Here is a 70474-nt window from a genome sequence, read left to right as displayed (position 1 = left end):
ATTGTGTTTTGTGGGCGGTTGGTGTTTCCCAGGTTGGGGTGGTTTGTTAATTAATGAGAGCTCTTCCTGCCCCCAGCTAGCTTTACGCTGGAGGTCCTTGTGCTTTGGAGACTCAAAAGTAGGGTGGATGAAGGTTGTGTGGCTCCAAATCGTGGTGTCTTTGCTCAATGTAAGTTTGCTTTATGTTTTTTAGCAGGAGGTGGGTGAAGCCCCCTTGTTGGAGTGGCCTGAGATGGGGTTTATTTCCCCGGGGAGGAAGCCTGTGCTGTGCAAGGTGTTGAAGATCCTCTGTTTAAGGCAGTGCTGTGGTGGTATGAAATCTTTGTAAAGGCCTTTAGAGCAGTTTTTCTGGTTTTTTTGGTTTTTTAAGTTTCCTGACCTCGCAGAAGGAGAGTGTTAAATGGTCTCCTTAGAAATGAGGTTTCTGAGGATGTTTTGGGTGATTGTCTGCTCTGTAAGTCCCCTCCTGTCCCAGCAAGAGCTGTGTGGCGATCAGCAATGTAACTCTTAAGCGGGTGAATGGCAACTAGATGATCTTTAAGGTCCCTTCCAAACCATTCTATTCTACGAATAAGGGACTGCGGTGTGTTTGTTGTATACCGGTGCGGACTTCTGCAGCTTCCTAGACCAAGGGAGCTCTTAAGTATGGATTTAAGCCCATATGTGAGCTAAAAGGTGTCTAAAACTGTTGCGTTGCAGCGTCCCTATTGCAGTAGGGTCCTTGCGTGCCCGCAGCAGCTCTGGGCTGTAGAAGCAAGATGAGAGGGAGGATAAACTGGGGGGTTTCTTGCAGCTCTGCGTCACTGTGGAGCCCTGAGGCTGTAAGTAGTGATGGGCAAAACCCTGTGAATCGTGCTAGAGACTTGTATAGCCACCAAAATCACAGCCTTAATAGAGGTAGCGATGGGGGGAATGGCCAGCAGAGAGTTGTGAGTTTGGGGAGATGTGGTTTGGTAAGGAAATATACTGGAGAGCCTGAGATCTACCCCAGGTTAAGTGACATGGGATGGGGTTTTAAAATCCTGCCTTATAATTAAGTCAACCCACTGATACTGCTGTGACTCCGAAGCTGCCTGCAGAGGCAATGAGCTGCTGGAGGAGCCCTCAATTTTGGGGTGTGAGAGGAGAAAATAACTGGGATTATTAAAAAAAAAAAAAAAGCAAAACCCACACTAACAAAATATAGGGTTTTGTTTGCTGCTATGCAATATGTGACACCAAGGTAAGCTGGGGAAGGAGAATGCTGATCCAGGAGGTTCCTGAAGGAGCCATCCCAAACTTCTAGCGATGAGTTTGATTTGGCACCTGGCTGTGAATGCTGAAATATCCTCCGCCTGGGCACGGGGTGCTGAGCAGCCCTCCCCTGGCTGTAGGCAATTATTTGCTGATTTAATCCAGCTTGTGTTAGTTTTGCTGTTTACTTTTAAATACAGGTTCTCACCAGCAACACTTGGCCCAAAGTGGTTTCCTGCTGAAATTTCTTTTCAATTAACTTCCCACCTCCCTGAAAGATGCCTCAGGGGGGTTCATTGCAGGGTTCGTTCCTCTCCATCCCCTCATTTGTGTTCTTTATTCTCTGTGTCAGGTGGGAGAAGGCTCAAACCTAGGCTTAGCTTTAACTATTATTTTAGGCTTGGCATGCCCAACCTAAGCAAATGCTTTGCTTGCGTGGATGAATAACCCGTCTTCGTGCTCTTCAGAAGCCTTTGTGGAAGTTCAAAAGCCTTTTCCTCTGCCCCAGGCAAAATGTCTTTGCTTTGAACTTCAGAGCTGGCAGTGCAGCAGTTCGGGGGTCCGCAGGGCTTAGACTGCGGGCAGGATTTAGGATGTAAAGCATTTAGCCCGTACCCGGGGGTAGCTGCTACCTGCCCTGCCTCAGAGGTCCTGGCTCGCTTTTTTAAGCCTAGCTGCCCAACAGCCATGACTAGGACGGGGATGAGCCTGGACCAGTGGTGACCTCTTGCAAGAAGAGCTGACGGAAGGGCAATTTGCTATGGAGATTGCAGCTTTGTCTCTTGCTGGTGAGCTGCAGAGAGGAATCCAAAGGACCAGGAGAGGGAAGGGTTGCCCCTCGCCTCTTTCTGTTAGCTGGTGATGCTGCCTAATGAGGGGAAAGAAAGAAAGAAAAAGGTCGATGGGATCAAAAATAGCCTGTGTGCAGGTTTAAGAGGTGAAGAAGGTGGAGCTGGTGCTGCTTTGGCGGATGCCCAAGTGTGCAGGGACTGGCCAGCCTCCTCCTGGGTCTTTTGTCCCAAATAGAAAGAGCAATTCCCAAGGGAAAGGAGAAGCGGAGCTGGTGTTGGCGTTGCCCTCAGTGCCGGGCTCCTCCAGGCAGGTTGTACTTCTCCCCGGCCGGCTTGCTCCTTAATTTCTCCCTCCTTTTTCAGAGCCTCCTGCTGCTTTTTGACACATCTTCAGCCCGAAATTGCTGAAGCCTGGCGCAGGTGTCCTAGCAACGCTCCCGGCCTTGGAAGGGGTGGCTGGTGGTAGAGCAAAGCATGCAAAACCTGGCTGCGGGCACCCCAGAGCAGCCCTGGCTTGGAGGTGTGTTTCAACCCTAGGGGTGATGTTTCCTCCTCTTTCTCCCCCAAAAAAATCTTCCGGGAACTGATAGGTTTGGGCTTGTCCCACCTCTGTGTTGTTGCACTTGAAACGTGGATTTGGCTTTGCCTTTCCAGCCGGGTGCACCCCTGGGAAATGTCCTGCAGTGACGGGCAAGACCCTTTTGGGTTGAAAACATAGGGATTTTGGCTTTGGCCTCTGTCGCAGGAGTGACCAGCCACCGCAGCTGTGACAGGGAGAGGTGAAGAGCCTTGGCTGACCAATGCAGTAAACAAAACCAGATCTGGTGTCTTCCGACCGTGCCGCCTCTGGGCTTTTTGTGGTTGTCTTCCTCTTAGATGTTTTCCCATGGTGTTGGATTCTGGTTGCTCTCTGGTTTGCACCTGCAAGCTGAGAACTGCAGGCTTTCTGGGTGACTTTCCCTGTGTTTTCTCACCTCTTCCTCTTCTTCCACCCCGGTTTCTGTGCAGAGATAGCTCCTCCAGCTTTGCAGCTCCAGAAGCACTGTCACCTTTTCCAGGGAGAACAGCCTAAGGGGCCTTGAAGGACCCATCCAGAGGTACATCATTAGATGGATGGGCTGAATGACGATGTGATTGATGGTGTCCAGCTCCAGGGAAGCTGATTCCAGCTTTTCCTTGTGAGGATTGCAAACCATTTGGGTGGGAAAGGCTCTGGAAGTCTCAAAGCTGGGCTGCTTAGATGAGCTTGCTCAGGTCCATGTCTCGGTGGCTTTGAGCACCTCTGAGGATGGTAGTTCCCCACCACTCTGGGTCCCTGTTTGAGCACCGTCGTGCTATTGGGGCTGGGAAAATTAACGGTATCCCTTTGGAATCTCCAATTTTGTAACTGAGCTAGCTGCTAGCTCATCGGGAGACCCAAGGGTTGCTTCTGGGCTGGGAAATCAGTGCAGCAGCCCATTGCCAGCCCAAAGCGCTGTGTTTTAGCCGGAAACCTGCCTGCGAAGCTTTGAAGCAGGTCATAAGGATGAAGGGCTCAGCTGGGGACCGGCAGTTTGCACGGGGAGAGGAAAGTTGGGGAGAAAAAGGCTTTTTTTTTTTTTCCTAGCTGGAAGTGGTAACAGCAGCCCCTAGCCCGATGCTACAGAGCTGGGGTGGCACAAGGAGGTCAGCTGAGAGCAAACGCTTGCAAACACTAAACAAAAATAGTTCAGTGCAAGTCTTGTGGCTTGCTAGTAGCTTGGCTCTGATGACTCTTGTAAACGGGGTGAATTTAACAGTGGGGTTGTAAAGTTTATTAACGCTTCATGCCTGGGGCTGGCGAGCCCTGGCAAACTTGATCCAGATGATGGTCGCAGAGGAATTTGTTTTGCAAATACCTCTTGCAGCTCCAGTTATTGCTTGCTGTGTAAAAAAAAAAAAAAAAAAAAAAAAAGACAGCAGTGATGCTATCTTCATGATATTTGTGGTTACAAATGATCATCTTGTCCAGTAAAATCTGCTTTGCTAGCTGTCCCCAGCTGTCAATGAATTAATGAGCTGGGCCTTAGACCAAGCAGTAGCTAATTAAACTATTTTCAATTCCCAGAACCTCTTAATTCATCCTCTTTGCAAGGATGCAGTCTTAAGTGAGATTCAGATTGGCTTTTGCCAGCGGACTCCAGAGAGACATGCTTCCTCGCAGAAGGCTATTTCCATATGAAACTTCAACCTTCCGACCCCAGGGGCCGGCGAGAGCGAGCTGTGCAAATAAAAGCAGCAAGCCATGCTTTTAGCTGAAGAATACAACTCTTTCTGGTGGCCTTTTTGTATGCAAACCACAGACTCTTGTTCTAATGGCTTTTTTTTTTGTGGTTTAATTGGCTGGTATTGTTCTACCCCAAAAATAACTGCAAAAAGCCCTTCTTCTGCGGCAGATCCATTGCCCATGTGTATTTTGTCTCCAGCTCGCTTGCTTGGCTGGCATTTTTCGCCGTTATTTCATGCTGGAAATACTGAAGCTGCTGAGAAACAATCTTCCAGATGATAAAGTGGGGTGGTTTTTTTTATGCTGAACTGTTAGGAAAGGGCTGTTTGCTGTGTACATCCTCAGTTTGGAGGCAATAGGGGATCTGGGGATGTGTGCGGGGAAGGATGCCGTCCTGAAATAAAGGCTAAACGTCCTCAAAAGAGATGCTGGGGCTCAAGGAAGACCAGAGCTTCGGGTGGGTTTGTGTTATGGAGCCTCTAACCACAAAGGCAACGGGGCTGGAGGCTATCACGAAAGGCCCTGTGCTATCGTGGATTTGGAGTGGACTAGTAGCAAAACGCATGCACGGATTGGAAAGCCCTTCTCTCCGTCAGCCTTAAGTGAATAAATCATAAGAAGAACTTGCCCAAAGTGTTTTAGCATGAGCTAAACTGCATCTTACTCTCTAGCTGCTTCCAAAAAAAGTGGTTAATCTATTTTAGCTTGTTGTTCCCTTCTTTTCCCCCTCCCAAAATGTGATTTGTGCTGATGGCCATAAATAACTCCAGCCTGAAATTTGGTTGAGATTGTCTAAGCACAGCTAGGGATGTGTTGGCCAAATTGAATGAGAGATGAGCAATCGGTCTGACTATGAAAACTCTTGTGTTACAGCTCCAAAGTCAATAAAAGGGGGAAAGAGGAATAATTCCTGACAGCGGCTAATGGGGAGAGAGGAATTAGCGCTTGACTTGGTGATATGAAAAGGTGAGGAGCCACTGCAGGGCAGAAATGTGTCTTGAGGAGGACAATCAAGTGGACTTTTGGTACTGGAAATTAAATTGTGGGGGTTTTCTTTCCTTTTTTTTTTTCTTCTCAAAATCACTTCTTGGAAGACATAAGGGAATTGAGGTGATGCTCTGAAGGCAGAAGGGTCTGGTGCAGTAAATGAATTAATTAAGGAAAAAGGTATGTAGCTTGTACCAATGTTCGCTGCTATTTAATTAAAGGTACAAAGCAGTGCTGGGTACCTAGGGGGGACAGCTCTGCTCCTGATGTTCTACAGCTGCGTGTTTCTGGCGTCTAGAGCCACGTGCGCCCTTGTCTCCGTGCCGCCTGCCTCAATTGTTTACTATTTTGTGCTGAGAGCCAGGAGGATGCGCTTTCAGAGCACAAAGTGTCACGCAACGGCCAAATAAGTGCACGATACCCACGGACGTGGGGGGTTTGGGATGAGAAGGGGTGACGATCGCTTGGTGGCCCGGGATGCTGCTGCTGGCACGTTCGTGCAGGCTTTGCTGTTATCGCCGTTGCCCGCTGAGAAAGGCTTTTTTGGAGGTTACAATATAGCGTGCTCCGAGTGCCAAACTTGCAGTGTTTTGGGGATTTAAAGCATACTAAGCAGCCCATTGGGTTTGGCACCTGATTAAGCTGCGCTTAACCCAAGCGATCCTGGGCTGGGTATAAGGCAAGGCTGACCTTACTCCGTTGGCATTGTGCCACCTGAAGGAACAAATCTGGTTAAAATGGGGTTTGTTTGGGTACGTCAGGCTGCTGGGGCAAATTTTTTTGGCAAATTAGCCAGCCTGCTTTGTAGGAAAGAGTTGGTAGAATTTAGGAAAGAATAAGAAATGCATGACGTGATAATTTGTATTTATTTGCTGGCCCCTTTTCCAGCTTCTCTGTAAAGGAGAGGCATCTCTTCAAATCCTTTTTCTTTTACCCCTGCTCCCCTCTTGCAAGCCATGGACATCTTTGAGATGGCAACTTTGGGGACCTGATCTTGTCTTGGCTGTTGTTGTCTTGATGAATTCAATAATGTTTAGAGGGTTGAGGGGCCAAAAAAAAAAAGCCCCTATTCCTGGAAGTAACCTCTCAACCAAAGCTGCAAGATGCAGGAGCCCAAAAGTTCAGGTACTCTTGCTGGAGGGGGACGCAGCTGTTAAATCTCTGCTTCTGAGAAGCTTTTAATCTCTAATTTTTTTTTTTTCCTCATGAGGGCTCTTTTGATAGGAAGGTGTCGAGTCTTTTTGAAAAGCTCGAAGCATTGCCGGCCACAACCTCTGTGCCGGTGTGCAGCAGCACCGGAGACCAAAGAGAAGTTGAAAATTTCTTTTTAAGTACAAAAAAAAAATAAAATCCCGAGTCCTGTGGTCTTGGCAGCAAGAGCTACAGCAATGCAACCCCGGGCTAAGCATGAATTTATTGATATTTCCCTGTACCAGATGCCCAGGGCATGTCGGAGAGCGTGTGGTGGGCAAGGTGATCTGCTGGATTTTGGGGGATTGCTACAGCTTTAGCAAAGCTACTCTTAATTTCTAGGAAAAGTACTTCTGAGGTCGCTCAGCAGCTGTTTTAACCCACCGCTAAGGCAGAGGAGGAGCAACAGACCTGGACAAGACCCACGGAGGGAAACTTAATGGGGGCAAAAGTGGGACGTGGTGCAAGCTCATCCTCTCTAATGATGGTATCTTTATCGGGAGGTCACCTCGTCTTCCAAACTCCTGCCTTCAGCATTGACAGAAGGAAAAACCTCTCTGCGTTGGCTTCAGTTGACTTGCAGCATGCAAAGAAACAGCCGCGCGCCTCAGCTGCTCTTCCGCTCGCTATAACTCTTTGTTACGGTGAGAGCCCCGCGCGTTTCCAAGTGTTGGCCTTTTATTTATTAAATGACGGCTTTATTTCGACCCGGCAACGTCTGCCAAGAGCGCTCTAAATGAAGAGCGGAGATTATCCGTAACGCAAACAGCCCCGCTCTCTAGGCTGCGCGCAAATGAAATGAAGTCGGCTAAATTGGATGATTGCTCTAAGCAATTTAAACCCAAATGCATCTTGCTGGGGTTGCCTCTCTTCTTCCTTCCTCTTGGATTTTTGGGCGTCGACTTGTGTGTTTGCAAGCCTGTGCCCTAAGATATTGTTTGTTTCTGAGTAATTAAAAGCTCGTTAGGGGATGTGCCTCACCTTGGCTCATTGCTGTGACGGTGGAGGGGAAACAGCACGGAGCCGGTGGGAGGATGTGGTGTCTCCTGGCCTCGCTGCAACGGAAACTTAGGGATAATTTGGGGGAAATTTTGGCATCTGGGCTCCATGCAAATCTCCGGCTCCATGCACGTCTTCCCTGAACACTCTGCAGCTCGATTTCTAGAAACCCAGCAATTGCACCGCATGGTTTGAGCATGGCAACCATTGCTTGAGAGGAGTAGAAGTGTTTTGGACATTAAGCTGGAGAGGGTTTGCTCGCTGCTGGCCGGCATTCCTGCCCGGAGTGTGCCGGCCCTGGATTGCCATAGAAAACTCCTGGGTTAGTTAAGGCTTCCTGCAGCGTGATTGGTTTTTTTTTTTTTTTGGGCTATGCCAAAAAACCAGGGTTATAAATAGTTGACTGGTGCAACTAAAGCCTGGGATTCCCTCCTTAAAAGCATTTCCTAAGGGTGTTTGAGAAATTGCCAAATTTTAAATGTGCTGGGTGTTGTCAGGCAAACGCCGTTCTTCCCAGGCGGGTTGTGCTTTAATGTGCTTTGCTCTTCAAAGAGGAAGGTGCTTGGGTTTTGTCCAAAGGGAAGTAGTGCCGAGGCGCTGTCCTTGGAGATCCTGGCTGTGGGGTGGGGGACAGCAGAGAGACCTGTAGGTGAGTTTGCATTTTCCACCTTGTTTCTTTTAGGGTTGTAACGAGTCCAAGAAATGAGACTGTGTCTTGGGTGGAAGCTTGTGGCCAGCATGGACGGAAGAAAAATGGCTTTAAGCCCTAAATTTGCCTTTCTGGAGGGGGAAAAAAGGTTAAATAAACCTTGTGCTCTGGGAATCTTTGTGGCTTGCATGTGACTTTACACCCCACTGTCGCAAAATCTTGCGGAGGAAACACTGTGGTGGCTCATATGCTGCTGCATCGGGGCGGGGTGATGGCATAGGGGACCTGCCAGCGCCTCGATGCCACCCTGGCAGCGCGCGGGCTTTGCCTCCTCTCCCTCGGTGCACGCTGCCAGAGGCAGGGCTTGATTAGATAATTGTATCATGAGCAGCTCCGACAACTGTCAGGATGGATAAAGCTCCTGAAGGCAAGAGATAGAAAAGACCTTAATTATTTCCATGGGTTTTGAACATAGGAAAGGCTACTGGGATGGGTGAGGATCGAAGGGGAGGCGGAAACGGCCGGAGGAGGGAGGCAGTGGGGGGGTTAGGGGTTGATTTGTAGGCAGACACAGTCATCTTTTTATGTTTTCCACTTAAATCTTGACTTCTGAGGAAGCGCAGGTGGCGGATATTGCATCGATATTCTGCTCCCTCGATGCCACGCTGGGGTTTTGGGCCAGCAGAGCTGCTCTGTCCTTGGCCAAAACTGCCTTTTATTTCCTTTGTATGTGGTTGGGTTTGGTGTTTTTCTTAATTGGGTTCCTCCCTGTGGCTGCTGGCTTTCCTGCAACAGATGAGTCATTTGTGCAATGAGCTCAAGCTGAGACCGGTGCTAGAAAAAAATACATTTAGGGCAAAATATCATCGTAAAGGGAAATGACAGCTGGACCACCTGATCCAGCACCCGTTCAGGAGTAGGCAGGGATGCTAGAATTAATGCCAATCCTTATTTTTCTTTTGGAAAAGAGGTTTTTGTCATGCCAGGCACCTCGTACGCAGAGCCGCCCTCGCAGCTGCGCAGTGCTGAGCACGGCGGCTGTGTTTTATCCGGCAAGGTTTGATTAGCACTGACATAGATGACTTGCAGCTCTAATTTATTTTAGTAGCCAGAGTTTTCATCCGGCTGGTCATTAATGGCAATTAATACTTGCCCTGGGTACCTTAGATGGCATTCCCCCACAGATGAACCTCTATTTAACGCTAAACAGTATTTTTCTAACTAGAACCCACTTTTCTTCTTATTGGGGATTTAATTTCTGGCAATATGGCTAAACATATGTTCGGTGCGTTTGTCCAGAGGCTTATCAGGATTTGATGTCTCTTGGCTTACGCAAGAACTAGGGATTTAGAAAACCTTCAGTGCTTTTATTATTCAAAAGCCCAAATAGAGGAGGTGGCTCTTGGTACGGGCGTTATCGATCCGTACTGGGTTGCGACAGGGAAAAGGCTGCTTGGGCGCCTCGTTTTGCATTCGGCCTTTCTGCCTCGGATAGTGAATGTTTCTGAAGCTCTGTCTGCAAGTTATTTAGTCCATATTTTCCCAGCTGCCCGAGGGCTGTACACGCGTTGATCAAGCGAGCATCACCGACTGCCGTGGGGATACGGAGCGGTGAAGCTATTGCTAAAGCAGCTGGTGCAATCGTTCTGGGGTGTAAGAGCAGGGGGGAAAAAAAGCCTTAAAGAAACAAAATGTAGTTTAATATTTTGAGGTTGAAATTCAGGTTTGGATGATATTCAAGTGTTAAGGGGAGGAGTAAGGCTGGAAGGTGGCTCCAGCTCTTGCAGTCCCACTTGCTCCCTATCCTTTAGGTGTAGAAGGTGCAAGGGTTTGGGGGCAGCAGGACTGTTGTCAATAGGATAAATAGTGGGGTGGGGTTTTTTTGCCTGATTTCATCACTCCTGCGTTATCCTCTGGTTATAGGCTCTCTGCAGCCTGTGTGAGCCCACTCAACCACCTCTGCAGAAGGGGAACGGAGACCGAGTGCTTCTCTCCTGCATGAACTTCAATTTGCAGTAGGAACCGGTGCCCTTTGGAGACCTGCTGCAGCTGAATTAAACTTGTCCATGCTGCAAAAATGGCTTTAAAATAGGAAATCGGTGTAATCTGGGGGGGGCTTTTCCCTCCCTGGAGCCTGTGCAGGATAGAGGCTGCAGGAAGGTGACTTTCAAGGGAGTATGACTATTTTTAACATGAAGCTATTCAGTCCGAATTTCCTCACGCTTGCCCTGAAAATATCTTGTAGCGTGACTGACACATCTAAGGAAGCGGCAACCGAGGGATTAACTAAAACTGTACGCATTTGCCATACAGAAGTTGGAGTTGGCCTTTAACCTACGCGCAGTGCATGGATACTGGGCATCTGTGGATTTACGTGTTTTCTGCTCTCCCGAGGATGTGTGCGCAACGTAGTTGTCTTTCTGGGGCTCGGATATGCACAAATGTGCCTTTTGGTGTCCCCTCAGAGCCTTCCATTTATTTTTGGGGCTCCAAAACTTATGCGAGCAGCGCTAAATAGGAGTTAAAAAGCATTGAAAAGTGAGATGATCCTTTGTTGTGCTTTTTCTTTTCTGCTTTGCTGTCTCTGAGCAGGCTTTGGTCTATGACCACCAGCAAAAGCAACATTTTCGGAGTGCAATAATTCTTAGCCATTTATTTGGCCAACAGAGATTCTCTTGTTTCCCCTGATTTATTTTTCTTTAGGCTCCCACAAACACAGATGTTATGACACATTTCTGGCTCTAAGTCCTTTCTCTCGCCAGGATATCAGAAGGGTGGATCCTGCTACTTCTCGGTGCAAAGAGGAGCTGGTATCGCCCAGCTTTGTGCTGGCTTTTAGCAATGGGTATCGAGAGAAACAGCAACTTTAGCAGAACAGCATCACACCAAGGTTATGATCTTGAGACGAGGTGGCGGCCAGTACCACCTCTAGGTCCATGGCATGCAGAGATTTTTGGGTCTGCGGGTAAAGTCTGGCTTTGGTTTACAAGCATTTCACATCTGCAACTTGTACCAAAATATATCTGTCCGACTCGTGGCTGGGATTGTTTTCTACCGCGAGATGATGGCCTTTCTCTCCCTGGTGAGGTGGAGCAAGGTGTTTAACGCTGCAGTTGCAGAGGGTTAAGATTGCTTTCCATGCTTCTCGGACTGAAGTTTGGCTTTTGGCTCTTCAGGACAACTTAGCAAAGGGACTGGCTTTTTTCCTACTGGTTGTATTTGCTTGTGGCGGCTTCAGATGCTCCTCCGAGGCGTGTTAAAGGATCTAGTGTTGGCTACGGAGCTGGGAGGATTCTGTAGTGGGAGGCGATGGGCTGTTTAGCATAATGTCTTGCAATAACCTGAGGCATAAAAGCTTTTAAATCCACCTAAGAAACATATTTTTGGGGGAGAATAGTCAGCGATGGGTTTATTTCAGCCATTGCGTGGTTCTACTTTTGTTCTGAAGCTCCATAAAGATTAATTTCTGCTTCAGGTCTGTTTTTTTTTTTTTTTTTCCCCTGCTTCCCATCCCTATGGCTGACTTAACATCTTCACCATCGCATCCAAGACACGAGGCTCAGCTCCAGGATGTGGAAAAGTCCTAAAAAGACCTTTTTTAAGCTGATGAAGTGGCATTTCTGCTTCTAGGTCCCAAGTGCCTAGGAAATAGCTAAGCCTGGGAGACTTCTGGTAGGGGGAGCGATTAAAGCAGAGCAGTGTTATTACAGGAACGTAAATGAATTTACTCTGTAGTTATAGCCCACGGGGCTGTGCATCACCATGAAACATGCTGCTGCCTTGAGACCCTATAGAGGAAAACCCAGCCCTGAAGCCCTGGCTGTGTAGAAGACCACTGAATGGGCAAATCGCTGGGCTCTGCTCAACCCAGAGTGTTTTTTCAAGGGGGAAAAGGCCAATTTCCACGTTTTTGAGGTGCCCAGCAAGCGAGGACAAGCTTTCCTGGGTATCTCCAGGTAGTGATTTTTAAATTTCTCCTATAGGTTCTTGCTCTCCCTATATAGCAGCTTCTACCGTCAAATGGTGGCTTTGGGCAGCAAGTCCTTATTGCTAGTGCCGGGCGCTAATACTGAGCTAGCTGGGCCCCCGATATCCCCAGGAGGGTATTTTTCAGGTTCCTAATTTTTTGAAGGCCTGGGAATGAGAGCAGGGTTGTATGGCTGGGCTGAACAATCCTTATTTATCATCAGGGCTGGAAATCAGACTTGAGTGCTTGGGGAAAAACCAAAAACTGCTCTGGCGTTTGAGCCAGAGGCTCAAAATTGAGGGGTTTTATTGTGTTAGAGGCTTTGGTTTTCTCTATTGCTGTAGGATGGAGAGAGCGGTGAAGCGCTGGAAGAGGCTGCCCAGGGAGGTGGTGGGGTCACCATCCCTGGAGGTGTTCAAGGACCGTGTGGACGTGACACTGCGGGACATGGTTTAGTGGCCATGGTGGGGTTGGGGTGGTGGTTGGGCTGGATGATCCCACAGGGCTTTTCCAACCTTAGTGATTCTGTGATTCCGTGATTCTGTGTGTTGGTCAAGGGTTGGCTGCCTGTCGGTGGGAAGGAGTTTGGACAGAGCCTGTATGCCTCCTTGCAAGCCATGGCCTTGGTGATTTTTCTCCAATTCCCAGGCGATACGTTAACAGTTTAACTGTGCATCGAGCATCTGAGTCGCAAAATATCTCCGCGCTATCCCCTGTATCTTACTGCGGAAAGACGCAGCTCCCTTTGCGACGCTGCTTGATGTTGGATCTATCCCACCCGTTGTGACGGCGCGGTTGATCCTGCCGCAGAGTTTTTGCTGGAAAAGGACAAGCAAATCGCACGAGGAACGTTTGCTGGGGATGAAATTACGGCTGGTTGATTGCAGTCAGTGGCTCCCGTTCTGGGCGAATCGTAACAAGCTCGGGGACTTCCAAGAAGTTTTTGATTTTATAAAAGAAAATATGCACAATTAAAGGGGGGGAAAAAAGAACAAGGAAAATAGATGCTCAGAATAATTTGTGGATAACTAAACCCATCTGACTCCTATTCAATGGAGGGGGAAGGTTGTTTTTTCCCCAAACTGAAGCCCAAGCTTCTGGATCATTTCTGCAGCCCCATGGCTTTATTATTTAGCATATTTAGCCAGGTATCACACAGCAGTGGATTAAATATCCACGGCAGAGGCTAAATCTTAGCACAGGAGTGAGAAACGGGTATAAGAGGAAAATTGCAGGACCTCCATCCGCATTTCCCAGGCGGAGACAAAGGTCTGGACCCTGCACAGACCTCAGGCTTGAGGTACTTATGGGTTATTTTTAGTGTTTAGCTATTTTTAGTGTTGGGAACCCATGTAATGAGTTTGTTATTGGCTGTGGGTTAATTAGCGAGGCTTTTTAATGGAGAGAACTGCGGTGACTCAGTGTTTTGGAAAGAGTCTTTGGGGCTGTGGCTTCCCAGTGGGTTTTACCCAGCGCTGCAGGCAGCGTAGCTTGCATAGAAAATGGAATCAAATTCCTGTTTTCCTGAGTTTTATGAACTAATAAATAATCTTTTAAAAAAAAAAAAAAGCCAGGAAAAGGCAAAGCTGCCAACTATGAGCTACAACTTCATCTTTGTTTTGCTATTATAACTTCTCTGTTGGCAAAACCTGATTTCTTGGGGCTATAAGGCCGGCAGTCTCTGCACCCTTTGGCATGTACTAGCCCAAATTATAAGTGATATTTTTCTGCAGCAGTATCTGTCAGATGTCCCACCATGTCTGTGTGGGGTCTTTTTTGTGTTTTTTTTTTTTAACCCAACTGAGCTCTGTGCGTTTGCATCCACCTGCACGGCTCCAGCACTGAGGCTCAGCAGAGCAAGTGGCCCGAAAGGAGACCCCAAGCCAGTTAAAAAGTGGGGGAACAGGGGGGAAAAAAAGAAGTGACCCCAGTGAATGGGGCCTTTAGGAGCTGCGAGGAAGGAGGCAGAAACTCTGGGCACGTATGACCCTCGCAAACACCCAGCGGAAGGCGATGCTGTCCCACCTTCTCTAATTAAATTGCAGGGCTTGGAGCTGCAGAGGCTGGGAGTATCATCGCTTCCCAAGGGGATAATAACGCAGGTTTGTGGAGGACCGCTCTGTCCCATGCTATTAAAAGTGATGCTCTGCAGACCGATGCTGACCCAGGAAGACGCTCGAGTGCAATTGAACCGCAGGAGTGAGCCGCTCCTCTTCTCCACGTCGCTTTTACCAGCGGCGTGGGCACGGTGGCTGCAGCGTGTTGCCGCGCCTGGCACCTCCAAGCCCCCCTCCCTCTCCTCCTCATGTAATCGGCGTGGTTTACAAATCAGAAAATTGCACGTTAATGCTTTGGGTTTATTCCTGCTCATCATCTTCCAGCATTGCTTGCTTATTATCTTAACTCCTCGGAGCGTTTTCTCCTCCCACTCCCCCCGGCGCCGCTCACTTTGTTCTTTATAGCTGCCGTGCTCGTGGTCGTAGCAAACCAGCTGCGCCGCGGTTTGCAGCGGTACAGATTAACATTTTTCCACTCTAATCACTGCATGCCTGGGAAAAAAAAATACAGGCCAAGTTGTCATTCAAGTAATGCAATTGCGCCGCAGAAGGTCTTTTCATTTGCTGCTGTGTTTATTAAACACTGTGGCGCTTTCAGCTGCTGCAGGAGGGGGTAACGAAGCCGAGGGAAGGGCGTAACGTGGGATCTGGTGTTTAAACATAGCTTGGACTTTGTGTGCAACATGTAGGGTTCCATTGGAAAACCAGCAACTTGTTCCTCTTTATTGGGTAATGAATAAACCAACTCCTGCACGTGGCTCCAGAGCATTGGGTGTAAAAAGCGTTCAGCTAGGGTTTTTTTTCCGGTAGGACGGTTGGAGAGTTGGAAAACCTGGGAGAAGGAGGGGCTGCGACTTGCTGTTGCCCACGATGATGGAGAAACTAGGCATGAGAGTGTACCTGTGGAGGAAAATCGTGAGAAGATAAGCCCCTGTGCCTTTAAATAGGGAATTCTTGTTAGCGTGGAGTTTTGCAACAACAGAAATGACGGCGGCGCTGGCAGAAGTGGTCAATTAAAGCCTTAGCAATCCCACATCAAAGTTTGCAAATGGGGTTAAGATTAGCAGAAATATTTGCTAATGAAGTCGCAGGGACAAGTAAAACTTTTCCTTTCTGCCGTTCTGGTATGACAGGGTGTAAAACCAAACTCCGCATCAGCCAAGGGGGTGTAATATGGTTTGACAGCCTGAAGCTGGGGGAGATGAGGAGGGAGTTTGCCATTTAAACCTGGTTTACCCTTCAGCTGCCAAACTTTTTCCCATGGAGGATGTTCAGCGCGGCTTGCTTGCAAAAGGAGCGCAGATGAGAGCTGCAGCAGCGCTGCTTTTCATGTAATTAAATGTTAAATTGGTTGGCAGGAACCATGCTTTGGGTGCTCTCAGGTCCGTCTGATGGAGGATGGGGTGAGGCTGCGGTGTGTGGCCGTTTCCCTGATTCGGAGAGGATGCGATGGAGCCCAGCCCACGTGGGCAGCCCTGAGCTTGCCTGGGCTGAAGTGCTAAACCTTAAATTAGCACTTTCCAGTCTGAAGTTGGCTCTAGGGAATTGCAGCAGGATCCTGTGGAAAACCTCACTAATTAATTTATGCAACGGGCATCATTAAGGCAGTGAACCCAGGCACCCAAGCAGCAAACAGTGGCTGCTCCCTTAGCACTTCCAGCTGCGAGCTGGCCGTGCCTCTCGCATTTAAATGAATTTTGGGGCTGCTAAGGCTTTTTTTTGGCTCACCCAGTCCTGGGTGCAGCTAAGGGAGCCCAGGCTGCCCAGCTTGGGCCAAGGGTTGGAGCTGGGGCCGGGTGAGGAGCCGGCAGCGGGCAGCAGCCACTTCCATCTAGCAGCTTAGCAAAATCATTGCATGCATCTCCACCAGGCCCCAGATCTAGTTTTTTGACCATGAAACCTATCCGAAAAGCTCCTCAAGCCCCTTTTTTTTTGTCTCTGGCTGCTTGCACAGGGCTCATCTCTGCTTGCGCATGGGACTCCCCTTGCATGGGGGCAGCCTCGTCCCCTCCTTACCCCAAAGCCCCAACAAATTCTGCTTAAGGTCCTCTCCATGCTTCTGGGGGGGTAAAATTTCATCTGCAAAGGTAAAGCCCGCAAAGTTGAGTGGCAGTTGGGTGCTCGTCAAGCTCGCTGCGCCAGTGATTTGCAATTAATATGCCGCGGAGCCCAGCTCGGGGGAAGAAGTAGCATCTTTATTGAAGGCGCTTGGTATGCTGGCTGCATGTAGAGCCAACCGAAGCATCACCGAGGGCACAGTAATAGCATGGCTTGGGCCCTCGGAGGGTTTAGCATGTTTTCCTGCAGCCTCAGTTTTTGGTTTTACTGGATTATTACAGGAAACATTCTGCCTGTAAAGCCTGGGGTAATTTATGGGGTGGGAAGGGAATCCCCATCCTCCGGGCACTGAAGGGGGACGGGGCTCTGTCGGTGGAAAATCTCCCTCCAGCAGCAGCGTCACCCCCTCAAACGGCTGCAGCCCCCCAGATTTTGGCCACTGGTTGACATCCAGCAGTTTGAACGGTTCCTGTTGGTCCCGAGCGTTAAATGCCATCTGAGTCATTTCTTCCGGCAGTTAATGATTGCCTGGGCCTGACACCGCTAGAAGCGGTGTCGTGTTAATGATTAAAACCCGTAAATAAGGGCTTGCTCATTCCCCATGTGCCAAGCCACTCTGCAACCTTCCCCCAGCTCCAGCAGCATTGCCAGAGGGGAAAAAAAAATACTCAGGAATAAAACCCAGCCTGTTCCCGTCGCCCTTCCTGCCTCCCTCCGTACCCGGAGAGCGTTGCGCCGGAGCGATGTTAAATAGAGCAAGGTTTCAAGTCCTGTTTAAATCTGGACTGGAGAATTTATTCAATTCAATGTTAAGCTTTTTAAAAGCTACGCCCGCCTCTCCCTCGTGCCTGGCAAGGCTTGTAATCTATCCATTACGGTAACGTTAGTGTAAATAAATGGAGGATTTAGGGTTGGCTCCTGTCTACTCATCTCTGAGTGCATCCCTATAGATGCAAGCAGCAAAGCATCCGTACGCATTTGTGCTGCCGGAAGAGCGCTTATTCTCTATCATCTCTTTTGCAGAATGGAAAGTGTGGTGGGTTGAACCTGGGTGGATGCCAGGTGCCCACTAAAGCTGCTCTATCGCTGCCCTTCCTCGGCTGGACGGGGGAGAGAAAATACAACGAAAGGCTCGTGGGTCGAGGTACGTACAGGGAGATCCCTCACTGTTATTGTCATGGGCAAAACAGACTCGACTTGGGGAAATTAGTTTAATTTATTACCAATCTAAATCAGAGTAGGATAATGAGAAATAAAACCAAATCTTAAAAAAAACCACCTTCCCCCTCCACCCCTCCCTTCTTCCCAGGCTCAGCTTCGCTCCTGATTTTTCTCCACCTCCTCCCCCTGAGCAGCACAGGGGGACGGGGAATGGGGGTTGCGGTCAGTTCATCACGTGTTGTTTCTGCCGCTCTTTCCTCCTCACGCTCTTCCCCTGCTCTGGCGTGGGGTCCTCCACGGGCTGCGGGTGGGTATCTGCCCCACCGTGGACCTCCACGGGCTGCGGGTGGGTATCTGCCCCACCGTGGACCTCCACGGGCTGCACGGGACAGCCTGCCTCGCCATGGTCTTCACCACGGGCTGCCGGGGAGTCTCAGCTCTGGCGCCTGCAGCACCTCCTTCCCCTCCTTCTTCCATGACCTTGGGGTCTGCAGAGTTGTTCCTCTTGCATATTCTCACTCTTCTCTTCTCCGGCTGCCATTGCACGTTTTTTTCCCCTTCTTAAATACGTTATCCCAGAGGTGCTACCACCGTCGCTGATGGGCTCGGTCTTGGAGTCAGCTGGCTTTGGCTCTGTCGGACATAGGGGAAGCTTCTAGTAGCCCCCCGGCCACCAAAATCTTGCCACGCAAACCCAATACAGAGAGCACGGTATAAAATTTTATTCACTTAAAAAAAAAAAAAAAAGTAAAATTTAAAACTCTCTAGATGTCTAGCGAAGGGGTTTGAGCTTGCTGGGGAAAACTCTGAATTCCTGCTCGTGCACGCGAGGGTGGAGCTGGGAGAGGGACCTGCCGCTGTTTTTGCAGATGTGCTTTCATTTAAATTAAGGAATTTTTAAGGAGAATAAAAATTATTCCCCATTCACATGTGGGACTGCTGTGTCCCTGCACCAGCGATCCTCCCAGGCCAAGGTCCGAGCGACAGCGAGAATCAGCGCCACGGAAAGCAAATCTCTCCTTTCTTGAGTGCATTAATGGTGTCATGTAGAAGTAGCTGGAGAGTTTTATTGCTGTTCCTATCCCTGCAGGCACAGATCTGGTTTTTTTAGCAATGAGTTGTGTGGCATAATTAACCGCTTGCGGATTATCGGGTCTTAATTACTGGCTGATGGGGAAATGGTGCTGGGGAAGAGCGATGTGCTCGGGGTGTTCTGGCCTGATTTATACTGCCGGAGGTTTGGGGTTTGCCTGTGATTCAGTGGAGAAAGGGAGAGAGCCTGAAATTACTGCTGAAACCTACAATGAACCCAAGTTTTACGGTGAATCATTCTCTTAAATGTGGCTTCAAATTAACATGGAAATTTTAGGCAATGTTGAGCCTTATCTATGCACCTGATGGTTTAAGTCGGGTTTAAATCCGCTGCTCGGGCCATCCCTTAGCTACGTCACAGCCTGGTTTTGGAGGGAAATACTGTTTCTCCCTTGCTCTTTTCCACACTAAGCTGACTTCTGAATTAAAGTGAAGAAAGCATAGTATATAAATAGGTGGATGCACAGAGGGTTAGTCACGGAGCGCCAAGATTTCTCTGTGCAAAGAGTCGAAAATAAGCCCGGCGATCCCTGCGCCAATGCACACTCAAACCTGATGGCAAGAGGGTAGGAAACCAAGAGAAGAGTCATGGGTGCAAGTGGGTATTTCTTTTTAATTGACTCTTCTCCTGGCTGCAGCATCGCTCAAAAAGGAAAGAAAGGGTGGAGGAAATACATCCTGCATCTCCCCAAATGTCTCTTGCTCAGTGCTGGGTGTTGGGCATTCTTGTTCCAAGAATAAGAAATTCACAGCGCCAGCTTCGTTGGGTGTTAGCAAAAGGGAAAGCGCTGGTATAAACCAGGCTCCAACACACTAAAAGTTCATTTTAGATTTGTTTTAAAACAATGGGGAGAAAAGCTGACTGCTCTTTTTGCTCATTCAGCCTGATCACAGCCAGCTGTAGCTACCGCATATCCAGAACTGTCTTTTTTGGCATGTGTTTCACCCCGTTATTATATCCTGCAGCATAATATCCTCAGCGTTTGGGATCTGCTGGCAATTGATAATTGTATAACTCTCATCCCATCTCCGCTCTCACCCTTGCAGCTTATATACTAAAAGGAAAGGGATACGATCTCTTCTGCTGCGCTGAATTACTCTACGGCTGCTAAGAGCCGGGTAAGTACAGCTCCCGCCTCTTTGGGTGCAGCCCTGAGTCGCTGTTATTTCTTCAAACCTTGCTTTAAGTTCTCCATTTGGCTACCCCAGAGAGAAGCAGCATCTTCCTCCCAAAGCCTGGGGTTTTTAAACATTTCCCAGGCCGCGAGCCGCGTCGCAGACGCCGTTCCTTTTCCTTCCCATCTCTGATCCGCAACGACTCAAGCTGCGGAAACGAGGGGTGCTCCTCTTTGCTGGGTGCTCCTCTGCATCGTTGGAGACTGACTGCAGATGTGGCTCTTCCAAGCTCCTCTTTTTGCTCTGCTTATTAAACATCAGTTTTATGGTCTCTAGCACTACGTTTGTACAGCCATACAAACCCTCCCAGGAGCCCTGCGGTCTCCCGGTGCCGGTTTCTTGCTCCCCACATCTTTTCTTTCAAGCGTTAAACCTCACCGAGCCTGGGCGTCATAATTTCTCTTTCCTTCTTTCTATTCGCACAAGTGCCAGGCAGCTCAAGGTGGTGTTGACAGGGAGGTGTTGCATGCAGCAGCAAGCTACGACGGACAAATCTGGACATGGCTCTCCACTCCTGGGCTCCGAGTGACTGCCGCGGGGGCATCCGTCCCTGTTCTTGCTAGATTTTGGGCTGCCCCTTCGCCCTTTGCTGCTGCAGGATTGCTCCTGGGATGGCTGCAGGATTGCAACGGGCTCTTTCAGCACGCCGGCAAGGGCAGGAGGCCCCGATTGCAACACATTTGCTGTTAAAAATTGGCTAGAGATCCACCCGCGCACCAGTTTTTGGAATAATTGTTGGAGTGAATCCACCTAAACAGAACTTTGCTGTTGCTCTCAGCAGCTGAACCAAGCAACAAACTCAGTAAAGGGTTAATGCCGGCCGCTTGTGCCGCTGCTGCCTTCCCTCTAATTGCTCTCTGCTCCTGCCAGGCGGAAGTCGGAGCGAGCAGTTCAAGTTCAAGGCTTGCCTGTGTGCATGTGTACGCTTTTTGGGCTCGGCGGCGGAGGGCAGGAGCCGGCCGGAGCAGGGAGGGTCCGGCGAGCAGCGAGCAAACCCCTCTCACCGGAGAGGCGAGGATGGCTCAAGCCTCCGAGTGCCGAAATTCCCACTTCTATTACTACAGCATCAAATTTGCTCTGTCCACCTATGCCACCCTCTTCTCGGTAGGTGCTCCGGTCGCTTTTCTGTCCTTCCTGGCGTTTCCCCTCATGATACCAGCCTTGTGAGTTGGATTTTACTTTTCAGTGTCAAAATTTCCCCTCCCAAGGCATCATATCCTTGCGGTAAAACCCGGTGCCGCGAAGCCCCTCGTGCTTGGCACTAGCTGGGTCCAAAATGGGCAATCTTGGGCGAAACCGCGGGTTTTGGTGGATTTAAGAGCACCTCCCTGCGACTACACTTCCCCAGAGCCGCTCTTGCAAATCCCTCGTGGCAGCGAGTCACGTTTCAAGGCATTTGGAGCATAAACACGGAAATTTCATGTTTTCACCGCACAAGCACCCGTTGCGCAGCGTTGCCAGCCGGATTCCCCCTGCCCGCCTCGGCCGTTGCCTTGACGTCGTTCAATAAGGACAAGGCATGAGAGCAGACATGGAGTGGCGGGTATTTTAGACAGGTTGGTTATTTTAAGAGGGAAAAATAAAGCTTGTTTTTAATCAGTTTTGAATCATTGAGGCAGCTACGGTCAGGGTGAGGCTTCCCTGGCACCTGGGAGGTGCAAGCATGTGTTGGAGCAGGGGAGGGGGAAGGAAGAAATTCCCCGTGCGTCCTCAGTTAATGCATGAGATATGAAGTTAGCACCTTCCTGGGGTTAATCTTACGTAATCCAGTCCATATTTACAGGTATTTCCTCCTGAGGTCTAATTAATCCTCTTTGCCCCATGCACGGCTGCCTGCGGGGCGTGGGTAGTGGTATGCATACATAATTGTATAGGTGTAATTGCAGAAATATCTGCGCGAGTTCCCTGGCAGGCTGTGAACGGTAAATGGGGTTACAAGCAGAGTTTGAAAATGCTTTTTATTTCCTTATTTATTTTTTTTTTTCCAAAAGAATGAGCTCATTGGAAGGGCAGCTCTTGCCCTCGCTAGCTGGGGACGGTGAAGCCCATTGTCTAACTGCATGGAATGACTTGTCCCCACCCCAGGGCATGAATGAGAATAAGAAAAAAGGGGTTTTTTTGTAGAATATCTCACTGGTTTCCTTGTGTCGTGCTGGGCAGGAAGGCTCCCGAGGGGAGAAGAGACTTGAGTATGTCCCGCAGGGTGGCCAGGACCCTCCCACTGCACCCAGTGAGACCAAAAAATTCCAGGTTTCTTAATGCATTTGTGGCTGCAGTTTGAGTTTTTGGGTGAGGACAGTGCAATATTTTTACTTGCAAAATTAACCTGCGGGAAAACCTGTCCCCGAGGTTTTGGTTTCTCTAAAGAGCTGAGTTTTGCTCAGTTTGAGGTTTCCCCAAATGCCTTTAACCAGCTGCAGGGATGGGGAGGACGCACAGGTTTTTTCCTCCCAACTAATTGAACCCAGGTCGGGGCTGCGCTTTGCAAACGTAGATTAACGATGGGATGAACCAGCACAATCTTGATGCCTGATGCTTATTAATTGCTGGCGCATTTTGGGGTGGCTCAGTGGGGCGTCCTGACGAGTCCACCAGCGAGAAGAGACTCAATAATTTCCTGGCAACTGCAAAATAGCTACAAAAAAGCCGCTTTGAACTGCTCCGACCCAGCCTGCCTTCAACCCTGGGATGGTCCTTGTGCGGGGACGTTGTCCCATCGAATTCATACGGATCGTGCGGCTCCTGCGAGCTTTTCAGCCGCCTGACCTACTTCTGGCCTCATTTGCACATGTCACCGCCGTATTAATTCAACAGCGCTGCCGAACTCTTCAAAGCCTCGTTAACCAGACGTGACCAGGGCTTCACTCCGGCCAAATGTATTCGATAAAAAATGATTGTGTCGGAACTTCTCGCTTGCATTGCATGAAGGCTTTGAAAATTTACCCCCCCCGGGTAAAAATTCAGTGGAATAAGACTTGAGGTGCTGGAGCGTGTCCAGAGAAGGGCGACGGAGCTGGTGAGGGGTCTGGAGCACAAGTCTGATGGGGAGCGGCTGAGGGAGCTGGGGTTGTTCAGTCTGGAGAAGAGGGGGCTGAGGGGAGACCTCATCGCTCTCTGCAACTGCCTGAAAGGGGGTTGTGGGGAGGGGGGTGTTGGTCTCTTCTCCCAAGTGATGAGTGATGGACAAGAGGGAATGGCCTCAAGTTGCGCCAGGGGAGGTTTAGGCTGGATATGACGAAAAATTCCTTTATGGAGAGAGCGGTGAAGCGCTGGCAGAGGCTGCCCAGGGAGGTGGTGGAGTCACCATCCCTGGAGGTGTTCAAGGACCGTGTGGACGTGACACTGCGGGACATGGTTTAGTGGCCATCGTGGGGTTGGGTGGTGGTTGGGCTGGATGATCCCACAGGGCTTTTCCAACCTTAGTGATTCCGTGATTCTGTGAGTTGGTTCACCGTGAAGGATTGAGGAGCTTAGGGGTGAGATGCATCATGGTTTTTTAGTGGAGGGTTATCCCAGCCTGCAGAAAATTGGATCTAGTGCTGCTAGATCCTTTCCAGTGCTTTCCTGTAATGAAAGTACTTATTTATAGGTGGGAAAATCAGTAAAGGAGCATAGAATAAGGCAGAGAGTGGCTTTAAACCAAACACGGAGCAAAGGGCAGAGGCGTTCGAGCATTGCGGGTTGGACCGGCTGGTTTTATACCAGTAGATTTAATCCTCATTGTTGAGGATTCAGCGGAGTATAGATTTGAAGTTTTCTTTTCAAAAAGAAATACTTCTTTCTTTTTCTTACTTTTCGCATAAAATTGAAAACTGGTATTTTAATTGACCCTTATAAAAGCATATTTTTTACATTCCTACGTACCGTCGGCAGTTAAGCATTATATGATGTACTTAATCGCTGTATTATTAATTCCATGATCCTATCTTTTAATGACTAAAAGCATTCAGCACTTCCTATAGTGCGGTTTCTCGCCTGCACATTACAATACAAACCTTCTGAGGAGGAGCAGGAGTGCCCTGTCTGCTAATTTAAAGGCAGATGAGTCTTCAGAAGCTGTGAAGAATGATTCTGCTGGAAGCTGGGGATTTGAAACTCAAGAGTTTTGCACCTCTGGTCATCTTGGATGGAAAATGAAGCGATGCCCCATTCCCTCTGCTCCTCCCCAGACCAGTGCTCTGACTCACGTAATCCGGCTGCGGGGGCTTGAAGCCACCGTCATCGTGACTTTTTGGTGTTCCAGAATAAGGAGAAATTACTGCCTCGCGTTAGCACGGCGTTGACTCATCCGGTTAATGCCGTTCACCCTGGGACGGGCCACGTCTGCCGCTTGGCCCTTGGCAGGCTTCAAGGTTGCGCTGCTTTGGCCGTGTTAACGTCCCCTTGGATTCGTGGTACCCCTTTGCTCTGCATGGGCTGAGAGTAACTCCTGTTACTTGGGTCTTTTGGGTCTTGGACAAGGGGAATGTGGCATCTCTTAGGTGTGTAGTGGGACTTTTAGGACAGGGTAGGACTGTGCCCGTCTCTTGTTAGCACTGGTAGGACCGTGCACGTCTCTTGTTAGTGTCGGGTAGCTGCCTCTGTGCCAAAGCCAAGTCATGCAAGGATGGGGAAGCAATCACAAGCACCAGAGAGCCCACGGCTCGAAGAGAGCTTTGCAAACTCCCTGTCTCACCTGTGGCTCAGCTGCAAGCTCAAGCCGCCCATTTGGCACCCCAACAACCCTGCCAGTGTCATCAGAGCTGTGTATTATATTATTTTCTGTTCATTAATTGCCTTTCATCCCACTTCTTGGCCTCCAGGTCTCTAAATGACTCTGCAATCAGTGGGACAAGGATTTCCACCTTTAGCTCTTCTTCTTCCCAGGTCCCCAACTCCCTCCCCAGCTCTTTCCCTGTCATTAGATGGAGAAATACCTGGAGAGGAAAACCAGCATCTCTGTTATCCCACTAAGAAGAGATGAGATTGGAGCAAAACAGCTTTGGAAATGGGCTGCAAAGGTGGGGAAGGGGCTCGGCAAGATCTGCAGCTCCTCATCAGCCGGAGAAAAGTGCTCTTTAAAATTGCCAGGTTTTGTAGCATCCCCCCAAGGATTGAACTTCCCTGGTTTGTGCTCTGTCGAGTTGTTTTGCTGCTTGGTGTCAGGGCTGATTGGAGGGAGCCGCACAAAAGCCTTATCACAGCGTGGTGCAATATGTCAGGTCTTCCCATCTCCGCTGGGAAACAGCCCCACGTTTAACTGCTGGTTCGGAGGCTGGTGAAGGATTGGTCATAGCAACTTGTATCGGGCTGAGAAATTCAAGTTTGCAATTTTATCCATCCAGGAGGATGGGAGGGAGGGAGGAGAGTGTATCACCAGGGTCCTTTTTGGGGTGGGAATGGAGGTTGGACATCCCGGGGCGGCTGCTCGCTGCCCTCCATCCCCTGCCCACTCAGCTCCTACAAACTCCAAGAAGCACTACAATCAAGCAGGGCTGAAATTAAACCCAAAGGTGATTTCTTCCTAGTTTGTAAGAGGAGAATTGATGCAGGACGCCTTCTCTGCAAGGTCTGGTGGAGTTGCAGCCACCCCCTTGGCTTTCCCCGCAGTGATGGTTCGAACATGGGGTTATTATTGTATAGAAACGGGGTAATCATCCTCTCATTAGAGGGTAAGTGCAGATTTGCTTTTTCTCTTAGATGCATTGCAGAGCAGTTGTAATTACCGGCTGCTGTCTGTCCTGGTGTTTGCACTGTGTTAAGGTGATCACTGGGCAATTAATATGTAGCTATAGAGGATTTACCAGCAAACTTCATTATGTGCCTTACCATGTCATCGAGTGTGGGTGGTAGAACAGGGTTGTGATGCCAGGAATCAAAAATATCTGTGCTGATTGAATTCGCATGGCAAAAACTGCCCCCCCACCCCCCCCGAGAAACCCAGTGATGGAAACCAGAGCAGCCAGGCTTTCCAAGAGGTGATGCAAACTTTTCCTGCTGCTTTTGATGGTCATCTCCAGCCAAAGGGGGATGGGATGATCAAGTTTTTGATTAAATATGTGGTTATTCCTCTTGCAGTTTTTTTATGGTGCTGCATAGGTCCCTGGCAAAGACTTTGATGTCACCGGTTTGCTCCAAATCCACCATTTTTTCACAGAAACACCACTTTTCAGGGAGTGTTGGTCTTTCTCCCCGGCTATTTTTCATCCAAATCCTTCTGCCACCCATCTTGCAACAGCATCTCTCCCTGCTCGTCCTTCCAAAACTCGTTATATTCCAGCGAGAGCCTTCCTTTGCAATCTGCCTTTGCCGGGAGATGTGCCAGTATATCCATTCCCATCCTCGAGGTGTGTGTTGCTTTGCAAGACACTTCCTTGTGCTTTAAGCTGCTTTGAGTAGAAGCAACTCAGTTTTTATTTTTAATCGGAGGGTGCTTTTTAGCCGGCTGGGTGTGGAGACGGGCTGGGGTTGAGCCCCAGCGCTAACCCTTAGCAAAGCAGGTTGCGAGGGGCTGGGTGACCTTTTCAACCAGGAGATAAGCAAGAAGAGAGCCAAGAAATTCAGGTGGATGAGCTCAATATTTGCTTGTTAGTCCCAGGGACTAGTTGGAGTTGCTTGGGCATACAAAGCACGCAGCCTTTTCTAAGCCGTGAAACCCAAAAAAAGCCATGCAGCGTGGCTTCGGTTGCCGGCGGTATTTTCCCGTGCCGTGCAGTGCCTTTTCCCCATCGCGCTTGCGTTTCCCCATCGCACTTGAGTTTCCCCATCGTGTTTGCATGGCAAATAAGCGGTGCGTGCCCCCTTCCAAAAAAGAGGGGTGTTATGCATGGCACTGGTGGGGGTTTTCCCTGCCAAAGGGATAACTGTGGCGACACTGGGAGGAAGGACCAGCACCGCTCTGCAGCAACCTCATGCATGCCATGTGGTTTAAATTTTTCAAGGATGCTTTCAGGCCTGGAAAAGCTATTTTTAAGCAATGCACGTGTCCATCCCGCAAACCTTCCTCGGCTTCTCTCCCTTGCTAGCAGGTGAAACCCATCCCTCGCACGCTGCTTCCTCAGCCCCTGGAGCATCCAACTGTCGAATCCCCTCCCGGGTTTGCTCCGTGCACTTTCCGTGATCTCTTCCCTCGCTCGCATCGCAGATGGCTTCATTAAAACGGAGAAAGCGGTTCTGATTGCCAGGCGGGAGGAATGGCGGGGATGTTTATGGTTGGACTTGATGATCTTAAAGGTCTTTTCCAACCTAAACGGTTCTATGATTAGCGGTGGAGGCGTGGTGTGCGTTAATGTCTACCCCCCACCTCCAAAGCCAAATGGATTTCCTGGGACACCGTATAAGAGATAAACATTAAATCAAACCTAATCCCAACGCACCAACCTGATACTTAAAATAGAGTATAAAGATGAAACCGTGATTAAAAGCCTGTTATCAGAAATAGGCCTGCCTGTTTAGTTTCAAATAACTAAAGTGTCTGTAAAATATCACGAGTCTAAATTTCACTGTCTGAGAGATTTCAGTTCCTTTATAGATGAGATGGAGCCTGGAAGCGGACGGTGATTGATAGATGTAAACTAGCTACAAAAACGCACCAGAAATAGCATCCAGGCAGAGTAGAGAAGAAAAAAAATCAACTCCCCAAAAATCAAAGATTGTGCATGAAAATTGATTGAGTTGTCGGCGTGAATTAGCAGGAGGCGTTTGGGCAAACTCATTAGGAGCAATGAAGCCTTTTGGAAATGTGAAAGCGATGGAAAAGGAGCAAAAAAAGGAGTGTTTTCTCTGCTTTGGAGATGTAGGTTTTTGAGCGCGGGTGTCTGGAGCTGGGTGCTTTCCCCCAGGAGCCTCCCGCTGTGATTTGGGGTGGGGAGGGCTGCAAAAAGCAGCGTGAAAAGGGCTCCGGATGCTCCTCGGTTTCCTCGCTGACCTTTTCAGGTGACAGCTCCGTGCCGGCTGAGAAGCCGCTTGCCTCCGGCTGTGCCGCGGGGCCGACGGGCGCGATGTGAACGGCTCCTGACAGCACGAAACACTTGGGATCGCATTGCTGGCTTTGATGTCGAAGGAGCTGAAGGGATGCAAAGAGCTCTTGTCGGAGCCCTGCTTTATCCCGGCACCGTTAGGCTCTCTTTTTCAATTAGAGCTGTTTCATTGAAGGGGGAGAGAGGGGAGGAAGGTTGTCATAAATAATCTGTTGCTTTTCTTTGTGGCACTTTTCATCCAGGGATGAAAAGCACTTCGTAACGGTGCAGTTGGCTTTATTTCTAATTGCTCATGCTGGCGTGAGAAGAGAGGGTGAGCAGCTCGGGTTTGGGTGCAAGTTGGCGCTCAAACCAAGTGTCAAAATGATGGAGTGAAATGAGTTGTTTTGGGGATCGTGCTGTCTAAGGGTGGAGTTTGGGAGATGACTATCAGCTCTGGGCTATCAAACCCAAGGCAAGGGCCACGCTGAGCATCCAGACAGACCATTAAGATACAGGCATGGCGGGGGGGGAGGAAAAGCCTAGCAAAACCTAGCTTAAAGCTGTCCAGCTAGATTGATCACGCTGCAATGCTTCATCCCCTTCCCAGCCGGAGGAAGGGCAGCCCAGCCTCGAGCAAAGGGGATGCGCCGAGTGCTGACGGCACTGTTTGGGATTGGATGTTAAATGTCCCAGAGCTGGGTGGGTTTTCCTTGGCTGTCTGGGATGTCTTCCACTTCCACCTCTCCCTGGAAGCTTCTGCTTTTTCCCCGTTGGCGTCTGAATCCCATCTCGTGCTTCCCTTGCAGATCCTCGGCCTCGTGATCCTGTGCATTGGGATTTACGCCGAAGTGGAGAGGCAAAAGCACAAAACCTTGGAAGGGATCTTCCTGGCTCCGGCCATCATCCTCCTCCTGCTGGGCTTCACCATGTTTGGCGTCTCCTTTGTCGGCATGGTGGGGAGCCTCAGGGACAACCGGACGCTGCTGAAGACGGTAAGGCCGTTACCGCGCTCTCCGTGCAGCCCTCGGGATGGTCTGGGTGATCTCAAGGAGGAAAATTAACGTATCCTAATGAGTCACCACCACGACTTACAGCAATGGTGTGCCCCTTTCTGGATTTAAATGCTTGCATGACGTGACTGCTCGGTGTTTTCAGCTCTGCCGTGAAGCCACCGGAGGGGTAACGGGGAGAGGATATATTTAAATTGCAGAGCTGGCACCCTAATTTCCCTGTTATCCATGGCTGAATGCCTCCCGACATCTGTGGGAAGCGCTGCTGCCTTCCTCCTCAGGTAACAAGGGAATTATTTTTGGGGCTGAGATCCCATCTCTGGTGGAACAAAGTCTCCACTGTTAAGTTTATTTTAGCCGTGACGATGCCAATAGAAAATAGCTTCGTTTCCTTTTGCAAGGGAGTTCTTAGCAGAGGGAAAAATTATCTTTGAAGTCCAAACTGGAAGAGATTCAGGACACTAGAGCAAAGCTGTTCACTCCTAACCTGCTTTCCAGAGGTTTTGTGGATGTGTTGAGCATCCGACCACCCGTCCTCCCGGCAGCTCATCGCCTGCCTTTGCTCTGGGATAACTCCAGGGAGGAGCAGGAGGCTGCAGGGATTTATAAACTGAATTATAATCCATTCCCTCCATTCAGATGGGGGCAAAACTCTTCCGTCACGCACGGCCAGGGCCAACATCCATTGACAAGCTCCGTGATGGCTCTGTCGGCTTCGGCTGCGTCCGACGCTCCCTCAGTGAGGAAGTTGCTTTTGGATGAATAATCCATGCTAGTCCACAGAGCCATCCTGCTGGTGCGTGCGTGCGTGCCTTGCATGCTAATGGTTTGTGTAACACCTTCATCTCCTACTGGTTTGGGTTGATTGGTTTATTAAAATCAAACGCTCTGGGTATCTAGCGCTCACTTTTACTGTCTTGCAATATTGCTTTTAAAAATTGCTCAGCTTTTACATTTCCAATTAATACAAATGGGAGCCCAGATCAGAAAACCAATACTCTTTGCTTCTGCATGAGCAGATGAAATTATCATTGCTTTTCAATGCATCTGGTTTTGTGCCACCTGCGATAGGTGGTTGTTTGCGTTGCTCTTACAAAGGTTGCAGGGCTCAAAGCTGTGCAGCGAGCGAGCAGAAGAGGAGGTTTCCGTCAGATCTCTGCTGCAGTGAGATACCGCCTGCTCTGTTCGAGAGCTGCGTCCTGACTCCAGGTGTTTGGAGGAGTCTCCAAGTGAGTGGCCGGAGACATCCCGTCCAAGTGATGCTTGTGGTGTCTAAATAGCCCTGATAGCTTGCTTGCTTAAAAATTAATTTTTCATTAATTCCCTATGAACTGACTTTCTTCTTTCTGTTTGGACGCTAAATGATAACAGTGGCCATTTACTTGGACTCAGTTATACCGCTAACATATAACCCTCTCTTTCCTGTCCATCGAAGCAACTGGGAAAGCTCTGTATTTCTTTACGACCTAAGCGTAGAAAATATTTTTCTGCCAAAGCTGAAGTTATGTTGCTTGTGGAGAACGTTTTGTCTTCTTTCTCGTTTGTCTGCTTAAAAACACGGTATTGTGTTCGTTCTATCTAGGCTTATTCCAAAGAAGGATAAGTACTTCAAATTTCCACCACTATTTTTCTTTCTGTGCTAATACTCATGAATCACGGTTAATACTCTGTTTCCACAACCCAGACCGAATTTGGAAGTGGAAAATTGACATATCAGAGGGTAGGAAAGCTCATCCTTGGAGCGACCCAGGGCGACAGCAACCCAAGCTCATTAACTGTATTTCACAGGTTGTCAGCCAAATCAATTCTGCAATGGGCACAGCTGAGAAAAAGAAATAATCCTGCCCATTTGGGTTGGCTTTTTCTCCCCGTGGATATAAGCAGCTTCATGCCTGCCATGTGGAATAAATAAAGCAATACCCATGTAAGTCATCCCGCACAATAACAGTTGCATCCCTTTTGGCTAGGATATAAGAAAAGGGGATGTTTTTCTCGTGTGTCAAAATACGTTGTGTTTCTGGGTGGTGGGTTTTTAGTGTTACTCAACGCTCCTCGCCTGCCTTTAGTTGGCTGCAGAGCAGCACAATTGGCCCAATACTACATTAATTATTTATTTTCTGGAAGCAGATAAATCATAGAATCATTTAGGTTGGAAAAGACCTTTAAGATCACTGAGTCCAACTGTAAAAAATGAAGTGATATTTCTGATAATGGATCCAGCCTAATTCCCAGTCTTGGAGCCAAACTGCTGTTTCCCCCCTGGATATATTCAGCTTGATGGGCATCAGCACGAGGAGGAGAGCATGACAGCAGTGAAACATTTTGGAAATGCTCGCGATGCCAAGATAAATAAGGGTGTTCCTTGCGCAGGCATCACATGGTCGCACAAATACGGGAGGTGTTTGTGGTCTGCATGGAGGGGAAAACTGTAATGTCACCTCTTCTTGTAGGAAATAGCATTGTGAGGTGACAGCGGACAAAAAATGCACTTAAAGAGCATCTCTAAGAGCCCGGGCCACGACCGTGGGTTCGCACGTCCACCTCTGGCTTGCTCTGCCGCCTTGATTGAGCCATGGAGGACTTGCCCACTCAAAGAGGTTGCAGGTCTGTATGGGAGCAACCTTGGATTAGTGTTTTCCTGGTGGAGATGCAGCTTATCCCAGCAAAAGTGCTTTATCCCAGTAGGTTAAAACAGTTCCCTGGTGAGAATGGGCTGCGCTGGAAAGACCATGCTGCTGGCATGGTTTCGTGGTGTGGAATTACTTGATGCTTTCTTGTGCTCTTACCTGCTCATGGTCATATTGGCAAAACCGTGCGGCCAAGCCTGGGCTTCTCCGTTGTGTTTATGTTGGAATTGTCTGTGAAATGCATTAGCATTTCCATCCATCACCCAAAAGTGGGTGCTCGTACCAGGGATTCACGGGGGTTTCACTGCGGGCCGTCCTCTCTCGTGCAGCAGCCTCTTGAGGCGTGGGAGGCTGGGGGTTGCTTTTGTTCCTAGAAATTGTTTCACACCCGTTTTCCGCTGAATTTTACCTGGGAAAACTCTTGAAAATGTGTTATTGGTTAGTGAGTTTTGTAATCTGTTCACCCTGAGGGGCAATCCCATGGTGCAGGGACCACAGAGGAGGGAGCTCTGCCCTGTGAGCCCCAAAAACGGGCTCAGGACAGACCCTGGAGATTGTATCATGAGACAGCATAAAAATGCGTATATCGATGCTGATGGAAAATCGATGCATGAATCCTTTCGGGCTCTTAGGAGCTTGTGTGTGCAGATGTACTGCAGCTGCTCGACCGCCTGCACATGCGTTTTCAGGGAACCCAAGCTAACGATGAGCACAAAACCGCCCCAAACTTCAAATCGCTAATAAAAATTGACTTGTCTCTTCATCTAAAAATGTCTTGTTAATCTGGAGAGCAGGCAATAAATTCCTCTTTATTTCGGAGAAAATATTTCAATGCCCTACAAAAATTCATCAGAGAGCACTTGACATTAATAACCAATTTTTTAAAAACACAAAATGCGGTGGGTGTAGGTGCGGGTGTGTACATGCTTGTTAAATCCTCCTTCATCTCAGTCGCTTACTGCTGACAGATGGATTTTTATTTTCCGTAGCTCCCTGGACAAAAATCGACTGACAATTCTCTTAGGCAAAACAGTTAGAAAAGCCACCCAGCTCCTGCATCTTCTACTTGATATATTATTCCAATATCCCCCCCTGCAAGGTACCACAAATTACATTTTGGTTTTAATCTTTTCCTTATCAATCTTACTCTCTCCAGTCATTACCTGTAATTGTCATGCACAATCACACAACTCCTACCCGTGTCTAAGCCAGATTATCAAGTCTTTAATGACTTCTCTAATAACCCAAGCAAAGTCTATTCAATAAAGCCGCCGCTTGCTTGCAATTCTCCAAGTTTATTACAGAAATTACAGGCAAGACCTGGGGATTTTAGCTGCTGGTGTATGTAATAGGTATTATGAAGACTTGTGTTTAATAGATGGGTTAAGAGTTTCTCTTTGGAAGTCAACTTTCTTCTGTCGCCATTAATATTTGCAAGGCTTAAAGAACTGGAAATTGTCTGATGAAGGTGGCTTGCCTTTGCTTTTAGGGAGTTCAGGGTGATTTAGTGAATGGACTGTAGAAATCAGTATTTTTCTTGCTCGATTAGATGGCTGGGGGGAGCTGGGATGGTTTGGTTTAGGATCTGGAAATGCAATGGGACAGGCTGCTCTGGCAATCGGGCTTTGCTCTTGAATAGCCCCAAGCTGGCTCCCCTTCATGGCTTTTTTTAGAGTTGTTTTTGCTCAAAACGTGTTATATCTTACTCAGCATCTCCCACCTGGAGGCTCAGGACCCGTGCGTTCAACCCAAAATGTCAGTGAAGCCCTGAATTTTCGGAGGCGGTTTTGATAGAGTTACATTTATTTTATACAGACTAGGAGAGAGATGAGGATCCAGGTTGGCCAAGAAATCCCACTTTCCCGTTTTTCTTATCCATTTGGTGACCTTTTGGGGTTCCTCTTTTCCTGCCTTGGGTTGGCCAAAATTTGTCACCCAAGGCAGGATTTGACCTTGGATTTGTGGCAGCGAGAGATCAGCTGCTGCAGCAGCTCTTTTGGCCTTTTGCAGGTGTTACATATAAATATATAACCAACACAAATATATAGGTATAAAAATACTTATATATAAATGTATATTGCTATCTATACTGCTATTTCCAAATGTCAGCAACAGCAAGATGCGCAAAGCAAACTCCGGCGACCGCCACCAGCTTCGCCATTTATTTTATTTGCGATTTTGTATTTTTACTCTCAAGGTCAACCCATGATGCGACTTCCCGAGCTGGGCTTGAAATGTGCTTCCCCCCCCCGCCTTCCAGCCCCTGATTGCACGTGTAAATAGAGAGATTAAATGCTGGAAAATGACAGATATGTCAGGTTTGAAGAGGGGAGCGAGTACGGCTGCGGGGAAATGGTTGGCAATCACAGAGCTATTGTGTGGATGGAGAATTGTCCTTCTCCTGGGAAGATAAATTCCCCCTCGAAGAGAGTCAGCTACTACAGTGATTTGAAGCTTGGGGGCCCTGAATAAAAGCAATCAGAATAACGCACGTGTGAAGGAGTACTTTGAGGTCTGAGCTGGTCCAAACAGCTGGGTTTTTTTCCCCGATTGTGCGGAGAAAGGGGCAAAAATTAATGTGGAAAACCTCTGTTACAGCGGTGCCGTATAAAGCATCCCTCTGCCACATCGCCAGCGCTAATTCATTACCCTATAGCAGCCACTTAAAATTGGTTTTAAGTCAGAGGAGGTGAAAATACCAGTAAATAGCACTTTCCCCTTATTTTTCTTCTGCGTTCGGAAGAATTGGGTGAAATAGTTTAAAAAAGAGTTTTGTGGGTGCATTGCTTGCACTTAAACCACTTGGATATTTGGCTGGGCAAATTCCTCGTGGTTTTGGGGTGCTGGAAAACCTCTTGGCTGAGAGGAGAGGATTTGCATGGGTTATGCAACTCATCCGTTTACCCCAGGGTGCTCACCTGCAGGCTAGCAAAAAGAAACAGTCCCTTGAATATTTGCAGTGAAGAGGCAAATTTCCGAGACCAGAGGGCTTGGAAAAGGCGTTGGGGTGAACCGAAAGGCTCGGCGTGATCCCCTGAGCATGGTGACCTCAGTGGTTGGAGGAATTTGGGGTGAATTTGGGCTGGCCTGGGTTTGCCAAGTTTGCAGGTGATGGCTGGAAGTGGGTTTTTCTCTCCCTGCAAAATGGATGAGGGAGAAGCAGGTGGTTTAGGATGCAAGGGAAAAAAATGGGATATTTATGGGCAATATGGAGATTCCCTTCCAGAAAAAATTAAAGTAATTTCCAGCTGAAATGGGATTTGACCAGCATCTCCTTTAGGCCGTTATTCAGCTCTTTCTGCCCTCTTAGACGATGAAGAAGGGGAAAGAGTTGCCCCTTCTGCTCTACCCATAGCAAGAGACCCTCCGGCATGGTTTTTTTCCCATGGATGAGATGCAGCTTTTGGAGAAGCGGTTGCAGGTTTTGGTAGCAAAAGATGGAGGTTTTGGACGTCAGGTCCATCCGACCTCCTCCAAAGCACGGCGTATTATTAATCATAAAGAGCATCGATGGTGGCTCGGGCAGCGTGGCGTGATGGAGATCGCACATGGAGCGCGGTGGAAACCTTGATCCATGAAAGGCTCCTTCTAGTTGCGTGAGAAATGAGGCTGCGTTTCTGTGTTTGACCTCATCCAGAGTTATAACCGCTGCTGCGAGGGAGGTCACCAGGCATTTTTCCACTTGCTTTTGCCTGCTTGTGGGGAAATGTTAGGTTAACTAGAGGATGTTTTGTGCAAAGCATCACCGCAAAACCCCATTTCTCTTCATGCTTCCTGGGGACTAGGCTGGGGTTCGGGGGCTCAGCTCCCTGCATCCACAATGAAGAGTTTTCTCCGGATATTCTGGTATCAGCAGGTTCCGATGGTGCTGTTTTAACTCTCAAAAAACCCAAATTCCTGATAATTAGCGTGCAAATAGAGCCAGCTGGAAAAAAGCAATTGAAGAAACTCCTTCCTGCAGAGGTTTGCTCAGGGATCTGCATATATTTCTTATTTTCTTCCTAAGCCCGCTGATTATATAGCATGCTCTGATTACAGGCTCTCTAAACAAAAACACCACTTTCCTGATTTTTTTTCCGCTTAGCCACGCAGAGGGGTGGATAGATGAGGAGGCTCTGACATTTGCGCGGCAGCGAGGCTTCGGGATTGCCGGGGGAGCTGAAAACACCCCGGACCCGGGAGCAAAGGCTTCGAGCGAAAGGAGGAGAGTCCCAGCTTTGTGCTAGGGATGGGATCCGATGCGGAAGGGCTCTGGAGCAGGCAGGTCCCGATGCGTCCCATGGGCAGCCTGACATGCTCCCTATTTGCGTAACAAGCATCCGCAGCCTTCTCCTGGGTGGGACGGACCTGCAAAACCCCTCTAACACCCAAATCCCCTAAAAATAGAGTGGGAAAAGCCTTGCAGGGACCTGCCAGCACTTTTTACCCAGCTCTCTGCCTCTAATTTGTTCTCCTTTAAATCTGCAGTTTTCAACCCTTTTTAATTATTATTATTTCATTTGCTTGAGACAAAGTAGGAAACCCCAGGGCAGCAGAAGGAGCTTTGTGCAAGAGATTGTGGCTGATCTCCATGGAGGGTTGCTCACCTCTTGGCTGGGGCTTTTTAATCCCCGCAACGTGCTTTAAACGGGGATTTGCTTGGCCCAGGTTTGGCTCTGCGGGCGAAGAGGGGGCTGGAGCCCTGGGGAAGTTAACGATTCTTTTTCCACGCTTATTATTGGCACTTTCACACTGAATTTCTTGCGGTGTCCCCATTCACCTTCTTTCTAGGAGCAGTTCGGTAAGGTCTTGCGAGCAGCAAAAAGCATACTTCATTCTTCCGGAGCCTCATACGCTGAGCATCGCCAGCAAACTCCCAGCACGTTGCATTTCTTTCCTTGGCGCTCACCCCTTTCTTTTTTAGTCTCATCACTAAATTAGCCATTGCAATAACAACAACCAGCCTTGCAGTGAATTAGTGGGGCTTCACAGCTTCTGGGAAGCCCAGTAAAGGGCTGAAGTTACAAAATCCTTCCAGAAATCCTCCAAGCGTGGATTATTTATGGACATCTCTGGAGTTACTTACCTTCTCAATACGAATTTTTAGCAAATAAAATATATCTCATGCTGCATTTTTACCCCCTAAAGAGAACTGCTGGTGGTTCCCCGGCATCCCTCAACGTCAATGCTACCCATTGCACGATGAAGGGAGGCTGCTGAGCGCCCAAGTAAGCCTGAGGAGAGGTTTTTGCAAAGTTTGAGATGATATTAATAGCATCCAAGTGGTTTAATCTGCATTAGGAGTTCCCAGTGAAATGCCTGGTGCTCATTAAAGGATTGAGCCGATTGCGCCATTGAAATATTTTTCCTGACTGGGGGGGAAAGCAACGGGTACAGAGATCTTTGGAAAGAGGTGAAATTTGATTGCTTGGCCCTCAAAGTCTGAAATAAATTAGATTTGAGAGGAGCCATCGCGCACGGAACTGGATGGAGGGTGAGGTCTAAGAGGCGACATCCATCACTGTTCATAAAAACCTCCTTTTCTTTGGGTTTTTGGGAACATGAGCATGTTCTAGCTGCAGCATCCGTCCTGGTCTAGAGATGGGAGCGGAGGGTAGCAGGGCTGCAGCCAAGGAAGGGTTAACAGCAGCTGAAAATGGACCCTGCTGCCAGGTATAAAAGCCCAAAGTGGGGAAAAATTGGACTTCTGGCAGGTCTGGGGAGGAGGTTTGGTCTTCAGAGGGGGAGAGCAGGCACCTGTGGGATGTGGTGGAGGTAGGGCCGGTACCTGGGGTGTGCAGGACGGACCATGCCACGTGCCCGGGGCTCTCAGGGGGTCCCAGTCGATTATTCGCAAGGCTACTGGCTCTTTTGGGCTTAAAACCAGGCTGCTTGGTTATTTAGCTTCTGAAACATAAAGGGAATGTGTATTTTGACTTCAGGCTTGGCAAATGCTTGCGTGAAACCCAGACAGGGGTAATGAGCCCCAGCCTGGGTGGATGGGCAGGAGGGGCATGTTGCATGTCCCCTAAATAAAATACCATGGTTTGCATGAATAAAATAGTGTCCTGGGCAGAGAGGGTTATTGCTGTATTGCTAAAACAGGCGATGCTCTGCACAGTCTCTTCATCTGGGCTTTGTTGTTCTCGTTTAATCTGTGTAGGAGACATTCCTGACAGATTTTGGTGGTTTTTTGGTTTTTTTTTTTTTGCTTCAAAGCAACTATGAAAGCTGTTTCTGCGTGGGAATAAACAATTATTTGGGTTTTCAGAGGAAGGGCCGCATGCAAGTGTCTTTGAGAAGAAAAGCGAACCCTTAGAAAGGGCCACTCTGCGTGGGAGAAAGCTCTAACATGTCATTAGGAAGAAACGGTTCTTTAAAGGCGTTATTTAAAGTTTCAATTTGGGGACAAAAGCAACCAGGTTCGTGTTTCGGTGCTCACGTGAAAGGGGAGACTCCTCCGTGGCTGGTCTCGTGGAAGGCAGAGGAGGCGGCAGGCGCTTGTTAAGGGGATGATTTAGTGGCCTCCCAGGTAGAGCAAAAGATTTATTTATTGCGGTATTTAACGCAGCTGCACGTTTGATCTGTTTGCGTCCATCAAGAGGGGATGACCGGTTCCCTCTCCGGATGCCCAAAAATACGGCGAAACCTGGGGACCGCCATCCTGTAAACTCCTGTGCACGTAAAACCGGGGGGATTCGTGCTTCGTAGGACGAGAAATTAAATTGCACAAGTTTCTTTTCATCTTGGGGGTGGGAAGTCCAGATTTTCTATCCCTTGAGACGACCTGTCGCCGCTTTTATCTATTAAGAGGTCCAAACCCTTTTCTTGCATTGGCTTCACTGGGGCTGACTTCGCTCCGTCGCTGGAGAAGCAGCTATAGAAATGGATAAAACCCAAAATGCTGGGGGGGTATTTTCATGAATGCAGAATGTACCTGTTCCCACAGGGGTTTAATGGTGACTGTAGAGCCTGGAACGAGGATAAAATTATCTCCACCCTTCGCAGAGGGGTTTCAAACCCCGCTATTCTGCCTCCATTCGCTTCTATAGGGTCTCGTTATATGGGGCTTGTAGAGTTTTTTCTTTGAAGTATGACCAGTAACTTTTTCTCAGGAAAAAAAAAACCCACTCGTTTTCTTAAATCTGCCTGTACTATTTTAATGTGAAATTCATCAAGAGGGCAGAAGGATTCAAGAGCAGCATCTTCAGCCTCAGCTTTCCCTGTATCCTGCTGCAAAGTACCCGGGAATCTATTTATAGGTTTATTTCTTTTCTTTTTGGCTAGTGTCATGGGCTCTCTAGAAATTATCGTCCTTGTTATCGCTCTTGCTATCTCGTCCTTTCCTGGGACTGAGCTGAAGTAGGAAATGGATCATCAAGAAGCAAATATTTTGCCTTATCAGCGCCCGGGTGCCGCGTGGGAAACCCCTGGCGCCGGGTAAAAAGGAAGGATTTTTGAAGATTTTCTTTTTTTTTTTTTTTTAACTTTTTTTCCCCTGCAGTTTTGGCAGCTGGTCGCTCTCCCCGGCCACGCTGTGAGATCGCAGCAGCGTTTCGCAGATGGAGGTTGCTCGTATTAAATAAACATCACGGATTTCTCTGGTGCTTTTGCGTTGCTCCAGGAGCTCTTCCATCCTACTGGCTGCGTCTCCTCCTTCCCCTGCTTCATCCCTGGCAAACAGAGCATCCCTCTCCCATCCAAAATCCCATTGGAGTCACACTCGGCCTTGGCATGTCTGAACCTCCCGTGACCATGGGTGTCTTGAGTGCATCTGAGCTCAGGAGCGATGCTCAGCCTCCATCCATGGCTCAAAGCTCCTTCCCTGGGCTGGCTCCCGAATAAATCCCTACGTGGTTTATTCAACCCTCAGCCTCGGTGCCTCCAACCCATCCCTGACCCACGTTCGTCCTTTCTGCCTGGTGAGGATGTGTTGGAGCTGGAAATTGGAGGCGGCTGCACGCTGCTCGTGGTCTGGAAATGAAGCAGCAGCAGGTTTGGACCCCTCTACCAGCCAGACCCACGGCTGGGAGCATTTATGCTGGACCAACTCAGTATTTCAGGTGGTTTTTAAGCTTCTGGGAGATGAAACTTGACGGCAAGACATCCTATCTGGCGTACGGAGGGGGCAGAAAACCAAACGCCCAGAGGACATATGGGAAGGGATCGCTCCAGGCAATCTATATATTGCTTATGTAAAATGACCTTAATGAAGGGGGTTATTCCCCAAATTGGAAGGAGATCTGTCTTTAAACCTGAGGCAGAGCGCAGTTCCCGGGTGCTTTTCTTCCATGCTCGGTTGGGCTTCAGGAGAGATTAACAATGAACAAAACGGCGCTGGAGACTTGTTAGAGGAAGGAAGGAGCAGCTCAGAGCTCTGCTGATCATGGGAAGGGGGCGATTAATCCTTTTGTTAAGGTATTTGAGGGAATTAAGCAGTATAATTTATTGTGAACTTTTGGATTGATGTGCTCTTTCAAGGGAGCTGGCTGCAGCGAGTGTTAATTTAATAAGAATTGAGCAGCTTTTCCCCGATCCAGCCATCTCAAGCAAGATGAAGGTTTTATCGGGGAGTTTCTCGCCGTGAAAGCTGGGCTTTGCTTTGCGCCTTGTGATGGGCGAGATCCTCGGGCACCTTTCCCGTCCCTCCTCCGCAGCGTTTGCCGCCTCTCGGGGATGCGAGCGGTGAAGCCCAGCCGGAGGGTCACAGCACGGAGGCACGGCCGCTCACTCGTGTGCCACCGCTTCCATGCAAAGGGTGAATTTTTGCAAAAATTGGGGGAAAACCCAGCTCCTCGCCGCACCGCTTTGTGATTTTATTTGTACTTGCTTTGTGATTTCGAACTTGCTGCGAACTTACAGCGGCTCAAGGCAGGGTTAAATGCTGTTTAATGTGGATTTTTGCTCTTTATTTTGCTGCTAGAGTCTTTTTAAGGAAAAATGCTGATCTTTTTCATGCCCGCTATGGCAGACAGCAAGGGCTGCCACGCACTAGTTAAAAGGGATGATCATGGATGTTGCCAGCATTTTCACCCCTAAATGTGCATTACAGTTACCGGTGGTTGCTGCAGCCCTTGTGAATACAAAAAAAGTGCCACTTTCTGCTATGTCCCCGCAGCCGGCGAGGGTTTACGTGCTCCGTTTAGCCATTATTTGGGGGAAGAAGAGCTGGTTTTTGCTCAGGCTGCACGTTTGCAAGGCTTGCGCTGGAGACCTGAGTTTGTGGTTGCTTTTCTTGCAAATGCTCTATAAATTATAAGGGAAATGGTGGGCTTTCGGAAGGCGAGATTATGTATTGTGGGGTGTCCAGGGGGAGCTGGGCATCACCTATGTGACTTCCCAGGTTTGCAGTTTCCCTCTTGCGAGGAATTGCAATCAGCATCTGCCCTGTCTTTCTTCCCCATTAATACTGGCACTTTCCTCCCATTTATAAAGACCATAAGCTAAGCTCTTTTTTGGGCTTGCTTTCTTGGAAACAGTGGGTTTTATAACCTGTAAACCTCATCTGACAGAGAATTTGAAAGCCACATTCCATCATCATTTTTCTAATAGCCGGGTACAGCCGGCATCCCATGGACTTCCGCACAACACGCCCGCGTTTGTTTATAAATCGGATATCAAACCTGGTTATTAAATATTAGCCTTGATTTCAATATGCACAGAACAGGTTGAGTTGTAATGCATAAACCTTGCCTTTTATATTGTGACTTGACAAGGCGTACGGCAGAAATTGAGACCGAAAGAAGGAAATACAGTGGGGGACAAAATCGGTGCATGGTGTGCAATGGCCAAAGCGCTAGAAAGAGCAGAAAAACCATGTAGCAACCTTCACGAATGCTCTCTTGGGTTACAGTTCTTGATTTCTGGGAAGAGCTGCAGGGTCAGTGCTTTCGGAGGAGCCTCCCATCGGTTTGGCAAGAAGAAAGGCTCCACGTGCTGCATCCTGCTGATTTTTAGGCATTTCTTGGTGCGCTGGTCTGACCGTGAAGAAGAAATTCTTCACCGTGAGGGTGGTGAGGCACTGGAACAGGTTGCCCAGAGAAGTTGTGGCTGCCCCAACCCTCTAAGTGTTCAAGGCCATGTTGGACGGGGCTTTGAGCAACCTGGTCTAGTGGAAGGTGTCCCTGCCCACGGCAGGGGAGTTGGAACGAGGTGATCTTGAAGGTCTCTTCCAACCCAAACCAGTCAATGATTCTATGAACACAGCGGTGGTCCCCACTTGGACTTTGAAGCCACGGTCTTTTGTCTCTGCTCACGGTAGGATTGGTAAGAGTTTGTACTTTTTCCCATTAAGCAGAGGACAAAGTGCTCTTTTTTTTTCCCTTGGGTTTTAACTAAGGTTGCTGCTTGCTGCAGCATTGCGAGATCTAGGCATGCGCAGCTTGGTAAAACCATGAACTGTGCTGCCTTGGGCTTCCTCCCGAAGCAACCCCATTTTATATCAGTTTAGACGCGTGCAGCATTTTGCGTATCATCTCTGCCTACAAGATAACAGGTGCTTGGTTAATTGTATTCCTTAATTATGGCATTCCTTGCCTAATGATACCTGGCCCATTAGGAGCTGATTTAGCTGGTGATGAAAGTGGTTCTGCCTCTCCAGTGGGACCACGCCAGCTGGCTCTTAGCAAATAAGCACCATGCAAAACTCATTGGTGGGTGGCTAATTGAAAACCTCGATGGTTTGGGGCATGAAGTGGTGTTTTGCTGCAACGGCGCTTTGGTTTTGCCGAGCTTGGGAAATAATTTGTGGGCATTCGGGTCCCTGCGCTACCTGCCTTTGTAAAAAGGCTGCTCTAATAAACCAATGGTCAAAGTGAATATCGTCGTAATAAATCACCTCTCCTCCTGCTTTTTTTTAACTTGCTTTTGGATTTTTAGCTAGTTACTATGGTAACTTTCCACCTTCCTTTTTCTGGCAAGTCTCCAAAGTTGCTGATGGAAGTAGCCTTGGGGAGACAAGTGTGAGCTGAGCAGAGCTTTGGTCTCCGTCCTCTGCAAAGTCGGATGCGATGCCCGGTGGGACCGCTCAGACAGGGACCAAAGCATTCGGAGACGGGTGGGTGTGGGCTGCAAGAACATCAGACCTTCTAGTTTAAGTAATTTGCTCCATCAGGACATTGATTTCCAGCCTAAATTTGTTGGCAGAGGCATGAGTTATTGCCCGTACCCGGGGGGATGGATGATCCTCCATTGGATGCTCAGCTTGGAAACATTGGCGTTCAACCAAGCGCCAGCATCCCACCACAGAGGGATGCTGCACACCTATATCTACCCAGAGATAACATTTGCTCCTACTGCATCCATTTTACCCGTTTTCCCGCGCAGAATTTGGCCATTCAAATTGCATCTGGTTTCTTTTTTCAATCCTTCCTTCCTGCCACGTTTTTACAAGGGAGCAAACTGCTTTCCCTGTTAGGACCGAGCTCTTTGGAAGAGATTTGCAGCTCCCTGGGGAGCCTGTAATGAAATGATCTGATTTCTAAGTGTTTCAAAGCAGCTTTTGGTTTCCAGGTCTCCCTTGTTGCGGTTAACCACTGACAGACGACACAGCCTGACTTGGAGCAGGGCTAATCCTTTGCTTTCTCTTTTCAGTTCTTCTGGGTCCTTCTGGTGATCTTCCTCACGGAGCTGCTGCTGATATTCATCGAAATCATCTTTGAAAACAAGGTGGGTGCAATCCGGAGGCCTTTGGATGCTGCACGGTGACAAACTGCAGCCCCGCGTCTCATTGGGGAGGAAAATCCTCAAGTATCTGGTAGCGTACGCCCTGAAAATGGAAGGTGTTCATTGCTCTTGCTCTTCTGGGGCTGCCCATCGTGCTCCAGAGCTGCGATGGGTCTCCAGCACCACCCAGAGCCCCCGCCGCAGCCGCAGCTCCCTGTGCAGACTCTCAGCCAAAAACCTATTGTGTTTTTTTTTTTTCTTGAGGACTCATTAAGCTCCTCGCCTCAATTACGTTAACTGCTGGCTTGCATTTGCAAGGACGGATTTGAGTTATAGCTGAGCCGGCGAGATGGTAAATGCTTCCAACGGATGTCCTTTCTGGCCGCCCGCCTTCTGCTGAAGAAACCCTGCCATTTTCAATTTAATCTTACCCTTGCAATCGATCAAACGATTAACTAGCTAATCTCAATCTCTGCTGGCTCAATGAATGGACGAGGCAGGAGAGCAACATCTGAAATACCTACCTACTTACAGGCTCTAAAAATCGATTCCCCTTTGCACAAACATGCTTGATGCTTTCAAAGCCATCAAGGTTGGAGTTGGGAGTTATGGGCTTGGTGAGCCCCAGAGGCAGTTGGGGTTGGGAGTTATGGGCTGGGTGAGCCCCAAAGACAGTTGGGGTTGGGAGTTATGGGCTTGGCGAGCCCCAAAGACAGGTTGGGGTTGGGAGTTACGGGCTCGGTGAGCCCCAGAGGCAGTTGACGTTGGGAGTTACGGGCTCGTTGGGAGTTATGGGCTCGGTGAGCCCCAAAGACAGGCTGGAGTTGGGAGTTATGGGCTCCGTGAGCCCCAGAGGCAGTTGGGGTTGGGAGTTATGGGCTCAGTGATCCCCAGAGATAGGCTGGGGTTGGGAGTTATGGGCTCGGTGAGCCCCAAAGTTGAAGGGAGGCAATGGGAGAGGACATTGCCTTTTGGATGCTGCAGCCAACTCCACCCAGAGCTCATCCAGAGCTTCCCAGGGCTCTCCGAAACCCTCTGATCCCTGGTGCACTGGTGGAGAGATGTGCTTCTTCAAGAAAAATCAGATTGCTTGAGTCCTTCCCATGTACAGAAAATCAATACGTTTTGCCACTTAGAGGCTGTATTTTTGTGAAATTCAGCATGAAATCCTCTGCCTTGCTCCACCTTTGAGCCTCAGTGATGGTGCTCAGCACAATCCTGCACTGCAGGGATGTAACGGGGAAATGCTGGTACCATCAGGAAAGGGTATTGCAGCCTCGTGATTACACTCCTGGATTGAGTAGAAACCATTAGCGCCTAAATTGTCCCTTAATTTAAATTTAACGGGCAATATCAAAACTTAATTAAAAATCAAACAATGAGGAAGAGAGAAAAGAGAGATCTGACAAGCGATGAATCCACTTGACCTAAAATTGTTCGGAGGCACAAATCTGCGTTTGGAACAATGGTTGTTTATTAAACTTGTTAAAAACGTATTTAATTGGATTTTGTATTAAATAAGCAGGGACGAGGAACGAATTTAGTGGCCTCGAAGCTACTGAACATTGAAATGGGCTCTGTTGATATGCAAATGGGTTTTTGGAGATTACCGGAGATAACGGGTTTGGCGTCCTTGAAGGGAAGGGAGTGGAGAGGTCTCATAACCAGAACTTAATGATTTAACCCTGCGACATTTATCTCCCACCTTAAAAATCAAGATTTAATTACAGAAGCTGCCTCCGGGCTGGCATCTTCTTGGAGGGCAATAGGATCGTAGGCTGAGCCTATCTGGGGGAAAACAAGCAGAAAATGGTAAGACCCGGGTGTTGCCTGTTGTGTTGGTCTTAGCAGTGGGCAAAACAGGAATTAACATTTTAATAAACTTCCACATGAGCAATTTCTTAAAGGTTTTTTCAGACCCCCTTGCCTGATCCCTCGCTGTCGGCAGGCTTTGTTTGCTGCTCTGACGTGCCTTCATTTCTCTTTTTTTCACGTTCTTCTCCCCGTTCCCGGTTTGCCCAACCTCTAATTTTCATGTCAGAGTGAATTATGAAAAACAATGTTTTCTTCCCCCCTCCCCTTTCCCCTGCTTCTAACTCAGAAAAAAGTTCCTTTTTCCTTCATTAATATTTCTGCTTGGCGATTTGTCAGGAGTCAAATGACAAACCTGCGCCGGGCTTTGCATAGGACATTTTGAGCCTCGGCTCCCAGCTCACTAATAAGCTTCCCAGGCATCTGTAAAATACATTTTCGATTCAATTAGTGTTTAATGTGAAGTGCCTGATGTGTCAAAGTGTCCTCGGAGATAAGGCTGAAGGAGCAGCAGGGAGAGCCCCAGCCCCGGCTGCACCGTTCCCTTTCAGGGCTCGATTGAATTGCTGAATGATTTGTTGGGATTAGGAGTGACTGAGGGTTCTGATGAGGTCTCTGCTCCTGCACGTCGCTCATCCCACGGATAAATCACTGTGCAGCCGGCGGTGGTGGCTGGCACAGCCCATTTCACCTCCTCCATCCCCTCTTAATGCAGCAGAACCCCCCCTGCCACTGGTAAAATCCTGGTAGTCAGTGGGATTGGAGAGCTTGAGGGAGCTTTCGAAATTTAATAATTAAATTTAATAGGAAAAATTGGGTGGGTAAAGGTGCGCGGGTCTGCTTGCACGTGCAGGAAACGGAGAGGTGCTATGGGATGCTGCTAACCCTGAGAGCTCAAAACCGATGCTGCTAACCCTGAGAGCTCAAAAATTATTAATTTTGCCCCAAGAAATAGGCTTGTGCCGGCATGCGGGTTAGATTCTTACTCCGGTAACAGCTGACAATGCTTGCTATGAAGATATTTTCAAGTTTTGCAATATTTTCCTGGTGCCTTTTCCACGTGTGAGCCATGGTTTTGGTTTTTTTCTGTCCCCAGATGAATGCAGTTTTCCACTCCAACATCCAAGAGGGCATCAGACACTATTACGATGACCTTGACTTCAAGAACATCTTGGATTTTGTACAAGAAAAGGTTTGATTTTGGAGAGGGGGTGGCATCGGGGAGGTCTGGTTGTGACGTTTTTCAAGGAGTGGTTAACTCTGTGCCTCATTGAAGCAGAAGCATTAGTGTTCCCTGTATTTTTAGAGTTTATTCCCATCCCTGGTGTACCTGGGATATTTATATTTCCCAATCTTGATGGGAAACTGGTGCTTAATGCCTGAAAGCTTTTTGATAGCTACCCCAACCTGCGTAGAGAGAGATGGAGGAGTAAAATAACACGTGCTAAAGCTGCTTCAGGGCTGCAATGACCTTTAGATAGGCCACCTTAGGTAAGTCTCTTTACTCAAGGTGTCATCAGTAGCTGGCCAAGCCCTTGACTCAACGGGAAAATTGCAGATAAGGTGTTTTCACGCAGTAGCTCAGAGGAGAGGAGAGCTCCAGCCTCTCCATGGGCAGCACTGGGGGCAAGCTGCTCCTGGGGCTGGTGAGAGCTACGTCCAGTCCAATATTGGGGCTTGGCATAGTCTGCTTTAACTTTTTTAGGTGTGTGGTTTCATATTTTGTCTCATAGCTAATGCTTAGAGCCTGCCAGGAGTTGGCAGGATCCATCCCCTATCCTCGAGCCAACCTGCAGGTCGGTAAAACCATCCTTGCAAATCTTTCTTTTTTTAACCAAACTTTTGATCAGCTGCTGCTGTTGCCTTGTATTTTATGCACCACGTAGTTTCTTTGAGGTACTAAATATGAAATTAAGTATTAAATTAAAATGCCTTCCTAATTCCTGCCATTGAGCCCGGCTGGATGTGTTTCCCTTTTGTCTCTTGAAACCCAAGGTAGCCACACTTGAGCAAAGCAATGATGTGTCCCCCCAAGTACATCGAAAAGATGAGTAAAGTCAGGATTTGAAGTTATTATCCACGCTGTTAAGCATGTGGCCAGTCCAGACAAACTTGGCTGGCTCTAACGTATCATTTGTTTTTTCCAGTACTGGTGAGAAGCTATTCCTGGGAATTTGGAGGATGTAGTTTTGCTCGTGTTTTGAGTGAGGATATTTGGTTTACCCGTTATTTGTGTTATTGCGGGAGGGATGCACTTGGCTCGAAGCATTTGGCGAATGAAAAAAATGTGGAAAAACCCCAAAACTTGAGATCTAGGAGGGAAATCGCAGTGATGTTACTACGTCTCCTGGGTTTGTTTTGGAGAGCAGAGCCAGGCTTTGCCAGCAAAGCTGCTTTCGGATGAACTTCCAATGTTCTCTCACCTCGGCCTGGTTTCTCTCTTTTCATTATGGGTTAAAGCATCATAAATATGTGAATCTTATCTCTCGCTTTGAAGAAAAGGAGACTGTGAAGCTCCTTCTTCTTTGATGTACGTGGAATTGAATGCCGGTGGTGCCCTCCACACTCCCCTCTCTTGGCTTAAACGCCTGCTTTTGACTCTCGGAGTCATCGTCACTGAGCTGAGCTCATTAATAAGACTGGGAGCCCTCTAAAGGTCTCAAGACGTGACTGATTCTGAGAAGGATCTGAATCTTTTTCAAGTTTTACTCCAACTTCTCTAAGAGGATGCTATAATTCAGACCTCTCTGTACAAATGATAAACGGATGCTGCCGCGAGCAGTCGGAAAGTCCATGTTGGAGTCATCCTCAACGAGCCTTGGCAAGGAGGTTAGACCACAGATCTCCAGATAAAGCAGATGTATTTGTGGGAAGGTTTCTGCATCCCCAAACAAGCGAGGATCAGGCACTTATCATATAATTTCACCCGATTTTTACATTTTTCCCGTCTACTTCTTCACTTAACTCTTTATTAAAAGTTTTCAGGGGGAGATCTTCATCTCAAAGTCTCTCTCTGTACTAAAAAATGTTGTGGCCACTTACAGCGTTGCTGTCAAGTCTTTAACATCTGCGCATTTTATCTTGTAATGAGAGGAGCTTTGCAAGAACATGCAGCTGTCATTGCTGTGAGCTTTTATATTATATATTTCATATTTATATTTCCAAACCAGGAACAGCAGCAATGTCAGCGATTGAAATGCAGAGTTGCTTCATCCTGAGGGTAGGACTGGGGAGAAGCAATACAGAATAACTGCTTTTAAGAGAAGGGACATTGGTTTTACGGGACCTGAGCAGCCCGGTTCGCTTTGGGATGATGAATACTTGCAGTCAGTCTGGAAGGATTGCGCCCAGACCTGCTTTTTTGATAAAAAACAAGCTCAGAGCAGCCTGTTATCATCATTTAGTGGTTATTCTTGCCATTTTCCCTATTTAAAACCTTGTCTATGCATAGGTTAGCTGGCACACAGCTTATTTAGGTCAGACAAAACCACACTATGCTCCTTAGGATTTGAATTTTGCTTAAACCCTCTCTCAAGTGATGCTTTAAACTAGAACCAACTGCCTTCACCCCCTTAAACCAGTATCATACAGTAAAAATAACAAGTAATTATGGTCCAAAGTGCCAGACATTAATATTTTACATTACCAGGATGATGGTGCAAATAATGCCGTTTTGCCTGTCAACACCTACTCAGTCTGGCTGCTTGTGAACAAGTAGATATGGAAATAAATTGCCCTAAAGAAAAGAATACTTACATCTTTTTATCACTCATTTTTGCTGAACTACTGCCCTTTACAGCCCTTGGCCGTGAGGCTGGAGACAGCGATGACTCAAAAGCCCAGGTTTGCCCCAAGTCACTAACTGCAGCTATCCGCCACTCCTCGCTTTATCTGTGTTTTAATGGTTTGCTGAGTACAGGTGGAAGAGGAGAGTTCAAACCGCTTGGCTGAGCACAGGATTTGAATTTCAAAGAGCTGCCGGGGCTACGGTTCTTGCTCAAACCCGAATGGCTCCAAACTCAAAGTAAGGCTCGGAGGGATGAGGGTGTTGCGCTTGCAAACCTCCTCCTTTCTTCCTGGGGAAGATTAAAGGCAGCTTTCATCAGCGTGGCTCATTCAAGCATGTTGCTTCGAGGGCGATGGTTTTAGCCGTAATGAGCCTGCATCTCGCGGGTGGCGGTCCTCGACATGGAGAGCTCCTCAGATGCAACCTGCGAGGCTCGTTCCGTGGGCTTTCTTTGGTTTTTCTGCTTGTTAGGTTTCTCTGAGCTCCAGGAGCCCGCATGAAAGTAAAAACCCACCAAAGTCTGTCTGAGCTTATGAGAAATAAATCCAGGCACAACAGTAGTTTGGGCTAAACCTCTCTTTGCAGAGAAGAAAACACACCCGTGAGGCTTCCCGGCAGCTAGTAACCCTCATTATAAGGATTTTGTACCAATTTTTGCACGGTTATAAAAACAAAGGGAAAAAACTTCTTTGCAGCATGGGGATACCCAATGGGTAGCAATAGCCAATATCCCTTTAGGTGGTTTTCTTCCCCTCTTTCCAGGCAACTTTTGCAAGCTGCTCTCCCTCGCTGATACGGGTAGGGTTAGAAGCAATAGAGGAATTAAAGGCAGAAAGTTAGAAAATAATTGTAAATCTGTGGGTTGGCTGCTCCTGGCCATACCTGCCTATTTTGGCATGGGAGGAGGCCACGAAGACCCCAAGAGCTGATGTCTTTTCCTACTCCCGTTGGCCAAGTATTGCACCAACCCATCAGCAGGAGGGGGAGCCGATGCTCACAGGGTTAAACCTCTCCTGAAAACTGCTCCTTGAAGAGTGTGGTGCTTAAAGAAATGGGGAAAACCTGCGGTTTTTTCTATGTTATCAAGCACACATACCTCTCCTGCCCACCTCAGGCTTTCCTTTCTGCTGGAAAAATGTAAAGATTCAAGCTTGTTTACCAAGAGAAGAGATGACTCTGTATATAATAAGCCCACTTTTATTCTGCAGAGAACAGAAAATGACTTTCATTAAACTTTTTTTTTTTTCATTGTGCGAACAGAAGAAAAAAGAAGCTTTTTTCTTTTGTAGCTGTAGCATTTGATCTCTAATTTAACTTGACGGGAAGAGAAATCCCTGTTAGACTGCAGAGCCTTATTAGCATTTTGTCGAATGGCACCAACTAGCTGAGCTGCCTTCAAGAGCCAAGAAATACATTCATTCAAGGCACTGAAAGAGCCATCTCTCCTGCGTGCCCTGGGAATAGGATGGATTAGTCACCTGTAATTAAATCAGTGAAGCATGAATGAGCCCGATCTTTCCTGGGCTCGTGAAAGCAAGGATGCCTCCAATACACGCGTGTACGCATCTATAACTGCTGCACGCCTCTAAAATGGGGTTGAATGGGGCTAAACACCTGCTTTTCTATTTTTACATGGTGTCTTCAACTTCCTATTTAGGGCCGTGGAAAGCAGAAAATAATGGGAGCTCTCAATGCTGGCTCTGCAAAGCGGCGTTGGAGATGCAGGGCAAGGCTGGAGGGGAGATGCTTCGGCGGGCTGGAGATGTCAAGGTTTGCTCAGCTGCCCGTCTCATCCTCTCCTTTTCTTCTTTTTGCAGTTTTCTTGCTGCGGCGGCGATGAGTACCGAGACTGGGAGGTTAACCAGTACCACTCCTGCAACGGCAGCGGGCCACTGGCGTGTGGGGTGCCCTACACATGCTGTATCAGGAAGGTAAGGCAGCCGAGGCACGGAAAGTGCCTTTATTTCAGTCAATATTTCAGCAAAACACCCTCTTCCAGCTGGTTATTACCACCTATTTCTGCGCTGTAGGGTTTCTTATAAACTGCATTGCCATCTTGCAACACGGTTTGAGACAACATCAGTGTGAGACACTAAAGAAACTAAAAGATATATAAATGGGCTACACTGTATTTTAGTAGTTTTAACATAGAATAAATACCAAAGCACTGGGCTATTAATTGCATTCGTATCATGCTGAGGAGTTGTTAGAAATGCCGAGTTCCTCATTTTCAGCCTAATGTGTGATATAAAATGGTTCTGGAGGATCGTTTTGGAAAGATATAACAGCATCTTAAAAGGACTTGGCTGCATCTCAGCATGGATCCGAACGAGCTGTCGTCCTCTGCTGTCTTGTCCAAGAGGACACGTTTCTCAGCCGGCCGCTGCGGGGTTTAGCGGTATATGGGGATCACCTTTCCTGGTGTCTGCTCCTAATGAGGAGGTTTTTGAGGGTTTTCCTGAAAATGGGGTCAGGAGAGGTATTTGGATAAAGAGCCACCCTTGTGCAATGGAATAAAAAAAGTCTGGTGAGCAACTGCCCTTGCGAGGCTGCATTTCCGACACGCTGCGAGTTGGGTCGAAAGGAGATGGAGAGAGGCGGGGAGTGGATTTGCAGAGCTGTTAGGGTCTCCTGTGCTGATTTTCAGGGCTGGAAATCAAGACATCCCCCCCTGCAAGCAGCGCCTTTCTGCTGAGACTAAGCTAAGTGCTCTGACACCGTCTTGTTTAATACAACCGTCCGCTTCGCTGCAATCAATCTAACACACGCTGTGGATAAAATGCCAGGAGCTGGGCCAAGGCAGGGGGAAAAAAGTGCAAATATGCCTGGTTGCTGCGGCCAGAAATGCTATAAACGTCGCTAAAAAGGATTTGCTAAGCATAATCCTGGTAGCAAAACCTCCTCAGGGTTCAGAGCATCAGGAGTATCAGCGTTGCCTCTGAACCCTGGCCGTGCCCCAGGCTTTATGAATTGCACAAGGAAAATATATCATCAATCTCGTATTGTTGTTGGATTTTTAATGGAAAAAAGGGGAAATCTGAGGTGCCTTAATTATCAGTGAAAGTCTGACATGCAAATCAGCTGCAAAAATAATTGTCATCTCCAATCAGGGCGTTGATTAAGAATCCTAAAGCTCCTGAAGATGGAATTAGAAATGCATGTTGTCCTTTTGTATTACGAGTGACGACGTGTTGGAGAGAGTCAAGTGCATTTTTCAGTTATTTTTACACTCCCTGCGGTTTTGGGTGACAATTTGGCAAACAAAAGACCTCAGTGCAGCAGGCAGTATTGGAGATATAAGAAACCACAGATGATGAATATAGTAGGGCAAGAAATAAGGCAACTTTGTGGCTTCCCATTGCAATGAGCTGGGTCTGGAGGATGTTCTAGCGAAGTACTGGAGCAGCCAGCCCCTGGGAGGGAAAGTCCACAGTAAATCCACTGCATTTTTTTCAAGAATTAAAGTCCATGGATGTTGGTCTGACAGCTGGAGCGGTTTTATGGGAAGCGAGACCTCACCAAACGCATCTAAATCTCCATGAGAAATGAAACCCGTTCTTGGGGAGAAGAGTAACCAGGTAGATAGATGAAGCCTCGTTCTTCAGAGACTTGATTTTTGGCACTGCAGGGCACGTTTGGTTAAGAAATCAGCCCGACGCAGTATCAATAGTACATGAAATGGATTTAGAGAGCCAGGTCCCTTTGGAGCTTTCTGCTGTCTGCAACATAAAACAAGCTAATAAAAATTTAGTTTAAACAACAGAGTGAAACCCCCTGTAACTGCATTTACCGTAAGCTCCAGCATGTTTCTATTCATAGCTGTTTGCTGAAATTGAAAAGTCGTCATGGGGGTTTTCTTTGCAGGCTGAGAAGGTGGGAGAAGCACCTCTGTACCTCGGGATGAAGAAGGTACCGGTGTGTGATACTCTGGACGTACCTGGTTGGGTCTTAGCAACATGCAAGCCCCGCTGAAAACCCTTTCCACCGAAATGTTACTTGAGGGCTGAAGAGAAGATCTTGCGTTGGCCCTGCAGCTGGAGGGAAAACCAGGGACCACGTGGGCACGTGTATGAATTCTTCTGCATTGGGTAGAGATGAACACAATGGTCTCTCCGCTGTGAATAACCTTTTTATCATCCAGTTATAAATCCACCTGTTTGTAGGGCAAGAAACCCTTCTCTTCTTGTGTCCTTCTTCTCTGTTTGTGCCTTCATGAATGAAAGGTGGAGAGCGAAGCATCCTTTTGTCTCAGAGGCCCTTTGAGATTTAAGTAGAGAGCTACCAGAAGATGTCATTTGTAAATGCAATATTGTAGAAAGAACAACAGATGCTGATAGGAGCAAGCCGTGCAATACAGCCCCGTCCATGTGGGGTTTACAGAATCACTAAGGTTGGAAAAGACCTGTAAGATCATCAAGTCCAACCATCAACCCAACACCACCATGCCCACTGAACCATGTCCTGCAGTGCCACGTCCACACGTTTTTTGAAGACTGGCAAAGCGGTCAGATTTTTTGATCATTCCTCCTGCTCTGGGCCACCTCAATCCAACCCTCCAAACCAAGGCAACACAAAACAATATCCCGTGCAGGACACGTTCCCCCTGTGCACACCACTCCTGAGAAAGAGATATTTCAACTGGCAGGTCCAACTTCAGTGGTCTTGCTGGGCCTGCCATGCTGCTCACACGAATCCTTTGCTTGTCTGGGTCGTTGCTCGGCGCTCCAGTGGGCTTGTCTGAAGGAAGGAGCGTGAAACATGGATTAGGAGGTTGGTTGCAATATGTTTTCAACTTGTCATTAAATACAGCCATAAAAACATCCTGTTTTCCAGGAAAAGACTTTTTCTATACAAGACCCTCCAAGAGCTTTGTGTTGCATCCCCTGGGGCATATTCCAGGGCAGGCTGAGTTGCATTAATGACAGCAGACATCCTCCAAAAATGCCCTGGATATTGGTTATTGAAGAGTCTCATCTCTGAGGTCGTAGACCTTAAAGTCTTCCCAGGAAGAAGGAATGGGCAAATATGCATCTACTTGAGGGTGTGAGACTGGATCCTCATCTCTAAGTGCTTTTCTAAATGGTTTTCCAGTGTACTTGTGCCTTCTCCTGGGAAGCCGCAGCGTAGTTGTGCCTCTGCCAAGCACAGCGTCTCTGAACCCCTTGTGAAGTGTCACCGCTGATATTTGGTGCTGATTTTGGGGAGAAAAGCAGTCGGTTAAATAAGAAGTGCAAGGATTGCAGTCTTCTGCCCTCGATGGGTTTTCAATGTCTGTGTGTGTTGCCCTTTTGTGATCCCTGAAGGCATCAAAATGCATTCTGGAAGAATAAAGGCTTCTGCCTGGTTTTATGTTAGAATTTCAATTCAGCTCTGACCTTCTCTTCCATGCAAGACCTTGACAAAAGTTGATCAAGGCTAAAACCTCACTTTTCTATCTTCCACGCTTCTCCCAAATACAAGGTGTTGAGGGAATTACTCAAAGAGACAGGCAGGACTGGAGACGATTGAGAAACCCTTGGTTATTTAATGCAAGAAGGAAGAAAAGTGGTGAATTTGTGCATTAGCCAGACGTGTTCAAACAATGAGCCCTATAGAAAGCAATGGTGTTTCATTGGCAAGGGTCCTGTGATGTCCACCAAAATGAGTCTGAAAAGCAAGGACAACTGAAAGCTGTCAAGAAAAGTGGGGGTTTTTTTAATGTAAACCAAATAGATGGATCCTTGGTGATGTACAGGTTCCTTTATACCACTGCAGGCAACAGCATTTACCTTAAGAGCATTGCAAATTCCCCTTATGCTGAAGGCTTCCCATTTCATGGTCCCAACCCTGGATGGGATCTCTCTCATCGACCCTGATGGGTGCTTTGCTGCTGATCTCCAGATTTCCCCACAAGTCTTTCATATGCACAGAGCCTGATTAGCCTCCTTAATTATGCCCAGTTTGTAAATAGTGTCTTGAAGTGGTGAGAGATGGGATTTTTGATAGCACCATGAGCAATGTGGTAGGTACAGAAGCTCTTGGTAGGGTAGCGCTGGAATAATTTCCCTACCAATTACAGGAGGAACACGCTGCAGCTTTATGGCTGGAGTCTGTCCGGAGGTGCACATTTCTTTTATGCTGTGTCTTGGAGGAAAGTATAATTTACACCTAAATGTGCACAATTTCTCTTTTTCATCTCTGTGCCTCTGCAGCACGGGATGTTTTTGTTTTGTTGTCCAGGAGCTTTTACTGGTTGTCAAAGCCATCTTTCTGAAAGTGTAATAATTTCAGCACATTATTATTTTATGGGCATAAGGCCCCTTTACAAATATATGGCGTTATGGAAGCTGCTGTTTGATCCATGAAACAAGCCCGAAAAAAAGCCCATCAGAAGATCAATTCCAAGAGGTGCAAAGTGCCCAACTAGCTCAGGATGTGCCGGAGCTACTCTCCAGCTTTGCTTTTTTTGGGATGAGCACAAATCAGTTTTGTAACCCAAAATGTACCTCTTTTCCATCCTGACAGAAGCAGAGGAATTAGGTTTGATTCTATTTTATAAAGGTCCTGAATAGCAGCGTTTAGCCGGGATTTCTCTCATTAGCTGTAGCTCTTGAAACATTTTTGTTGGCCAACAAGATCTAAGCCTTGGGGATGTCTAAAATCCTTACGTTTCTCCCCAAAGTGCTGGGAGACTTTGGGGAAATTCCCACTTGATTTCTGGAGAGCCCAATACATTTAATCCCGGTGAAATTCCCTTTATTATGAAGGAGAGGCACGACTGAAGGTGTTTGAAAAGGTGGCCGGAATTAAACAAGGAGAAAATCAAGGGAATGTTTCCAAAGAGCTGCTTCGCTAAACGTTCATGTGATGTGGATGTGGTCCCGGCTCAAATCACTGGAGAAACGTTGGGGGGACCTGGGCATCCTCCAAAAGAGCAGAAACCAGAGAGGGAAGCGGTTTTAAAAAAATAATGAAAACCACCAGCAACTTATTGCCAACATGCATGGTTTCAGCATTGCATTTGGGCAAAAAGGAGCCTGCAGTAGCAAAGCGCGGTTTGAGGGTAGCTGCTTGCTTTGTGCTATGCCAAATGGTCGAGACAACTGGGCGAGCTCTTCTATTTCTTGATTTTTTTTTATTCTTATTTCTTGTATTTCCCCGTTGGCTTTCTCCGAGCTAAGTCTGTTCACCAATTCTCTGTTTGCAGGTCCCTGGAGAAGTCATTAACACCCTGTGTGGGTACAGGACGCTCGATAAAGAGGTAATGTTGGCTTTTTCCTTCGTACATACAGGATTTGCTTCTCCTTCCCCAATCCCCCTAAAACAAACGGGTTATTTACAGGTAAGCTCCTCCCCACCAAGGATGGCTGTTACTGCTGTATATAAATTCATTTTTATTGCTTTTCCCTGGCGTCTCAGGGTGTTGTTCAGGCTCGCAGAGCACGGGCAGGCTCGTGACACGTGTGGGTAGTCCCTACATGCTCTGGCGTGGCCTTTCTGAGAGCAAGGAGCTCTCTCCTGGATCAGGCCCGGGAAATGCTGGTCCTGAGTTGTCTTTTGAGGCTTGGTGGTAGGAGAGAAGCTGATTTTGAGGCTTTCAGGGGTGACGGCGGGGCTGTGTGGCAGCAGAGAGCTGCAGTATCTCCGTGCATATGGTACGTAGCTCCCAGGGACGTTTTTTTGGCAAGAAAACCCAGGGAAAGGTCCAATCCAAGAAATCAATTCCCAAACACTTCTCCTGCAACACTTCTCCTTTGGCTCGCAAGAAGGAGCAAACGCAAGAATTAACATCTACCCCCAAACCCAATGTCTGGATGAAAACCGCGATGCTTCTCTCTGCTCTGCTTCCAGCGCCTGGAGCTGCTCAACGTCATCCACGTGCGAGGCTGCATCCACGCCGTCGGGCTCTGGCTCAAAGACAACTTCGAGGCCACTTTGGGCATCGTTTGCTCCCTGCTGCTTCCACAGGTATGTGGCGGATCCGATCGGCATCCTCTCGGCTTCTTTTGCTGTGCTGGAGGGGGAAAATAATACATTTTTAGTTATTTTTTTCCCTCTCCATTTAAACCTGAGATCTGTGTCTTGGGTGGGAAACGTCACAGCACTTTCTAGAGCAGTCTTAGCAAAATTAACAGTTTACAGCTGCGGTGATGGCTGTCCTGTAACGCGCTCCTGAAATCTTATTATTGTTCAAGTAATAGCATCTAAAAGCAAGGCACAGTGAATCCTTGTACATTTGTTTTTACAGCTCTCTCCAAATAGAGCATAAATATTAACCAAAATAAACCATAATCTTAAATTTAGCAGGATTTGCCATGCCTCAGGAAATCCATTTCCCATTAAGGATGCCTGAGGATCCAAGCAACTTTCCAGCACAGGTAATTCAGCTCTCCATCACAGATGCTCGATATAGAGAGAAATTTTGGGTTGCAGCTGGGGCTACCCCTTTGCAACACCGTTGGCACTTTGCTAGCAAGGAGGTGAATATCTCTCTTAGATCTTTCCAGAATTATTTTGGACAAAAATTTGGTGATTTAGGGTTGATTTGATCCTTTTTTTGATTCCTTTCGAGGCTCACAAACAAGCGCTTTCTTTTTATCTCATTGGGTGTACCGTTGGGTTTGCCACTGGAGGTATTTGGTGATGCTTTCCAGATATGGGGTTTTATCTAAATAGGAATGAAATAATTTTATTTTTTTATGTGTTTCCGCTTGCAGTGAAAGGTAGAATAGTGGTTGAATAAAGCAGAAGCTGTTGGGAAAATATGTGATGCGTTGAGCTAATTTTTCAAAGGATGGGCTTTCCTCTTGAGCTCTCAGATGATCCACATGAAAAACCAAGACGGGGGAGCAGTTTGTGCCCATGAAATGCTCCGCATTTCTAAAGTGCTTTCTCCAAAGCATGCTGATGAGCAATGGACTTCCGCTGTGCTACCACCAGGAAATGTAATGGGCACAGAAATGGGGAGAGAAAGTACCGTAATAGAGGCGACCGCTTCCATCTGCCTCGCTGGATGTCGAGAGCCCATTACAGGAGCTGCCTGTTGCGTTACCCATTAACCTGCCAACATGATGCTCTTAATTGGGAAGGATGGGGAGAAAAACCAGAGATGGCAATAAGGATTGCTGAGCCTTGATGAATATCAAGTGCTTTTGAGCAAGCGTTGTGATTTTTCTGGCGTGCCGTTAAATGCTCTTCAGATGAAGAACCTCGTTCTTCCCATCTGCTCATGATTTCCAGGTTTTAAATATAAATCGGATTTGATTCTGTCAAGTTTTGGAGGGAATTAAGTTATAAATGGCCATCTGTGTTGCCAGGAACTGTCAGCCCAGAAACAGCTTCATCCTCAGCAGCTGCCAGCAGAAAGCTGGGGTGGGAATACTGTCCTCGAATTGCCGATCCAAAGAGGAAGGGGTTGGCGCCGTTGATGCGGGGAGGTGACAGTATCTTGAGCTTTGAGAAGAGTGAACATATTGACCTGTCCCATCCTTGGCCCTTGGGTATTTGTCATGTCCCGCACGGGACATGTGCCTGGCCGTGGAGCTGCGAACCACCTTGGTGGAACACTTGCAGGATGCTGGGGAGAAGGTTGGGACCATGATCCAGCTTTGGATTTTGCCCAATTTTCCTCAAAGTGTTGCTCTTCCTTAGGATCAAACCTCAGCCTCGTCTGTGGTGACGAGCAGCTTGAGGGCTCAAAGGTTGGGGATTTGAGCTTGGCTGATGTTCATCATCCGCGTGCCCGAGATTGGAGCTTGAATTTGGGGTAAGCAACCGGCTCTTCCTCTGCAGAAAGAAGGACCCAAGAAAAATTTTGACTGACGTAGAGCGCTCACGGAGGGTGCGTGATTATTGCTTTCAGTGTTGTCTTTCCATCATGCTCAGGTGTGGGAAACCATCAAATTTTGGCTTTCCATCATGCGGGAGGTTACTGAATTTTTAAGTCTTTTCTGCTTTTCCCCAAATATCTGTGCAAGAGGCCGAGGGCACAGGGCAGGCTGCTTGGTTTTGCTTTCTCCCGCGTGCGGGCATCTGTCGGGGAAAGCTGTAAATCTGCTGGGTCCTGTTGGGTGTTGAAGTGACTGAAGGCGTGAGGAGGCAGGGAAAAATCCTGCCCGGGTACGTCACCACGCGGCAGCCAGGCTCTCTCCCAGCCGGTGCAAGGCAGAGGGAATTTGTAATTCTATGATCGCTCTTAAATCATGACTGTCTCTGCCTTTTTTAAGTAAGCCATCAAGCAATCGGGAAAAAAAGTCCCATTTGAGGAGTGGGGAAGTGGTTGTGTTCATTTGTCTTACTTCATTCAGAGCGAAGCATAAATGCGGCAACTCAATTATTTTTTCTGCCTTTGCAGAGTACCTTTAATTCTCTTTTTTTCCCCCATGTTTCATTCTCCAGTAACAATCCCGTCTCCTTGCCCTTCTTCTCAGCCAAGCTGCAGACTGAGGCCAAACCGTGATGCATTTCATATCGCTCTCAAAAAGACGTTTTAATTTAGTCGCTGGCAGTCAATGGCAAATTCACATTGTGGCCTCGTACTAGTTGTGTTTAATTATGAAGCAACCCCAGATCTTTCAGCAGGTGCAGCAAAGCACATAAATTTGTTTTATACTGGCTGCATCCCTACCTTCCCAGCCTCTAGCAAGATTATCCGAGAAGTTTACAGCATGCATAAAACGCGTTTGTAGTTAAAATAAGCCAAACAACCTCGTGCATTGCTCTTTCCCCTTTGCCATGCCCAGGTGCTCTTTCAGCAGCTTTTATATTGACCTCAGGAAAAGCATCTCCAACTTTTCCATTCCCGTGTCTTTGCAGGGGATGTTTTCTGATGGTTTTTCATCCTCCTTAGCAAGGTGAAGACGTAGCCACAAGGCTACGTTTGTTGTTTCTACCAATAAGGTAGAAACAAGTGCATAAAAAAGCTCTTCAACCCCTTTTTCTCCATCCTAAAGAAGCAGAAAGTGGCGCAAGTCCAATTAAAAAGAAAAAAAATCTCTGAAAGGCCACTGCCAAGGGTTAATATTTATCGACCGCGGCACAGCCGACTTGCAGTAAATTGTTGCTACCTCCGTTTCGCCTTGATATTTCATCAATCTCCAAAGCTCTACGCTTGGAGCAGCTACAGCGTAATAGGGCATCAGTGTAGAGGTAGATGTTCCCTCCTAAGAGTATAAATCCGGAAGATCAACTATTTCAGTCCTCAAAAACGCAGCATTAGACTTGCAACAGGCATTTTGCAGGTTGGCGTCTTTGTCTCTGGGTGACAGTAATGTTAAATGTTTCCTTGTGTAAAGGGCTTTGTATTGCCAAAGTTCCCTTTTTCTTTGCAAGATTAATTTGTGTTTTGTTTGCTTTTTAGTATCGTAGTTGCTTCAGGGGCTGGAAGGCGGTATATTTTCAAGCGGCTGACACGTCCTTAATGTAGTAGAAAAGGGGAATAAAGGGGATTTTTCCATCTGCAGTCCATGACCTGTACAAAAGCCTGGTCTATAAATATCAATTTATGGAAGGAAAAGTCAGTAAAAGATAAATGCTTGCTTTTTACTTGATTAGCTGTGGGAAAGCTTGAAATGATTCAGCTCTTCTGTTTAGCAGGATCCAGCTTTACAGCCGCTGAAATGGGCAAGGACCTCCGGAGCCGGGCACACGCTTGAGTAGCAGCTGGTGACGTTTGCATGGAGAAGGGTTTTCTTGCAAAAAGCTTTACTTGCAGAAGACCCTCGTTGGGCTGATGGATTATTTTCTCCATGGCCAGAGTTGGTTTTGTCAGGACTGTGATGCAGCGGGATGCGGTTAATCATGGTGTCGCCTTGCAAGGGCTCTTGAGCATTGTTTTGTTGCTATTTTGCATCCTTAATTTTTGTCCTTGTTAAGCAAAAGCCAAATTGAGCCTTGCATGTTTGATTGCCCAGGAAAATGCGACTTGAGGAGCTGAGCTCCTTTCAAGTGCTCTGCCAGGGCCCAAAATGCAACCTTTCCACCCCAAGTCCAGCCACTGATCGCATGCACATGCACACATGCGTGTGCACACCCCTAAGGGAAAACAGCTGTGGTTTTCCAGACCTTTTTCTTGTTGTATAATAAAGTGAAAATGAGCGTTTGAGCCCTTTCCTTCTTTGTTTCCAAAAATGTTCCTGACTCTGAGCATGCTTCCTTTTGCCAAACGTGGAAGACACGAGCCATCAATCAACGAGCACTTCCCAGTGAGGAGGATATTGCAATTAGATCTCGGCCATATCAGCCCCGTTGAGACCTATTCCTAATGCAAAACTGTTTAATCCGAAAGAACAAGTGGAGCCGCTACGAGACATTGAGCAAAGCTGGGGCTTGGCAAGGATGGAGCTGAGCGCCAAAGATCCTTGTAATAAATCTTACGGCACCGACGTGGGAGACAGGAATACGTGGCTTATGTCTTGCAGAAGGCTCTGCGCTGCACCAGAACCACAGAAATTGGAGCGTAGTCTCAAATACTTGTATATATTTAACTTCCTCGAGTGCTGGAAGAGGAGGAATAACCATTAGTTGTGTTAAAGCATCCCAAACTTCCATATTAATCTAATTTTCGTCTTGTGATGTTGGTAGGAAATCGGTAATTAGGACCGATGCTGTCTTGTTTGAAAAAGTCTTCGTTGGCTGCCGTCAGCTCCAAGGGGAAAGAGGGCTTTTGGCTTTGAAGGAGAGAGCAAGCGTTGATCCCAAGAAGTACAATATTAGGTTTTATCTGAGATGGATCGTGCGGGAGAACCAGGATGCTTCGTTGCCACCACCACAAAAAAAGAGCGGAGAACAGGCACCGAAAGCACCAGACCACGTATTTCCAATCTCTTCCGGATATCTCTTTTAATATAAAGATGACTCTTTGTGCCTTGGAGTAATAGCAGTGGATGAAGTGAGACATTTGCCGTGGCAGGGGCAATCACTGTTTAATTTCTGGAACGATGAGTTGGGAACAGCAGCAGGATGGTGTCCTTGCTCAGCCAGACAGGCCAACACCCGTAGCTTAATCATGATACAGCACCCAGTTATAATTAGTGTCAATGTTTTAAGTTGGCTAGAAAGAATTGCAAGTTTGGGAGCAAAATAATGGGGGTTTTAATTTGCTTTTTGAGCTTTTGCTGTTTTGCATAGAGAAAACTCAAGGGTCTTCCAGTAGCAGGTACTTGCAGACATCCATGGGAACCTTCTGGGATTAAATGAGCATTTATAACTGGGGCTTAAAACAGAAAAATAATCAGATTTCCCTTGCCTGGCTGCGTGAACCCGCACGGTTTTGCTGGGGCAGGGAGGTCCCTCTCGCAGGGACAGGAGAAATACAAACGAGGGGTTTGATTAAGCGGCATGGGAGGATATGAAAAGCTGCAAGTGATGAATGGGTTTTATTTCCCTGTCTTCCCAGGTGGCTCGTAAGCATCGTACAGCCCCTGGGAGTCCAAGACAAAATCCCCGAGGATTTGTGCTTTGGAGTGCTTTTTTTTTTTCCTCTCTGATGGACACAAATTTCCTTTAGCTGCTTGGATGGGTTGGATAGGAGAATTTATGGCTGGCCCTTGCTGACAGCAGACGTCCCGCTCACCCTTTTGCTGGTTGAAAATGAAGACGCAGAAGTTCCTTACTCTAAATTGGATGGGTTTGGGGCAGATTTCAGCCGTGGCTTTCCAGGGCAGTCCCAAGGCGCTGCTGAGAGATGGAGATAAAGGTCTTCAGCCACAGCTGGTCTTCAGTGCAGAATGCCAGTTTGGATCGGCTTGAGGCCACCGAGCTGCTACTGGGAGGAGCTGGAGAGGTGGGAAATGGCAGCAGGCATTTGCCCCTCGTTCTGTTTTGCTGTGCATTTAGATATTTATCTTGTTCTTTTAAAAAAAAGAAAAAAAGCAACAGGATATCTCCTTTCTGGTGCAACGTCGTGCGCTTAGTGGGTTAGAATATTCAGGTATCTGCATGGCCATAGTGATTATCATTGCTTCTACCGGTGATGGTCGGTTTTGCAAAGTTTCCTTTCTTGATTCGTGCTCAAGGTGGCCGGGGAGCAGAGGGCGAGGTGGGCGGCGTGCCCCAGCGGGGAGGAAACCACGTGCGAAGGGAAGGATGCAGGAAGGATATGCCTGGGCAAGCCTTTGCACGCTCCCTCCTGCAGTGTCCGGACGGGAAGCGAGGCAGTAATTCTCAAATAATGTCCTGGGCCGGGTGGTTTTTTCCGTGGCTGTCACTGCAGGGGATCCCTGACTTTGGGTGCCACTAAATTACAAATAACATTATCAATGCAGATTGCAATATATATAGTTGCATTGATATATAATCAATGCTATTGCAATATCATTGCAAAAATTATATCTATATGTATCATATTGTGACTTCCCGGTGGGTCTGCGTGCTTTATTGCTTCCCTCGATAGGCAAAGGTCTTTGGATTTATTTCACGCCCGCAGCTGCTCTTGAGTACTGTCAGAGCAGCTACTCGACGATCTTGCACCCCCGTGCAAACCCTGCGCGTTTAAATCCCCCGGAAAAAAGCTCCGAAAGCGGCAGACTAGAGACGTCCCGAGGCAGCGGTGGTTTCTGTACTTCGCTGAACGCCAGGCAATTTTCTAACTTTAAATGACCCGCAAGCAGTAACTCCCAAGCAGTTCTTCCCTTGCTCGCTGGTGATTACCATCACCGGGAGGGGAAGTCAGGGAGAAAAACAGCTTTTAAATTTTTTTTAGCCTCATACTTGATACATTTTGTTAACATGCTCCTCTGCAATAACGCCTTCCTTCATATTGCGATGCAATAAAATCAGCGCTCACGTTAGAAGTCTCTTTACTTCTGGAAAACATGGTGCCCTTGGTGCCGGGGATATTGAATGCATCTATATTCCTGACAGCTTTTTCTCTTTTCATTAAGTGAAAGAGGGTATTTAGAGGCGAGCTGGAATGGAAGTTGGTTCATAACTCAGAGGAGAGAGAAGGCTGTGGGATGCAGGCTGCTGATTGAGGACGTGGGGTAATTTACTCAGTTCAAGAAATCCCCAGTTTAACTGGGATGCTGCGTCCTGCGGTACCTCGGGCGTCGCATCGCCATCGGGAGGCGAGGAGCAGGAGGGGTGATGTCCCTGAATCTGGCTGGTTTTGCAGGATTGGATCCATTTGCATTGACTTTATTGTAAACACCAATCTTTTCTGAATTACTGTTTGGTTTAGGGAGGGAAAAATGACATGCTTGCCTTAAAATTTGTCATTTGAAAGGGTTTTGCTTGCTTGGTCCTTTCACTGTGTCAGCAGTGGGATTTTAATCTGCCCAGTGATGACACGCTAATAGAAGTAAATAATGCTAAAGCTTGACATACATTTAAATAGTATTTTAAAACTTTTTAAATCCTTAAAGGCTCTGTTGTTGAGTATGGATTAGCACAATCTTATTATCCTGATCCGTGTGGGAGCGGTTGCTCTGGGCTCTCCCTACAGTTCATGGAGAGACGGAGCCATCTCCAAGCATCCTCCAACCAGCCTTGACCTCCTGCATCCCTGCCTGGAGGTTTCTGCAGCTTTTGGGGACAAAAGAGGGGACAGATATGGGGTAGGAGAGCAGAACCCTGACAAAGTCTTTGGTTTTGGTATTTTTGCTTCGCCGCCGAAAGCAAGCTCCATCCCAGGTGACCGCGAGGTTGCACAGCCCAATTTTGGTCCTGCGCACGTTCTCGGGGAGCAAATGCATCTTGCACAGTTTGAGTGGGAGATGAACGCCGTCTCCATACGCAGACTGAAATAACGTCGTAGAGTATTTGGGAAAGAGTTGCCTGCTGAGATGGAGGTATAATATGCAGCGCAGCAGTGAATATTTTGAGGGCAGCGGGGAGTTACGCAGGTACATACACAAGAGTTACCGGTGCTGTAAGATAACCTGATTTCAGGCCATTTGGGTAACAAAAGGAGATGCTGAGATGTTTCCAGACTTCAGTTTTTCTTCAGCATCCGCAGTTGTCTTTCCCAGCAAAGAACCTTAATGGCACAAATCCAGCATTTCTGTAATTCCCATAATCGGGAAAGAGCTGCTAGCCGTGACCACGCAGCAGCCTCCGGCACCTCATCTGTTCTTTCGGTGATTAATCTTGTTAGCAGTAATTAGGTGGAACCTCAAATAAGCAGGATGCTCTTTGAGGAATGGTGGGTGCAGTTAGGAAAGAGGGAATGGGGCAAATGCCAAGTGAGGACCTCAAGGAAGGACTCTCCGTCTTGGCAGAGCATCTCAAGGGACGTGGTCTTCCACTTCTCCTGACTTGTTGAAGGAAGAGCTGTCAATCCAGGGGGTCCCCTTGGGATCCACCTCCAGGTGAATTTGGGAGGGAAAAAATAAATATTGAGCTGTTTTGGGGCAGCTTCTGTGCAAGGCACAAGCTGCTCGTGCGGATGGCGGGGTGTTTTTCCATCTCTGAAAGGCAAATTAATAAACCCCCGTGATGTTTGTGGTTGCCTGTTTGCTTTCAGCTTGCTGGGTGAACACTTATCTGATTTGCTTTTTCCCTGTGGAGTTTTTGCCTCCATTTTCTGCAGCCTTCTCTGAGAAAATACTTTTCCCTTTCCACCGTGGGATAAAATGGTCCTTAATTTAAGATGCGTTATAACCCTCTGTTCTTATCCCCATTTCTCTTAATGTTCCCACTTTCCAGACTATTTAATAGATCGATTAGGACCCAGAGAAATGATTAATAACAGTTTTCAGCTCCAAACCCAATGCGCCGCAATAGTGCAGGAGATTCCAGCTGATGGATGGCATGGGTGCAACTGGGTTATTTATTGACTCTGCAAATAGCTCCTCGCGACGGCTTATCGTCTAATCCGTGCTCTCGCTGGCATCTTGTTCGCAGCCACCACAGTGTGTCCCGCAAAGGAAACATCAGGTGAAATCAAAGCAATCTGCTTGAAATCTTGCACTGATGAAAATGCCTTTTTTTTTTTCCCTTCTGCTAAAGATTTAACGCTTATTTTTGAATTGCCTGACAGCCATCAGGGAAATGGGAAATAACCCGTGCAGCACCATGCTTGCAGCACTATCTTAATTTTAGCAAGAGCTTGGACCTCTGCCTCTCTCTTTGCAATGCTCGTGGTGATGTCCAACTGATCCGTGTCCCTCTGTCAGGGCTGATGTGGGAAGTTGTGAGATGGACGTGGCCGTTAATGAGTTTAACAACGAGCCTGTTGCTTTGGCAGAAGGTTTTACTGGGTATTGTCCTCTCTTGTCTCATGGCCAGGTTCGGAAGTCCGGGTGAGAGCATCCCTTGCCGGAGAAGACCTTGTGGAAGGTTTTACATGACTACAGTGGCCCTGACACTCATATTTTGCAGGTGATCGGCCTCGTGATGGCTTGGCTGTATTGGCAAAAGCTCAACGAGATCTACTCCAAGGTGGACACCGTTGACTTCAGGATCCTGGAGATGCGGGATTTCGGCTTCGGGGCGGTGGATCTGAGCGGCGCGGGATGGTGCTGGTGCTTGCCCAGGGAAGGGGGCTACATTCTCGTCAATGCTGAGGATGAGAAAGACGAAGAGGAGGAGGAAGACGCCATCTGCCACAGCAAAGTGTGAGAAGGTGGAGGACTGAAAGGCAGCTTGGAGCGAAGCTCTTAGGGAGGTGACGGATGTTGGATGTGGAAATAATGTGATTTATCTTCTCAGGATCAGGAGATACTTTGGGGGAAACTGTAAAGTAGCACTGGAAGGTTATAAAAATGCAACGCACTGTGCGGGCACATGAGCTCCCCGGGGTCCTTTTGCTACCTTGGCATTTTGAAGCGTTTGTACATCTCCTTATTGGGTTTTTTGTTTTGTTTGGGTTTTTTTTTTATACAATAAATGTGACTTCTGTTGCGTTTTGCAAAGTCGCTTCCACTCGCTGCGCACTGGTTCAGGCCATCGGGGAGGGAAGTGGCACTGTCGTCATTGCACTTTGGGGTATCTTTAGAGGGATATTTAGCCTGATCTCCTGAAAAATAGTGGCTTTATGGCAGATTCCCAGATGTGCCCAGACTTCAGGTGTGCCCAGGCCCCAGAAAGACATAGCTAAAGGAAAAAACAGAGCTGCTTGCTCTGCAGAGCCTTTCCAAAGGGCTTTTCCAGGAATCAAATCCCCAGGGAGGCACAGCCTGCACCTCCTGGAGCAAGATGGATGTTTGGGCAAGGCATGCACAGGGGGAAAACACCCATTTCTGAAGGTTCCCAGCTCTTCCCCATGAACTGCGGTTTCAGTTTTTATCCCCAGGCAAGGAAAAGGAGACCCCAGCAATTTTTAAACCGAAGACGGCTTTATTGAGGCAACATGCTGTCCTTGGGGATGGTGGTAACTCCCCTCTGCTGGAGACCAACCTCTAATGACCAGGTAAGGAATTCCTTTTTATAACATTTAATTTTAGCACAACAACTTGGTGATCGAAGCAGCGATTGCCTCCCGCATCACACGGGATATAGGAATTAAATAGCTGGTGTGTGTTGCATCCAACCTTGGACCGGTAAGTTGAGCCATGCTGGGAAACGGGCTCGCAGAGGGAAACCTCAAGCAAGATGAATTGCAAAATTATGAGTGTGTTTTTATCAAAAAAACCATGGTGAAACCCTCTGCAAAGCTCCCCGGGCTGCTCTGCTGCGGGCTGAGCAATAACCTACCGATGGCGAAGCTTTCCCCAGCAGCCATACGTCAAATGCAGAGGAGGGAGCGTAGATCAGGGACCTGTTTTCTCTCCGAATGTACCCAAATCCCGCGGGTACCCCGGGGCGGCTGTAGTCGCTGCATCCATCAAGCCACAGGAATCATCTCAAAAGCGAAATGCAAAGAAAAAAAAAAAAAATTCTATTTTTCAAAGGAGAAATGTGTCTGCAGCGCCGCTCGGTGAAGGAAACGCTGGGTTTATTTGTTGCGCTTTTTATTAACAAGGGTATTTTGGAAGCCGGAGGCTGGCTTCGTTTATTTGGCTGCCCAAGCAGGGAAAGGTGGGCAAGTGCTGGTGTGCGACTGCCGGGCTCTGTCTCCCTCTTCTGACTCTTTCCAGGCTTTATTTTTTAACTAAACGAGAAGCAATGCCCAGCACAGGCCTGAAAAAACCCTTTTTGAACCTTTTTTTTTCCGCAAATCACGTTGACAATGGACCCGTGAACCACAAGAGCTGAGCAGTGGGGTTATTGAATTTTTTTAAAACAGTATGGCCAAAATTGGGGTGGGTTTTGGTTTTGGGGTTTTTTTTGCAAGTGGAGAAGGTAAAACCTGCAGCCCAGGGAAACTGGGTGAAGGCAATTATTTAAGGAATAACGGTGTGGCTGCCTGCACCCCGGCAGCTCGCGGGCTCCGGGGATTTTGCTTTTCTTCCTTCTTCCCCCTCTCTCCAGAGGTGTTTAGTAAAACCTTAAGAAATACAAGCTGATAAATTCAACCTGCTCTTTGTATTTCCATGTATTTGGAGAAAGAAAGTTAATTTCTATTATTTTTCTCTTTATTTAAAGGAGAAGCAGCCACCAACATCTTTATACCATTTTCCTGGCTGGGCAGAGCCCGCTGAGACTGGATGCCGGCACAGGCGGCATGGAATGGGTAGGATGCAAGCAGGTTTTCATGCCTGGACTAATACTGGTTTTCGGCCGGTGGTGAGCAATGGGAGATGGGGAGAAGTCGATTCATGCATCAGCTTGGGCACCCGGTTCCCCTATTCCCATGCACAGTTGGTCTGGAAATGCCTGGAAAACGGGAAAGGTAGATTTAAGCAAGAGCATGAAATCAGAATTACACTTTGCAAAGCTTTTCTCTCCGCTTACAAACATACCTCGTAACTTTAAATAAAGGGGGTGCCAATAATATTCCCTAATTCACCCTAAAGTTTGCATCACTGTTGCCTTGCTCCAGACCCGACCCTGCTACACATGGAAGAGCAAATCTAAAAAAACAGGAGCTGGGAAGAAAATGGGAGCAGGGATAAAGTATCAAACAGGTTTTTCTTTGCTTGTGCTGGGAGTCCGGATCACGCCATCGAATAATCTCCCCAGAGGCAAGAGAAAAGCCCCGATATCGGATGACCTTAAAGCCCAAAGTCTGATTTCCCAGTCCTCGTTTTTTTGCGTAACGATGAGGCCGGCTGTGACGAAGTGCTGGGCACTGCTTTGATTGCTGATTTATTGATACCCCTGTTAAAAGGCTAAGCAGAGGTGAGCAAGCCAGGCGTGAAATGGAAGCGGACATGTCAGGAAGCAAAGCGGGCATACTCGTGTGACCAAGAGCTTGGTTTTCATGGAATCAAATTTACGGATGTTCAACACGTTAAAAGCAAAATGTGGAAATTGCAAAATAATTCGGTGTGTAACCCTCATCAAAAAATGCCCTCAAACTGTATTGGATGGCCCAGGGGCTGATCCTATCGTCCCCAGGGGTTTTAGGAGCTTTCTCACTGATGGTGATGCTTCTCTGCACCTCCCTGAAGAATTTCCTTCTGTTCCTTAAGATCAGATGTACCTGATATTGCACAGAGCAAAAAAATAAAAGCAGTTGCCCTCCCAAACCCCTAAAAACCGAGGCAAAACTGATGCACAACCCCCCCCTCCAACAACCGCAGAAAATGAAGATCCTGCAAGTTGGGGATGGACAACTTGAATTTTCCTCCGTCCCGGTGGTCTGATACCTAGAGACCACCACTGCGCAGGACCAGGTCTCCGCTGGCTTGAATGTCCCATCCTCTCCAGAGATCTATTTGCATCCCGTGATGCCTTTCTGCTCCCAAAGTCAATCAGCGTCGCCCAAAATACATTTTACCCTGGGAGCTACTGAGCATTTGGCAGTAGGCGTCGATACGATGGTTGCAAGAGCAGCTTTATCTCAAGGCCATCTGGGCTCCCGCAACCATCGGCACCCGTGACTTTATTCCACAGCCCTGTCCTCCGACTTCCGAGCTTTTTCGGGGAGCTCGAGGTGAGTTTATTAACGGTAAAACTTGGTTTTGTGGAACTGAGAGGTGGTGGGGGTAGTGGGGTTTAACGGGCAAAGGTAACAGCGCTGTTCTTTTCCTCCCCATATTTCTAGTGCGCTTACAGTCGTGTTTTCCAACAGTTCTAGTCTGCGTCATGCTTGTTTGTATGCAAGAATTTGGGGGGAAAAAGCTTTATAGGTAAAAAATTAGAGGAAAAAATCCCGGGCTATATGACTCTCATAAATCAGTCATAATCAATCAAGACCTTTCATTTTTCAGTGGATCTAACGAAGCGTGGGTTTATCAGAAGATGGGTTATTTTTGCTGCCCAACAGAGCTGTGGTAGAGCTCTCGCCAGCCAAGCTAGATTACAAAAAAAAAAAGTCATATTTCTTACCAATATAGACGCAGCTGAAGGATTGTGTATCCCCATCCATCATCTGGGGACCCCAACCTAGCTCTGAAGCTCGTGGGGAAACCTCTTGGGGGGTTTGTGACACTTCATCTGTTAGAAGGTACCAGCTCATTTTTAGAGCAAAAATATTTATACCTGCAGCTGGGTGGGTATTTTGCTGTTTCTTCTGCCAGCACCAACTTCCTAAAATCCTCAGAATCAGCCCCATAATGTTATTCTCAGGAAGCCAAGGCTTGTGGCTGACGTTATCCCTTCATACACCCAGGTTTGGGGCACAGTTGTCCATCCAGAGGTGTTTGCCCCTAAAATAAATTGGTTCCTGCACGTGGTGCAAAAATGTGGTCAAAAAATGTGGTTAATGTGGCCAACAACAACAAAAAAAACCCCAAATCTGTTAAATCAAGAGGTGTCTTCAAATAGTGACTGGGTTAAGGCTGGAGCCCGTATCAGGCTGAAGATGGTCTTTGCCTTGGGGGAAAAGGGGTCAATAATTTGGCAACCCCAGCAGGGCTGACCTGGCCAGCCCTGGACCCTTCCAGCTATTTAGGTGCACACCCCGGTCGCTTTATCTTTTTAACCTATTTGGCTTGAATAGAGATTTTTTCTTCCCTAAAATAGACGGATAATGATATGATACTGCCATGGATGCAAGCAGCCAGAACGGGGGACGTGGAGAGGCTGGCTCGCCGACTGCTCTCAAAGTGACTTTGGGAGGCATCGACCGGGCTGCCACGAACAGT

At 47.8% G+C, this 70474-nt stretch overlaps 1 protein-coding gene across 1 annotated transcript; it reads left to right on the top strand.

Moving 5' to 3' along the window:
- The first annotated feature begins 20623 nt into the window (after positions 1-20623).
- LOC104258435 (tetraspanin-15-like) lies at positions 20624-65963 on the top strand. The gene is made up of 8 exons (XM_009813540.2): positions 20624-20710; positions 28353-28538; positions 42755-42829; positions 45735-45830; positions 50243-50356; positions 55612-55665; positions 56256-56372; positions 65724-65963. Exons 1-8 carry the CDS (start codon positions 20624-20626, stop codon positions 65961-65963), a joined length of 969 nt encoding a protein of 322 aa, XP_009811842.2.
- The last annotated feature ends 4511 nt before the right edge of the window (positions 65964-70474 follow it).

This window comes from Gavia stellata, chromosome 31, assembly GCF_030936135.1.
Source record: "Gavia stellata isolate bGavSte3 chromosome 31, bGavSte3.hap2, whole genome shotgun sequence".
Lineage (NCBI taxonomy): Eukaryota > Metazoa > Chordata > Aves > Gaviiformes > Gaviidae > Gavia > Gavia stellata.
Note: the sequence above shows the minus strand (reverse complement) of the source record. Positions and strands in the feature narration are given on the sequence as shown.

Coding starts and splice junctions, on each gene's coding strand:
- LOC104258435 (XM_009813540.2), top strand. CDS start 20,624: ATGGCTCAAGCCTCCGAGTGCCGAAATTCCCACTTCTATTACTACAGC. Junction 42,830..45,734: donor AAATCATCTTTGAAAACAAG/GTGGGTGCAATC, acceptor TTCTGTCCCCAG/ATGAATGCAGTTTTCCACTC. Junction 45,831..50,242: donor TGGATTTTGTACAAGAAAAG/GTTTGATTTTGG, acceptor TTCTTTTTGCAG/TTTTCTTGCTGCGGCGGCGA.